The 72089-nt window shown below is 41.1% G+C and overlaps 1 long non-coding RNA gene across 5 annotated transcripts; it reads right to left on the bottom strand.

Annotated features, from left to right (window-relative positions):
* Nucleotides 1-35235: 35235 nt before the first annotated feature.
* Nucleotides 35236-60117, bottom strand: LOC146440996 (uncharacterized). Of its 5 annotated transcripts, none has more exons than XR_014849746.1 (6): nucleotides 57453-60117; nucleotides 56885-56940; nucleotides 52186-53629; nucleotides 45339-45519; nucleotides 44097-44690; nucleotides 35236-37743 (listed from the first exon to the last, which is right to left on the bottom strand). It is a non-coding gene; the product is annotated as an uncharacterized LOC146440996 (long non-coding RNA). The 5 variants fall into 5 exon arrangements; XR_014849745.1 differs by lacking the exon at nucleotides 35236-37743 and adding an exon at nucleotides 43279-43985; XR_014849744.1 differs by lacking the exon at nucleotides 35236-37743 and having other exon boundaries at nucleotides 43282-44690; nucleotides 52186-52262; nucleotides 52991-53629; nucleotides 57453-59748.
* Between the last annotated feature and the right edge of the window lie 11972 nt (nucleotides 60118-72089).

Below are 72089 nucleotides of genomic sequence, written 5' to 3'. Positions count from 1 at the left end.
ATGATGTCATTGTTGCTATTTGGATTAAGCCTCAAGAGACTATTTCCAGGACTGAAGCTGCAATCTGTCATTCATTTCCAGCTCCTAGATGTGTAAGAAACAAGAAGGAAGGACATAGAGAGCCTCCCCAGATCCTCGTGTTGGTGAGTCCTTTTCATCACTGAATATCAAAGTATTCAAAGTTAATCCTGCAACTCTTCCTGCATGACAAGCAAGTCCCTGAGTCAATTGCACACAGAGAAAAGATCTTCTTCCCCTCCAAAACAGGGAGGTGCTTCATTGCAGAAACTCTGCTAGAGACACACACATCCAGCAACCCACTGAAATCAGAGAACAATGACAGGGGCTATATTTATGGGGTTTTTTCCCTCTTGCCTCTTTGGCAAAAGGAGAGTAGGCGGAGACAGACACTTTGGCTCCACATTCACCTAAAAGCCCTTTCAAATGCCCGGCGTGTTGAGCAACATGGAGGCAGCAGTTTCTATCTTCATTTCTGCGTGTTGACAGGGAGAGAGGAGAATTTTAACTGGATCAGCTCGTTTCCTGTGGTGAGGCACAGTTTACATGGGTGTAGCAGTAGTGAGGTGGATGCACAGCCACGAATCACGGCTGCTGCAACACAGTGAAACAGCAGCAAACTCAGCCGCATTTTCATGTGGGTGAGCTGATAGCTAATGTTCCAAATCCCAAACTGTATCCAAACCTGAGGTCACCACATTAAAGTAGTGTGAAGCTCCAGGTCTGGCTCATGCCATGCCATGATGCACAAGAGATCACCTGCACGAGTGGAAAGGTGTTGGATCTCTGAGGACTTTCCAAGGAAGGAAAAGGATTTTTTGTGAGATTCCAGCCAAAACCATTTCCATTCAGGGCCTGTGAATGAGGTCTTTGCCATGATGTCCTGCCCATCTCAGATTTCTGCACCATTTCTCCATTGAAAGAAGATTAGTATTATTGCTTGGGCTGCACAGAGCTGACCTTGTAGTGTCCTGCCCATGTGAAGAAGAGGTCCAAGCCCAGGAAGCCGATGTGGTCTAGGGGGAATAGAAGAAAAACTGGCCCTAAGTGGAAAGCTGGAGCATACTGCTTGCTTCTAAGACCAATTTGCCAAGACTGAAATGTTCTGGAGGCAAAGGGATTACACCAGACGTGAACCTGTCCTGCTGTGTTTTGTAAAAATTTGGGTGTGTAGAGTACAGCTGCCTTCAGGCATGTTCAGCCTGCAAAACCTGTTAATCTTGGTAGAAAATAGGATTTACTGCCCTCAAATGCACCACAAGAGCTCTGCTCCCATATGGGGTAATATTTGTATTATTAAAAATAATTTCTAGCATTACTTTAAAATGTATATAAATGGAAAGAAATGGTTTTCCTGCCTCAGAAAACATTGATGAAAATCTTGACCAATTTAATACACCTACATGCATTCTCACACGGACACTGAAATATTGTTGGTATTTATGACAATTTAATTCTTCCTTAATGACTTTTTCTGTCCCTTTTAATGGTGCACAAACAGCATCAATAGCAACAGTTCATGCTTCTGCTTTGTGATCATATTAAACTTCTTCATTCCAATCAATGCCAGGTTCATCTATCTGTACATTAAAGCAATCTTTGAGCTCTAATAACCTTTCCATCTCTCTTATGACAATTCAGTTATTTGTATTTTGTTCACTCAGACATATCACATAATGTCCCAGATGTAAATTTTTATGTACCTCTTCATAGTTTGAATATTTGTCAAACTTCTCCATCAAAGAACTTGCTTGGAAAACACTGTGAAAGTGGATAAAGCCCCATACATTCATATATATGGCCACCTAGGCTTTAGCTGGCTTGGTCCCCAGCTCCCCAGCAAAAAGGTTGCTTTTTGATGCTTCATGTTTGGTTCTATGGCTGTGAGGTCATCAGGTGCACTTCCCCCAGTGACTCATGGATACATTTGGAGCCCAGGGGAGGAGGTGAAAGGGGAGAAGGGATGTGTGTGTGCGTGGGTCTGGGCACAGCGCAATCCGAGGCACGCGGTGCAGGCGATGAAGCAAGGCAGGCAGGCTGGCTCTCCTGTGCAGTGCCCGAGGAAGGAAGGCTCCCTGGCAGCAGCAGCCTGCCCTAGGTGCTCTGGGGAGACAATGTCAAAATGACCACCATAGCTGGTGCTCAGACACAGGCATAAGTAGGCCAGACACAGGCATAAGCAACTCCAGGTAGTTAGTTTGGGTCCTGTGCTTCTGGGGTCCTTGGGAGCCTGTGTCTTCCATGCCTTGCATCCCTCCTGGCAAGCTGCCTCTAATTACCTGCTTTGCAAAAACTGCTGCCTCTCTCAGCACACTGACAGGAGCCTGTACCTTTGATATGCAGGGATAGAGGTTACCATGGACCAGGCAACACAAGGAAGCTTGCTCCACCTTGGGTCACTGTGCACTCCATCCTGAATGCGAATAAACCTTTCAGGGGGGCAACTTGGGCAGCAGTCTTGGTAGTGAATACTCATTGGGAGACCTGGGATGCTAACAGAGAATTTGGTGTTGGTGATGGGCCTGGAGACATGACTTTTACAAATTTTAGAAGAATTAAAGATTCTGCTTCTAAATCTATTAATTCAAGGAAAAGGAAAACAAGGACCAGATTCTGATCTCAGCAATGTCACTGCAAATACAGATAATAGCACTGATTTCAACTAGTTCTAGAAGTGATGATCTTGCATTAAAACTAGTGGTAAAACTACCCTTGATTCATTGGAGCTGAGAAATCACCTCACCAAGACACAAGTGCAATGTATTTTCAAATGCCAACGTGTCAGATGCCAGAAACACAGCTGTGTCCTTGTCTGCATCCCAGCCAGTAATTTTAACCCAAATGAGATGTCCTATAGTTGCAGCTAAATCTAGTGTATGCTTTGAAGTGAGATTGTGCTTTTGCAATTATGTGAATAGTTGAGGAAAATAAATTAATTCAGCTCATTCTCATATGCCAGTTGGCACACAGGACAACAGGACTGGAAGGTAATTCCAGGGTCACTGATTCTAACTCTGTTTGGCTGTGGGCACCAACTCAAGTTCCTTCATGAAAGGGGAACATCAAAGTGGTACACAGCACTTGAGATAAATTCTCACCAGGGACTTGTAAAATGTCATTTATACATCCTTGTCTCCTTTAGCCACTAGTTCATATGACGTCTGCAAACACAGGTGGAAAACAAATCAGGTCATTGATTTGGAGTCAGCTTGCAGTTGACTGTGAAATTAAATGTAAACTGTACATAGATATTTTGGGTAATTTTGTGGCATTTGAAAATAGTTAGCTTTCTGTCAATATTTCTATTTCAAAAGTACTCAAAAGATGGGTAGATGAAATCTTGTTATTTAAATTATAATGCACTGAACACTAACATATCTCTGTCTATCCTGATACTAAGGCTTCATCATATTTAGCATTTAAAATGGTCAAATAACAATTATTCAGATGCCACCATCAATAAAGCTTCTTAAGCAATCTATAGTCAGCAAAGCTGGTGACACCAGCAATAACCTAAGAACCTGAGATAAAACATGTGTCCATAAACAGCCGTGCTAAAACCTTGGCTGAGGAAGCATTACTAAGTTGCATGGTAGCAGAACAGAGGATACTGGGAGAAGGTGGCAAGCTACTTCCTCATGTGCAGTCAGGGATGTGCTGAGGTGTGAGCCCAGGCAGTACTGCTCAGGCATCCACTCACAAGAGATCCTCCCTGCCAGCAGCTCCTGTGCCCCACTGTCACACAGACTGGGGTGCACTGTGTCCATCTGTGGGCTTGGGTGCAGGGGACTCAGCATTGCACATGCAGCACATCCCATCACCCAACACACTGGGGATACTGCTCCATGGCCCTGCCTGGGCTCCTGAGCTCTGCACAAGGCTCTGCAAACAAGTGATCAGAAGTGCTCCAGCACCGCCTGGCAGTGCTGGTCCTACTGGGAATCCAATGATTCCATTCCCTGCTCATCTGAATTAGTGGTAAGTGCATGGTAAGTGTTAAGTACACATGGAGACCTTCAACACATTTGTGTCAGGATACAAATCCACATCCACATCACGCCTCATAAATGAAGGTATACATAGCTAAGCAGTGGGAAGTGCAGTGGATGCTTCAAAATATGTCTCCTTCCTGAAGGAGGTGATTGAGTATAAAAATGCTGTGGCATGTTGTTGGCACTGGGGAGTGAGAATGTTGGAGATGGCAGGGAGAAAAGGAGGGAGACAACTAATTTCTGTTTTACAACCTGCCTTCCCTTTCAGTGCAGGAGCTCAGAGGTATTCATTAGAGGGAAAAAGAAATAATTTTCTCCCTTTCAAAAGGTAGCTGGGGATGTCCACTTTACTATCAGTGCTGTTCACATTCCAAGCAAAACTACAACTGAGTGTAAGGCTCAAGAACCACTGGACTGATCCAGTGTCATTGCAGTGGAAAATGTTTGATTAGGTGGATTGTGTTTCAAAGCTGGGAACTGAACCTCTTTCAAAATTCTGGGATGCTTTTGAGTAGTCCCATCTATTTATTCTTCTCCTATAGGAAAATGATATACAGCCAGGCTGTTAAAGATGCAAAAGTATGACAGCACTACTCCCATCACACTCTCTGAGGCTGAAGTTACCTTTGAATAGCCCATAGGCCATGAACAGTCCCATTCTTCCACAAGATCTGCTGTACACTGCTACTCAGTGTGACATGGGCTGTCACCCACAGGAGGTAATGGTGAGGTTTGACTTGGAAAGACTAGGTCAGCCTCTCTGTGCTTGGCACTGTCTCCACTCTGCAGAACAGGGCTGCTCTGCTGTGACTTCTCTGATGTTCCTGATGTCAGCAATCAGTCTGTTGTAGAAACATAGGATAAGTGGAAAACCAGCTTGGTCAGGGATTCACCTAGCTGGTCTGGGACTCAGCCTCTCTTCCCATGAGGGGCAAATGAACCTGTACCATGAGCTGGGCAGTGTCAAAGGCTGTGGAAACGTAGAGCTGCACACTCTCACCAGAACCCATCTCACCAGTGTGGGCTCCTCCTCGTGGGACAAGGCACTGGGTTTTATAGGACAGGTAGGTCCCTGTCTCCTACCTCCTACTGTATTAACAGTTATCTGCCTTGAAAGTGTTAGTGCCTTTCCTCTTGGGATTCAAAAAGAAGTGTCACCTGCCTGTGCAAAAGAAGGTGGAGGGGATAAAAATTATGGAGTGAGAAGTAGTGAGGAAAGATAAAGTGTCCTTTCCCTGGCAGGCCCCAGACTACTCTTTGGAGAAGAGACAAGGCTGGGAACAGTAAAAAGATGTTTGGAATTTCTATGATGTTTGTCCTTCTTTGTGATAAAACTTAACAAGGGTTTACACCAATTGTGCTCAGAAAGATTTACAGTTTCCACACATTTCTGTTTTATTTTGTGACTTATGGCAGGTGTTGTCAACTTCACAAATCACACTATTAAATTTTACAGCCATAGTTCTCTCTGATTCCATCATGTTTCCATGTGTTTCCATTCCCTTGCATCTCCCTACAGCATGTGACATTGCCCAGGTGTGCCAGCAGTGGCTGCTTACAGCTCCTCTGACCTCATTCTGGGAAAGTATACGTTAAAAGTATCTTGGGAGACTATCCTCCACAGTTTGCCCTTGAATTATTCCATCCTTACTAATGCCAGTACAACTCCAGTGGCAGCAGCAGGGGCTACTGCTTGTGGCAACAGGAGTCTGCACTGCCACAGCATGTCCTGGCTCTTGTGAGGTGACAAAAGAGAAAGATGGCTGAAAACATGTCTCCAGAAGCCTTCTCCCAGCACTGTGAAGGCACCTCTGGCCACAGCCATGCTACATTGCAGGGAAGGAAAAGATATGTTTGGTGGAGGTCCCTGGAGGCTACTCTGCATGCACAGGACTGCCTTGTTGCAGGAAGGAATGTCCATGTGTTGTAGGCTCTACCCAAGGTGCAAGCCCTGAAGCTTCCCATGGTGCAAAGATGTCCCTGAAGTGCTTGAGGGAGGGTGGTCAAATGCCTGAGTGTGCCCAGACTGTCAGCTATGCAGTCCAGACAGGTGGGATATAAAAGTTTTCTCTGTCAGCAGATGACCTGAGCTTGGCTTTTCTTGAGCTTTTGGCTGGTGAGCTGGGGATAGGAGGAGTGAGTTGTCACATGCCCTGCTGTGTCCTCCATGGCAGAGTAAGCTGCTTCCAAACCTGCAGCCTCTGCAAACTATGGCCTCCCTTCTCAACACCTACCCAGACTCTGCCACCAGCTTTAGTGTCCTAGGCACTCCCTTGTGCTTGGAAATTGGTCCATGATTTTCTGCTTTTTTTCCCCTTTTTAGAAAGGTACTAAAGTAAGGGAGTATCTATGTTCCCCCAGAGCTTTTTACTGGGATTGAAATAAAAGTTGAGATTTCTCTAACTTTTTACAGTCCCTGTGTTTTCTCAGTGCATGGGAATCACATTTTGGGAGTGATGTGTATCATGGCCCTGATTATTTACATTCATTGCCTAGCTATTTTTATCTGTGTCTGAATTTGCAGGCTAATTACACAGGCATACGCACACAGAGAGAAACCACTTTGGCCCATTACCAGAGATAAAGTAACCTAAAGCATGCATTACCAGCATGCTCAAAGGTTTGTTCTACCATTTATCTGATAGATCTTAAGAATAAAATGGTTTAATGCACCTTCAAATGAAAATACAGAACCACCATAACAAGGATTTCCATGCTGAAGGCAACCAAATTACAATGCATCAAATTCTTTCCTAGTGTAATTCATACTACCTCTGGGTGCCCACCTGAAGCTTCAGAAACCACAGCCCTTCTCCACGTGGACACAGACACACCATGTGGCATTTCTCACCCCAAAGTAGTCAATCCCCTCAAATTGCCATGGTCCCACTATTCTCACTCACTGGTTGAATTTAAATTGTGATGCTTTTTTGGTTGCATCATTGATAGAGCACCTGGGCACGCTCAGGAGGAAGGTCCATACCTGTGAGAGACTCTTAAATCAGGAACATGCCAAGATCTTCCCTGTCTCCAATGGTCTGAGCCATCTTGGATGTCCTTTTTCACCTCATCCCTCCTATACAGCTAAATATCCTTTTAACCTTGTGGGAGCCTGACCAGGAATCTAAAAGCCTTCTATTAATTACACATTTAGGGATAAATATTCTGGACCATACCTGTGGATAACATTGCTTTTTAAGAGCCACTTGCCAGGTGGTAAAATGGGAACATGATCTTTGGAAGCTTATAAACATTATTTAAGAGAGCTTTGAGAGGTTTGCTTTCTTTATAAGAGAGAGAAAACCGAGTCAGAAATCCACCTTCTCTGCACTGTGTCAGGTTAGTAGGAAAAGGTGACTTGGAGGCAGAAGGGAGAGTTTTAGGAAAATACCTTGAGACTGGCACTCCTGAGGAAAGGTGGAAGAGGACTAGGCCCAGATAGGACTGAACATGTTTCTCTTCTGGCAAGCTGATGATCTGAGTGCAAGCACTTTATGTGCATTCATTGAACTCAGAGAAATGCCAGAAAATTATGGAGGTTTAAATAAATGTGTTTGCATCATGACTGTGTTAAATTACTGTTTTTAAAACCTGTACTTCACCAAAAGACCAATGTTTGAAGCTGTTCTTCAGTTAGGCTCTAAGGTGTGTCATGTAAGATTAAATATTTTTCTTTATAAACTGTGCTAAGAAATATGCCTCAGTTTAATTTTGGAAGTTTAATTTTAATCTCAGGTGACCCATTAAGGATGTCACAAAAATATGGAAATTGAAATGGTGAAAAATACATAATGAAGAACACAGTGGGAATTTTTTAAGTCAAAAATTAGGTAAGAATAGGCCATCATGATCAAGCCTCACAGAAGCAGCTGTGAGTGATTTTGGGTGTCTGATTCTGCAAGGGCATTTCTAACCTGTAATGAAAAGACATTGATATAGTGCAAGTAACCCTTTTGGAGTGTAGTATCATATATACACCTATATATCCATGCATATGCTAGCTGTGATAGGACTAGAAATACCAGCCATAGACTGGCTGATTTTGATCATAACGCATAAGTGTTTGCATGCATAAAATATTTATGGAGCATATTTTTATCTTTCTGTATGAAAAAGCTTACCATTGCTCTGCCTCTGGCTGCTGTCTTTTGAAGGGTATATCCTCCATGGTTTTGTCTGGCATCATCCTGGCAGCAGGGTCCATTTGTTTTTCTAACCTGCCCTCCCTCCAGGGCCAGAGCATGCCTGCTGTGATGGCTGCTACGGTTCACATGTTTCCCTCTGCCTGGTTTTGCTTTCAGCTTTCTTTTTACTGGAAAGTAAAAAGTGGAAATGGAAGTGTTCTCTTTTCCTCAGGAAACCAAAGAGCTCCTGGTTGCATCCAGCTCTCCTGCTGGCAGTGTTGGGGCAGAGATGCTGTCATTGCTCTGGCACAATCAAAATGCTCCTGGAGGTCACTGCTGCAAGGAGAGCACAGAAAAAGGGAGATGTTAGTGGGAAAACACAGCTCAGACTACAATGGATCTGGTGATCAGGTAACCACTTGGGAAAGATAGGATGTAGTGATAAAACCATCTGTGTAATGTCTAAGCTGTAACACCACACATGCAAAGCCAAACTCATAGTGAATGCAAGTTCAGAAGCACCCTTGGAGATTTTGGGTGTAGGAATGCTGATAATAGCAAAGGGAAAAGTCCTCCCAAAGTTTAATTTGTACGATACAATTTTTAACCCATAAAACCTGAGTAAGTTTAATATCTCACATCAAGGTGAAAGGAATTTGCCTTATCCCCAGTATTAGGAAATGTCAGGACAACTCAATCTCCTGACAGTGTTGTGACCCTCTGAAAGCATTTTTGTGGTCAGGGTTTGCTTCTACATCTAAAATTAACTTCAAAGCAACTTTCCTCCTTTTCTAAAGAACTGAGGCTTGGAGTTAAAAAATAAATAAAAGAAGGCAGAGTAAAGGAGACCAGATCTTAGCGCTTCCCAAGGAAAATGAGATCAAGAAGTATTTATGAGACATGGACTTGCTGCAGTCCCTTGATCTGCATGTGCACAAAAATGAAAAATGGCATATTTAGCTGTGAAGATCCCATTTAGATGGTGAGATTCTTTTAAAATAGTAAGACCTTTCGAGAAGGCAGGCCCCACCTTTCCCTTCCGGGGTTAGACTTAATATACTATTGACACTTAATGCATGGTGCCAGGGGCTCTGGATCTGTTTTCATCTTTTAGCGATGGTTCATTGCCACTTATCTGTATAAATTGTGTATTTCCCAGCCATGAAACATGAGATTTGTAAAAACAGTAATGGAGACACTACAAATTATGTTTCCCCACTTTCCCTGGCATGCACTGATACAAACAAGCACGAATGCTATTACACTACTTTGAATCACAAAATAATAAAAATTTTCATGTGAAGATGGCATTGGTATATGCAATGTGATTAGAGCCAGTGGACTGTGGTAGCAGGACTCACGAATTACAGTGTTCAAAAATAAAAGGAAAGCAAAGAGGTTTTTTCCTCATTTGTGATACCACAAAATTCCTTTAAAAAGCTGGCCTTTAATCCCAGTGATGGGCTAAACCTGAAGAATGAATCCAATCCAGAAGCCCATCTGAAGGACAAGGTTCCTATCCTTCAGACCTCCTTTTCATCCCTGTGAGACATATTGGGAATAACCCTGCTGCCTATTTGTTGGATCTGCTTTCCCAGGATAGTCTGAGAAGCTGTCCTGCAAAGGCTCTACATCAAATAAGCCCCCATGGATAAGATCCACATCCAAGCTAACCAAAAGAAAAGGCTAGAAGGGACTTTGAAGGCCAACTCAACATTTCCATGCTGTGCTTGAGACATTTGTCCAATCAGTCCATAAGATTTATAGCAACAGGTACTTTGCTGCTTTGCCAGCCAACAAACCTCAGTGCTCCACTGTCTGTAGGGTTAGAAAGATTTTTCCTGAAGTGCTTAAGCTGAGTCTTTCTGGCTACAATTAAAATATGTTGCTGCTTCTTGACAGCATAGAAACACTGGTCAGATGTTTTTTCTTCTTGGCAAAGCCGTTTTACATACTTGATAGTGGTTCCCCTTTGGAGTCCCTAGCCCAACTCTTGATATTTCTTCAGTTCCTTCTCGAAGGACACTTTGGATTGTTTGCCTATGGAATATCACTGAGAGGTCCTCACCCTCCTTGATGTGCAGTAGCCAAACTCAAGTGCATCATTGCACCTGAAGCTGGATTAGTGCTTTGTAGAAAAGAAGGATGCCTGCAGATGCCCAGCAAGCTGTGCCCCCCAAGAGGAGCATTCTTCACACAGCCAACATGAAGGCAGACTTCTTTGCCACCATGTGCAGGGTTGATTCGCTCAGCCAGTGCTCCGTTACAATGCCTGCCTCCTCTTCTGAACTGCTCCCTAGCCAGTTTTATTCTATCTTGTGCTGTTGCTTGATCATGGCCACCTAAATTTAATGCTTTGCATGTGTCTCTATTGAATTTCTTTTTTTTTTTTAGCCAATTTCTTCAGATTGTCAGATCAATTTGAATTCCAGCCTGTCCTCCAATCTGACAGCAATCTCTGCAGTGTTATAGAATCTGTAGCTGTAGTAAGCATACTTTCTATTTCATCACCTAGCTCACTAAATGGGAAAAAAAAGCAATGTGTATAAGACAGAACCTGTCAGGAGTGAGTTTTGTATTTGAGATGTCTTTGGATTTTAATGTTGAAACACTAAACCTTTCCCTTGGTATGGTACCCAGTCAGTTATGCATCTATCTTATGGTATTTCTCCATAGAGGGATTCCTTACAAGGAGATGACAAAAAACTCACTGAGGTCAAGCTAGACAATCTTGCAAGACTATGTAAACATACCAGCCTGCTGATATCTGCCCTCTGCCATACCTGTGGGGCTACAGTGGGGAAGGCATCACCAGGCTGCCACAGAGGTCTGAGATACTCATGACTTGGAAAAGGTTTAGACAAACTCTTGGAGGATGTTGATGGCTGTTCATTACAACATGAGAGCCACCTGCTGCAGAGAGACCCTGATGATAGCTAGAGGCTGAGGGGTAGAGCAGAGACCATGCCTAGCACTACCTAGAAATACATTTTCATGGGTCATCTATTAATTTGGTTAATATCCCCTTGTGGTGGATAATGAAAGTCTGATTTCATTAATTCATTGATCATGCTTTGGTCCAGATTTATCTAAGCCAGGTGCTAAAAACCAGACACCCAGTGAAGTCTAAGCAGTATCCTCAATTCAGGCACTGACATTTCGCTGTCCCTTCTTTAAAGGTTCCACACCACTTATATGACGCATAATGTTATGTGAGTGTTGGTAGTTCTCACTAGGAAAGGTGATATCTTGATTTCTATTATGTTTAAGTGGATTTCTCTTTTCTGCAAAACTGTAAGCCAGATACGTGATTGAAAGGCCAGAGTAAGGTAACAAATGTTAATTTTCTTGTATGGTATGTTATACGCTGTAAGTGAAAGCCAGAAATCACAAGCTTTTCAATTTGACATATAATGATTGCCCTTAGATACTGGCCTGCTTTATTTACAAGATTTTAAAAATTACACTGTGAATACTCATATGATCATAATAAAAAGATTGCCTGTAGAAGTGTGAATTCCATTTAGCCTTTACAAAGAAGCACTTAGTGGGCTTTGTACTGCGTGGGCACGACCTTAGAAAAGGCCTATCATTTGACTATGAAAACATGGCTCAGTTCCAGTGCTAACAACATAGCTCTGCTAAAATAACTTTGGTGGGCACAATGACCTATAATTTTTTGTAACATCATTGAAAAAATTGTTTTTCTTACAGCAGTGTTAATTGTGTACAGGATAGATTTTTTGGTATATATTAATAATATTGGTTTGATTAGCTATTTTTAACAAAGCTATGAACTATGAACAAGCATCTCTGGATGCTTCTTTCAGAGAAGGGTGAAAACACTCAGGTCCCACACTAGCAATGTTCTGTGCTTGATTCTATTATCTCACCATCTTGGTTTTTTATGTGAATCTCAACAGAGCAACTGGAGCCACATCAGTCACATACTATCAAAGGGTATAAAAATATGAAGAGGAGGAAAATATGACAGTGTGCACTCAGAATTATAACCTGAAAAAGGCACCAATGGAATAGAAATTGTTCCTCTGACCTTGTTCCCACTCAGCCTGGTTACAGAGCAATTTAACTCTGAATACCTCAGTAGTAACTCCTGATTTTCACCAGTGGATAAGGCCCAGGGAATAATATATTTGCCATCAGTTCACACTGTTACCTTTTCTTCACTTTAGCTGACATGTATGATGAGACTGACTATCTTTCTAGGCTGTATCCTCTACCTTATGTCATCACTGACGTCAATAAAATGAAGAATGCAAAATGCAGCCATTTCAGCTGAATTGAGAGCTATGACTACATGAGGTTACGGGCTCATGACACGTATGCATGCTTGCTGCAAACACCACAGAAGAGGTGTTTTTGTATCAACTCCAAAGAATTTGGATGAGAGAAAGTGCCTGTTTCACTTTTTGGTTCTGTTTGCCTTGACATAATTCTGCTATCCAAAAGCCCAAGGGGAAATATTTCAACAAAAAGACAGTCTTCAGTGATTAAACTGTCATGAAACAGAGATGAAGTTGGTGGGATTGATTGGCTCTCACTGCTCCTTGACGCAGCTGTGGCTTGGATGAGCAGGACTGGTTATGAGTCAATCTGACAAGGCTGGGATCATGCCAGAGGTCAGGGGAACCAGCTAGTTAGAGGAGCACAGATAGCTATTTTCTCCTCCAGGTTTTCTTTTTTTAATGCTGGTAATTTGGGACACTTACCAAATGAGGAAAGCATCCCCAGCACAGTCTTTATCATCATGGACCCTTGTTACTTGGAGCGATGCTGCTGGTACCTCCAGCACCTCCAACCCTCACCTTCAGCAGGGCAAATGCAGGGACCTGAAGGAATTCTTTGCAAGAGACAGTCAAAGCTTATTCCTATATGGCTCCATTACTGTAAGAACTGAATATCAGGGAAAATGTTGGTAAAGGTGATATCTCTCATTCCACATTCTGGCTCCGCCCCATTTTCTTCTTTGAACTTTTTTTATCTATCCTGAAGGAACTGTGTCTCAGCCTCATGAGATAGTGTCCTTCCTTGTGTAATAGCAAAGAGGCTTCAACAGCTGACTTTGAGACATGATGTGCTGTTGAAAAGTGAGGAAACTGTTCTATGGAGATAAATTTTTGTCTCAACTCACTGAACTCCGTGATTTGTTGACCAGCAAATTGATGTCATGAAGCCTGTTTGTTCTCCTTAAGGGGCACAATGTGCAAGAAGGTACTGGTGACTTCTCCTGCAAGAGGTTGAAAGGAACTGGAAAAATTGTTGCATACTGGTATGAAGAAACTGCTTTGTACACAAACATATATCCCAGCAAAGTTTAGAGAAACTTCAAACTTCTGAACTAATTAAGTAAAACTGGAATGATATGCATATCAATAAAGGCAAGAAACTATGCCCATGTGGCTTGGCTTAATGGTCTTTCTGTGCTGTGGGAGAATCCTGAAACAGGAATGAATTCACTCTCTTAGCTGGGTTTTGTTAGAGTTTACGAAGAAACTCAGCTAGGGCTGACCCAGACTGATGCTGCTTAAATTGAATCTAAGCTGTAGCTTCCATAAATCATGTTAGCAGATTAAAGTTACAATTGAAAGGTCTTGATTTGTAGGCACCAGACTGTAAATTAGCTACTGAAGTAGAAGGCTGTGAGTTTAAGAACCTGACTGGGAACACCCATCCCATAATACATGTATTTGGCAATAAGCCTCTATTAAGGGACCAAAGAAAACAACACAGCTGTGACTGATCAAGTGGAAGAGAAGTAATACAAAACACCCATCAGTTTTGCTGCTTCTAGAATATCCTGGAGGGATTAAAGACATAAAAAGTAGGCAAGAAAGTCTGAATCTTGGCCTTTCAGTAAATAGTCACCTTTCTGCTGGTGCATTTCCTAGGTTTTGCAGTATTCCTGAAAACATTTTCCCAAGTGCCTTAGGCTGATTCAGGCTCACACACATTTTTTTCAGCAGTAGGCCACTCCCCCAGGTCACTCTGGGGACCCTATTTTTAAAGGTTAATTGTGAATGCCACATTATAATCATCTGCATCTATATCAGTTAGTTTTTATGGTTGCCTGTGCTTAATATGGGGAGTTCAGCTTTGCATTTAACACACTCCTAAACTATCTGTAATTCCTCCCTAAGCTTCCTCTCTTTCCCCAGTTAGTTGGTTTCCTTCAGTACTCCTTCACCATAACATTTGTTCTGTGCTTGTTGTTTTCTTATCACACAGTCCAGTAGGCTTATAGTACACTCTGTTTTAGTAAAGCCTGTTTCTTGTGCTTGGAAAAGCTGCAAACAAACAGCAAATTTCTAATGTTGTGAGGATTGCTTGCGGAATATCACATTAACCCCTAAGTACAGAGCTTCCTAAGCTATCTCATTCTCACTGGAAATACATGTGGTGTGAAAACTTAAGAGAGGCTGATGATTGTTTGAGGGTGGTTATCTATCAGCGTATAAATAGCTGGGAGCAAATTATGTTATGACAGCATCTTGTGATGCACTTTGTGCAGTTAAATGGTCACATTGCAATGCTGGCTAAAGTTACGGGGGACTTTCTTCTGGAAAATGAAGTTTCTATTAAAAAACCCCAAGCACTTTGAATAATTGCTAACAATAACCTGGACTATAGTACTTCAATTGTACAGTTCAGGAACATTAAACCTCTTAACCTTTGAGTTGCCTACTTGATTTTAAATGAATATGGTACTCAAGATGATAACAACTGTGCAGCTTCATTCTTTATTAAGGACACACATGATTTCTCCCTTGCACATTAACACTCTCATTATAATGATAAAGAATGGCAAAAATACAGGTATCAAAAGATTATTAGTACCTTCTAGACACAGTCTTTTCACAGTTCCCATTTCCAGAACTACACCACTCTAATTAGCATAACAACTATTGCTACATTCAGAGTGTCAACAGTAACATTTGATGACACAGAAACCTTGAAGAGACTCATTTCATCCATTGTTCTCTCTGGAGTTTGTTTGAAAAATCTGGTTTATGTCTGCTCTTCCCCTGTGTTTCTTCTACAGTGAGCAGAGAAAAGCAACAACAATAGCACCCATTCTTGGGGTTAAGGTGAATCCAACCACACATCACGAAGAAAATCTGCTTTCTTCCAGAACACCAATGTACAAACATATTGCATCCAACACGAGCCGTTCTGATGAGGTTAGATGCATTTGCATGGTAAAAGATCTCCACATCAAAATGTAGATGCCACACTAAACAAAACACAGGCCAAGAAGAAAAACATGTTTTGCTAACAACAATAAAGGCAGCTTAGCTTCCAGTAATGGATAATATATAGTATTTTGTCCAGATTCAGCTAACTCTAAAGTATAATGTTCCTACTATGGGACTTATAACAGATGCTGGCTGGATGAATCAAAACTCCAAGGACCTTTGAGACAGGTGCCCAGCTGGACTGCCCTGAGCCTCAGCAAGGGGGAAGGAAGGAAGGCAGGTCACAGGCACATGATGAGCTCTCTGGGCAGCCAGGCTGGAGTAGCCCATGGAGTGGTAGCCCAGGGCAGCACCAGTGCAGCCATGAGAGATCAGCTGAGCAGGGCTGAGCTCCCACGAAGGGCTCTGGCTGCCTGTGTCCATCTGCATGCCCAGGGCCATGTGAGTGCAGGAGGCACTGCTTCTGGCCCTCAAATGGGCAGCAGGCTGCAGCAGGGTGTCTCTACCCTACCCTGTTGGATAACCCCAAATCTGAAACACAAGGTAATTTTCTCCAAAATGAAATAATTTTCACTTAAAAAGACTAGAGATGTTCTTACCACAAGAAAGATTTGATGAACAGGCACAGACCAGATTAATTATCCTGCTTGCAGCAATTCTATGCATCAAGGTATGGAGGGAGGAAAAGAAGCACTTGTGTTTTTACATAAACACAGTGTAAGAGTTCAGCTCACCCTCAGGACACAATTGACTGTGACAGCCACATTCTAGCCACCCTCCTCTGTAGCTGAAGGTAGTCTACAAGTGCAGAGGGTCTGATTTTTAACACAGGATTAAATATTACTGCATAATCCTCACTGGGTGAGCTCGCTAAACAGATTTTTTCCCTTCAATTAGATTTCTCCTGGCTTTATCAGACTCTTTCTTTTCAAGTCCACACTTCCTTTAGATCACTGTTCCAGCATTTCAGATATTATCCTTATTTACATGCAGTGGATTTGGACTAGATTTACAAAAATGTTTACTCACCTAGCACCACTTACCTGCCACTCTACTTCTCAGCACCACCATTTGCATTCCCATTGAGCTGCTGCGTATGCCTGGAGGTGCCTATTTTCCTGCCAGAAAAATTCCTAAATATCACCCCTGAACTTGCCAAGGTCATAACAGTGTGAGCCTCCAAGCACCTAAATCACATCTAAGCTCTTTTGGGATTTGCAAACAAAGTGTTACCCCCAATTTCCAGGCCTGACCTGACATGCATTTTCAGAGCACACCTTCCAGATCAGGCACCACACAAAGCACAAAGCTCAGTAAAAAAAACAGTGGCGAATCTCTGGTTCAGAGCATCCATGCAGCATATGTGGAACGAGGTTTGTCCCTTTTGAGCAAGGGGAGCCTGTCTGTTTTACAGGCTCTAGTCTCAAGTAATTTCTGTGGTTGAAGCTACTCCTGCTCTTGAAGATGCCCCTATGGAAGAGCCAGTCAGGAGGCAATCATGGGGTCAAGTGGGGAGAAAAGTAGGAGAGAAATCAAGTGCAATCAGCACGGATGAAAACTCCAGCAGTGGATTTACTGAACTGAAGTGAGAGCTACCCTCTCTGTCTGTTTTGCTCTGAGGGGAGAGGCACGAGAGACAATGCTTAGCAACTGCAGAAGTCTGGCAGAGGAGATGGTTGGCCTTCATTCTCTAGGGAATGGTGAAAGGGGAAAAAAATGTTGTCTCTGTCACTTCAGGACAGCTATGTAGGTTGCTGGGTACTGTCTGAAAGCATTCTCAGTGTCTGAACCCTAACTCAAATTGTATTCTAAGTGGAATGAAGCAAGTTTGCAGAAGCTTAAAAACATCACAGGGCAGATGAAAGGGCCTTGTACGCATGTTGTGACTTCCCCACTACTTTGACTGGACAACTGCCCCACAGATTCTCTGCTTTATTTGTTAGATTTGTTGTGCTGTGAAAGATGCAAAGACCAAGCTGTACAATAATTGATTTCTGGAATTCAAGTAATAATTATTTTAATATTTATTAAAAACCATTCCAAGACAGTTCAAATCAATTATGGAATCAGTCAGTGTAAAAAAATTTGCACAATCAGGACAGATTTCATAATGCCCTCTGGACACAACTAACTGGGAATAGAAATGTTTGAAAATTGCTTCCAACCACATTAAAGATTGTGGCATTTGCATCTGATTTGGTTGGGGAAGATGTCTATTGCTGTATCTCATGACAGGATGTAGGGCCTGAGCCACAGTGAGCACTCCACAGCCCCAGATGGAGAAGTGCAAGAGGGCAGCCACAGCTGCATAAACTGTAGAGGTTGCTCATCCTGAGCACATTAACCAAGAGCTTTCAAAACCCATCCACTACCACAATCAGTAGCACCTCTACTGAGGTGTAAATCTCCTCTGCTTTGTTTCTGATTCTACTTACACTGAAGAGAATGGAAAAATTCCTATTCTCCTTAGAATATTAAAAATTATTATTAGAATTATTAAAAATATCTACTCAAAAATAGCTATTCTGACTTTGGTCAGAAATAACTCAACAGGTCTGTGGTAAAATTCAAATGTAGCCTAGTAAAGTGAATAAGTGAAACTGTCTTACTGGTGAAACTACTATCAAAAGTTTCCCAATTTCAACAAGGCTAAAATCTCCCTCTTAATTTTGGTATGGATACAATCATGTGATGGGTGCCATGAGAATTTATAATCATAGATGCTGTGACTGAAAGGTCGTTCAGTCTCTTTTACCAAATATTAAATAATTTATTCCTTAGTGATACCAGAAATGAATTGCAGCTCATACTGAATTCAATTATCTGCCTAAAAAGGCAATGAGAATGTAAGGACTTGCAAGCAACCTTCATCATTTATTTCCAGGTGATTTCCTGAAAGTAGTCACAGCTTGATGCTTTTGTGAGGTCCCATAACTCCCTTCTCAGAGAAGATGTATTTAAAGTAATCATCCATTTATGCCATTTATACCTGGCAGATAACTGAACACTAAGCAGCATTTTAGATTTGTCTGATAAAAAAATTTGAGAGAGGTTTCTGTGAAAATAGGATTTCAATGATATTTTGGGAGAAACACTCTCCTTATACTGTTTCTCTAATTTAAATGGTAAATTTCTACTAATGGACCATGAAGAATCATGTGTGAGGCTTTCATACGAGATCCTTTAAACATGGATGGGGGAGGGGCGTCAATTAAACAAAACTTTTCTCTTATTTTGCACCGAGGTTCCCACATTGCCAGAGAAATCAACAGGATTACAGCAGCACAACCAGGGGAGATGCAGTCGTGAATCAGACCCTGAGCTAACAGCTATTTTAATTCATGTTCTAACTGTGTTAATTGGCAAAAGATAAAACATCGACACTGTTTGTTTTGCTGCTGTAAGGAGTTTGTGTTGAAAACCGTGACTAAATAATAATTAACAGGCTTCAAGTAATCAATCAATAGTATTTCATGAAAATAAGTTGTAAACTAGAGCCTTGGACTCAGCTTTAAAGTTGGATGGTGGGGTTTTTCTTTGGTTTGGGTGGGTTTTTTGGTTTTTTTTAGGACAGCAGTGGTGCAAAGCTGAAACTAAATCCAGGCTTGCACTTCATTAGCAATTCCTTATTGTGGTTTTACAATGTTAAATTTGTACAAACAGATTAAGTGTGTTTTTTAAGCTGTTCCTAAATAGCCTGGGAACTAAGAATTAAGCGCAGATTCTGCCCAACCCCTGAAAACCCAACACACCCTTCTCCAAGCCCAACACCTGCTGTTAAAAATACATCACACAATGGCTCTGATCTTATGTACCAGCAGATGTGAAGATGCCCAGAGGTCTCTCAGATGTTTGTGTTCCTGGGTCACGTGAGGGCACCAGGAAGGGGAGGGAAAATTATTCTGGAATTCCAGAGGTCACTGCTGGACAAAAATAGTGAAAATTGCACACATGTTGAGAAAAACAAAAGGTTCAGAAATCTGGAAATTTGGCCAAGAAGCTTTACTGGGGGCAATGTTTCATCCTTGAATTAAAAAGAAAGAAGAATACAGCAAAGAGATGAAAACAATGTTACCAGGAGAAAGAAAGGATTCTTAGGATGGTCTATAGCCTCAAGCTGAAAATAATTAAAAAGTTCTAGCCAAGTTAAGGGAAGGCAACCCACTCTTGCAGGGCTTCTCTGGATGAGCCCTTAAACATTTCTACCTGTATAGAGCCGATACATTTTCAGGCTCTAACCAATTATTATAACTAATGATCTGCTGCATGCTTTTGTTTTTAGAAGAATTTTCTTTCCAGCAGTCCTGACTGGTTTGCATTTTCTTTATCTGTACATTTTTAGCCAGGGGAAGAATTTGGCCTAACTATTTCACTTGTGCACTCATCCACATGGTAAATTTGATTCTAGGGAGATTTATTCACACCAGACAGCCATCATTTAGATCAGAAAAAACTTTGCAGCTCACTCCATGATGTTTAACATTTCACCATATTAGCTCTTTGTGGGTCTGCATCATTTTCCTTGTGCAAAGGAAGGTCTCATGCAGTCCCTGCTGGAGGAAGCAGTGTTTGAAAGGCTCTTGTACACATGTGGAGGGGGATGAAAGCCCAGGCCACGCACGCACAACACATGGCAGCACTAACAGTGCTCAGAGCTTCTCAAAATAATCAACTGAGCTGCAGTGACACAGCAAAATACATCATAATCACATCAATTATGCAATCACTATTTTGTGAAAACAAGCCTCTGGGATTTCTTTTTAAGTAATCAAAGAAATATCAGACGTGAAAACAATGAACCTTCCTATTACAAACGAATAAGTCTTCGCTGGGGAAGGGAAAAAAAAAAAAAAAGAGAGAGAAAACTAACCCAGACAGGCCATAAAAGTGTCTTATTCTGGCTTCAAGAATGCGACCAGCTTGTCGTCAGCTCTGGGAGAGGGCAGAACTGCTCCGTGCCAGCTTGTCTGTGCCCCTCTCCATCAGTGGGTGCTGCACAGCCCTTGGTCCTGGGATGCCACAAATGTGACACTTGGGCTTGGTGGGAGGAGGGAACAGTACTGGTTCCCATGCCGTGGATTTCACACCCGGCCCTCCTCCGCTGCCTCTCGGCACCACACGAGCACCGGAGGCTCGTGGTTCCTGTGGGGTGGCCGGGGAAGAGAGGAGCCCGCAACCCGCATCCCGCACCCTGCATCCCGCACCCTGCATCTCGCATCCCGCACTCTGCATCCCGCAACCCGCATCCCGCACCCTGCATCCCGCACCCTGCATCTCGCATCCCGCACTCTGCATCCCACATCCCGCATCTCGCATCCCGCACCCTCCATGCCACATCCGGCATCTCACATCCTGCATCCCGCACCCTGCATCCCGCATCCCGCATCCCGCATCCCGCACCCTACGTCCCACATCCCGCATCCTGCACCCTGCATCTCGCATCCCGCACTCTGCATCCCGCATCCCGCATCCCGCACCCTGCATCCCACATCCCGCATCTCGCATCCCGCATCCCGCATCCCGCACCCTCCATGCCACATCCCACATCCCACATCCCGCATCCCGCACCCTGCATCTCCCATCCCGCACCCTGCATCCCGCACCCAGGGGAGCCCGCGGTGCCTCTGGCTGTGCTCCACAGCCCCACATCCCCATCCCCGCAGCGGGATTTTGGCACGACCATGCGCCGTTCGGTAAACGCTTTGGCGAAAGCTGGTAGAAGCTCTCTCTCAATGCCCACAGCGCTGTGTGCACAGAGCCCTTTCCGGGTTCCAAAAAGGCTCCTCCTGCCAGGCTCGGGCAAGGCTCCCGGGCCCTCCCGAGCAGGGCTGAGCAGGCCTGGGGGATGGGATACAGCTGCTGAAGCCGCAGCCTAGATCTGGCAGCAGCTTTGCTTTGGAAGGAACTATAAAGAAACACTTTGCCCTGCAGCTAAAGAGCCTGATAAAAATCTGTGAGCATGTGAATGGTGAGGGGAAAAAAGGGTCAACTCAGTTCTCTCTCTTCCCTATTGCCTTGCTCTGGAATTCCCAGACCGTCCCTGGTGCCTCTGGCCGCTCTGTGGGGCAGCTGGCTGTCCCCTCGGTCCGCCCGGCCCGGGCAGGCTGGGCTGGGAGCAGCAGGCCTGGCGTGCCTGCAGAGCCCACCGCAGCAGCACCCAGGGCTCAGCCGCCCCGCCGCTCCACAGCCCCTGTCCCGCCGCAGAGGCCAAGGGCGCCGTGTCTCCCGGGCACAGGCAGGGATGAAGCAGGCGCCGTGTGGGGCTGAGGGTGCCGGCCTGGGCTCCCGCCTGCCCGGGCGCCCCACGAACCGCACCCGGATGGTGCACGCCGGGGTAATGCGGCCCCTCGGGGAAGGGATCTGCGAGCAGCGGGTAGCGGGGCCCAGCCTTGCTGACATCAAGCGTGAATAATCGGGCTTTAATGTGGCTGGAAGGTGGGAGGGGTGAAGGCGGCAAACACGCCACCTTTTCGCTCGGGGCCAGGGCACGGACGGCTGTTGGTTCCTATGCTTTCCCTCCAGCCCTCCTTTCAACCTGGCTCTTAGGAGGCAGCCCTTCCCCAGCCCTCGCAAAAGGCTTTGAGCTCAAAGGAATCTCATAAACTTGCTCCCCTGGCGCTCCCCGGGTCTCCCCACCCTGACGTGGCTTCAGCCACATCGGCACTGCAAGGCAGCTGGGCTCCCACCTCATCCCATCCCAGGGATCTCCTTGGGTTCCTTCAACGTGTGACCCTGTGGGGTCTGAAGGATTCAGTCACCTCCTGCCATTACATTTCACTGCGGGATTGGGTGCTCCTGGACAGAAAATCCCCTCTCAATCTCTGTCGTCTGAGCAGAGGGAAATCCCTGTATTGCTCCTGACGGTACTTACAGCACATAGTTTCTCTATTGGTACAGGGAATATATCCCTCAGATGTCCCCTATCACCATCACCTGCAGCACTCCCACCCTACTGGGGTGCTTCAGTTCGTGCTCACCAGAACAAGTTCTTTACAGCGACGTAAGAGCTGGGCAAGTGAGATACCCAAGTTTTAAAAATATTAGGGGTTGAAAAAATTGCCCTCTTTGTTAGCTCAAGTAGTTAAGGTGGTATAAACCTGCCAAGTCAGCTTTGCCACCAGAGGAGACTACTCCGTACAGCTACCCCTTCCAGGAGAGCTCATTCCTGTGAAGCACAAGGTTAGTAACATGACTATAAGCAAGCACTTTGTCTGATTTCATATTAAATGTTCCACCTGGAGAGTCTTCCAGCCAAGTATAAAGACAAGATTTCATACTGCATCCCCATCAATGCTTCCTCTCCCTCTGCTTCCAGCCTGGCTGCTTCTATTCCTCACTTTTATTCTCATTTGTTCCTCTCATTTTCTTCCATCCTTACTTATCTTACAAAGTTACTTATCTTCCTTTTCCACAGATAAACTATAAAGACATGACCTTATAGATTCCAGTGTATTAATGGGCTAGCCAAAGGCAGGCAAACCAATACACAGAAACCCGTTTATCTCAAAGGTTTTTTTATTTACACTTCCCTACAAATCCAATTATAAGATTGCTTTGTTGTGAAATATTGTCGATCTCTCTACATTTCCCCTGCCCTGAAGGATGATGTTGAGGGCATGAAGAGATGGGTTACCATGTTGAGTTTTCTTGCATTTGAGTTTCAAGACTTTACAGCCTTGCTGTGGAGTAGGGTGCAAGAAATCTCCCAGTAATTATCTCTTTAGATTGTGTTTAAATACAATAATAAATAATAAAAATAATTTAAATATAATAATACATTAAATAACAAACATATAGTTTAATTCAGTATATGGAGGGTACTCCAGCTCTGAGCTCTGAGCATAAAGCACTGCAGCTGATCCCAGTGGAAAGCTTTGGATACTCAACCCTGCACAGGACACATCCTAATCACATGTAAAATAAAAATTAATATATGTAAGGGAATCACCCCTTCCTAAACATTTCCTGTAAAAACTTATCAAAACAGCAAATCAAATGCACCTTTGACTAACACCTAATAGCAATTCAGAGCTTTTGAGTTATGGTTTTGAAGTAGAAAAAATAGAAAGCTGATTTTACAGAATGGAGGAGAAATGAGACATTGTATTGTATACAGCAAGCAGTGTGAAGGCCAGGTAATGAATTCAGGTAGCCTGAAAGGAAAGGAAAATGAGTGCCTTACATAAAAATGCTTCTCATCATAATTTCATTTACTGTAATTCTGTGTATATACAGTCATATTTCTGCAGTTCAAACTTACAGTAACTCTAAGGAAAATGACTATAGGTTAAGATGTAGTTATTAAAAGAAGAACTGGATCTACAGTCTGCAGTCAGTATTTAGTGCTATGAAATATCTAGATATTCAAAGAAGCAGGAGACAAACTAAAATAAGTGTCAGGGGAAATAGCCTGGAATTTATCTGGCATTTTTCAGTTTCTGGAAATTCTGCTTCTGATTTCAATAACAGTAGAAAACAAACAAATACGGAAGCCCTGCTTCCCAGCCTGATGCATACTTGCAGAGCAAGGCTGAAGGAGCAGGTAGGGCATTGAATTAAGACTCAGAAGACCTAGGAGGGAATTTCAGCTCTGTACCAAACTTCTTTGATAACAGTGAGGAAACCCTTTAACCCTACTCTGTCTCACTTCTGCATCAGTAACACAGTCTGGACTGCAAAATTTCTGTGCCAACCTTCTTCTTTTGTGAGCAAACTTCTCCATGTCCACTAAACATCCCTCAATATCAAACAGAGTTGCCAGGTCGTAGTGCAAGGATAGCTCAGATTTTGCATGCACGCATACTTTGCATAAATAAAATGCAAGTGCAGATGTAGAGCATGGGAGATGCAAATATTGGCACTCAGCTTCTGTTGCTCTCCTGGTAGAGTACATGTGCAGTCACATTACATGATCCACTGCAGCCACCTCTTCACTCTGATTCAGCCTGAAAAAGCCCTGAAAAAGAAAGTTTTATGCCCAGTGTTAAAATAGTGTCAATGATGTAATTTAAAATGTGTGAAGGCATTGGTAGAGTCTTAACCAACACCTTGCAAACACACTAAAAGTAGAGAGAAAAACGAATGGACCAGATTTAGCTGATTTTTTCCTGTGGTCTTTTTAGAGAAGAAAAGGGCAAGGGGGAGAGAAAGAAAGGTCCGAGTTGAATAAATGTAAATGTATGAATGAGACAGTTCTAAGCATACCCAGGTGTCTTGCCAGCTCACTGCAGAGAGGTCACAGAGAAATAGAATGTCTAATCATTGGAATAAACACAGCTGTGCATACTTACATTTTCCATACCTATTTTGCTAGTGGGGGAAAAATCATTCCTCAGAAGATATTTTCCCAGCCACTTCTAGCTCCTTTATTTTTTTTTTCTTTCCTTAAGAAGTGTATGTTTTTTTTTATTTTGTTTTTTGGAGAAAAAAAATTAGTCCTCCATACTCCAACTGGTTGTCCCCTTTCAGATGATTATTAGCATTTGGAATGGTTTTGCCTTCCAAACATCTTTGGTATCAAATTGTACAGGAGTGTGTGAAGACCATTTTTTTCTGTATGGGATTTAATACTTGTGGAATTTTAAGGTATAGAAAAAGGAGACTAAAAGGATTTTTGGACAGCAAATGCAAAACTGGGAGATTTTGTTTGAATGGAGCCAATGGCAAAAAAGAGCAAAACTAATTTTGCTCAACGTGAGGCACACAAAATTCAGCAGGAGCAACTGAGGGTTATAATTTTTAAAAATTTCTACAAGCTGGAGAAGAATATTTGAAAACCTTTGAATTAATCATGAACATTTTGAATAGATATGTTGTTTCAAGACTTTATACAAATCAAATGTGAACCAAGAAATCTGACTGTAAAAAACCTAAACGTGCTTTTGGATAAATCAGCTGGTCAAATAACAGATATTAACTCTCCTTGGAAACCTTACCCCACTTGTACTTGCTTTTAAGGAATTAATTGTCACAGCATTTTGCAAAGAGTATTTATGACAGAGTAGAAAGGTTCCTTGCAAATTTAATTTGAATAACTGAAACTATTCTTGTCATGTGGCCAGAAACCTGCTTTTAGTATGTCATTTGAAAACAAGGGGCTCTGCCACCAATTACTCTTGCAGTTACATGCAAAGTACATATGGATAAAACTTACAGATACTGGTCTGCTGTTGAGAATTATAGAAACTGCTATCTTCATTTCCATAAGAATTTCACATTTTTCTCTGATTACTTTTGTTTTATAACTTAACCAAAAGTATTGCTCCAAGCTGAAAACTTCTTTTAATTTATAGGACAGGGGAAAAGAGCTCTTTTCTTTTATTAAAACAATCTTGAGTCTGTCATGGCTCAAAAATAAATTTTGTAAAATGAGATTTTACTGTTGTTTTAAGAATGTGATACATTTGCTACTTTGGCGATTGAGCGAGTGAACATATTTTCAGGGCTTGATGGTTGTCTGAAGTCTGATAATTTTCAGCCTCCCTGAACAGCTATTTTGTCTGCAGCAGACCAATGTCCTCTGTGAGGCTTCTCCCACCCAGCTGAGAAACCATCACCCCTTTCCCGACCCATGGGATCTCCATGCAGGCTGCTTTGCAGTAACAGAGAAGTAATGGAGTCACAGGGAAAACTGCCACACTCAGCTCCCCTTGAAGCTAGACCTGGCTGACCTGCTACCTCTTTTGGGGTAGCAGACATTAATCAAGACAGCAGGATTGGATGGGAGCAATTTTGTTGATGTGGCTTTCCATCTCTGGAAGTGCCCTTAGTGCTCCTTCCCAGGGCAGACATGGGCATGGCAGAGAGCTGGGTTGGACACAGGAGATCCAGGCAGAAACCTCAACTGAACTTTGTAGAAAAATCAAATTAATGTTTTTTTCTAGGAAAAGTAGAAACAAAAGGAAAAGCAACAGAGTGAGATCATTATGGCTAATTCTCTTCTAAATATCCAGACCAATTCAGATAATGTTATAGCAAGGGCCATATTGAAGCAATTTTTAAGTAACCTTTCCCACCTGCTTCTGCACAACCTTATCACTGTTTTTGCAACACAAGAAAGCAAAACTCCCACCAAGCCTTCAAGCAGTGCACAGGGCTTGCAATGTGCTCCAACAGCAGATCTCTTGAGCACTCCCGGCAAGTGAAGGGCTCTGCTTCACCTTTTGAGGTACAACTTCATAGTTGTGTGCTCCACAGGTTTTAAAAAACATTTTTAAAAACCACACTGCTGGCAGAAAACCACATGAAGTGAAAACATCTCTTTAAAATGTATTTTTAAACAGTTTCCTCACACAGTGGAGCCCATTGAGTATACAAATAGCTATTTGTATGTAACTGGGAGACTCAAAGCCGTGGAGCAGATCAAATGCTCACAGGCAGGGGATATCCAAAGGCAAACTTTCATTAGGTGTATTTAAAAAACTTGCAAATTTGCAAACTTGAACCAGCTTTGTCATATCCATGGCCCAATGCAGCTGTTAATTTCAGGAAGTTTAATTTGAATCTGCTACATAGTGAGAACAGGTCCTAACACTTTTCCATCGTGGCAAGGGAGGATGAGGTGGGTGTTGAACTTCCTGAAACATTGGGACCACGGGAGAGCTCAGGAGAGCAGCAAGAATGAGATATCTGTGCAGTGTGCAATGTGGGAAAAGCCTAGGGGACTAGGGAAGTTCAGGCTGGCGAAGAGTTGAGGGGAGTAAGAAAATGTATCTAGATGTAAAAAGGAAGGGAAGCACCAATTAATCTCATTAATCTACAGGGCCTGAAGAATAAGTAATAGAATTTGAATTACAAGTGTTACAATAATATGCAAAACATATGCTGTTTTGCAGAAAACAAAGACTGAGAGGAGAAAGGGTTGTCAGGGCAAGGGACAAAATTGCAAAGGCTTGATTTATTTTCTAGCTATGCTGTAGATTTCAATCATGTCTTCAGCTCTTCCATAACTGAAGGAGGTTCCAGGAGGATCAATGAGTTAATTTTGATGTATGCAACTCATAGTGGAAATAGAGATTGAGTTTAGGTCAAATTCAATTTTATACCCATATAACTACAACTGCAAATAAACCTTGTTATTTCTTTACAGTAAAGGCCATCCATATAAGAAAGACACATTGTCAGATGAACCACTTGTGTACAACCTATTCACAAGTCATTCCTAGAAAGACAGCATTATCCAGAGTTGCAAGATAGTTTTAGGCTCTCTGACTTAGTAGTTAAAACTAAGGAACAGTTTAAATGATGTTCTAAAATATTTCCATTCGTCTATATGAAAGACGAAATATTTGGTTTGCTCTGTATGAAATATTCCTTTTGGTCACTTCTAAAAGAAGTGCATGGGACTAAAGTTGCAGGGAGGGAGGAGACAATGTTTTTTTCATTCAATATCTCTTGCTGCTGAAGAGAACAGGGTTCAGTCGCCCCCTTTTTAGGGGAATAGCTGTGGAACTACTTATCTGCAAGGCTCCAGCTTCCCAAGGCAAGGAAGCTGCCAATTTTTCTAATTGGCACAGTTCCACTTTTTATGTTTGTATTTAAGTTTTTCACTTAGCGTAAGGTGTTCCACCTCTGGAATCAGTGTTCTCCCCACCGACCTCAGGACTTGTGTCAGCAGAAAGATGTGCTGGAGCCCCTACCTGGACACACAACATGACTATGTCAGAGCCATGCCAGGGACTGGCATGGCGTTACCCTCGGGCAGATATGAACTTGAGTTCAATTCAGCTCATAAGAGTGTCCTGGATGTTGACTAAAATGGGAACAAGATCAGCACGCTCTATTTAGGCTGTCTAGCAAAGCTAGCTTTCCTGCTCCCAAATGTAATTTTACTGAAATTGTCCATTGAACTAAACTATCCAGCTGGAATTAGCTAGTAGTATCAGTCCAGTCAAAGTCAGGGATGCTGATTTATTTTGCCCAAAAACTGAAAATCAGCAAAAGTAAGGAATATCACAATTCATTATCATTACAAGTTATACATGCAGCTTGGAGAAAAGGCTACAGTACAGAAAGAGGACTTCTTTTAAGGAGGGTGATTAACCCTAAGAGTAGGTCAGATAGAAAAGGGATAGTCTCAGTGACTTCTAGCCTTTAAGTCATGATTGTCTGTCTTTCTGAAATGCAGGCTATAATTCAAGCAGAAGTTAAAGGTCCCATGCCCAAATTATTAGGTAATGTTTGATGAATTGTGCTGTGCAGGTTAGACTATGTACCCCTAGTGTTCCATTAGGGCCTTAACACTCCCAACAGCAGATGACATGAAAGTCCAGAGTATGACTGTGACCATGACCAGCTTTACTCTTAGCATTGCATTTGATGTGTCACACTGAAGGCTTCCTGTGAACCTTCACTGGAAAAGCTAGTTCTGGTTTCATTTATGTATTGAATTAGTTGAAGGTAATTGTATGATTATTCATTTTCCATTCATTCTCTGAACTCTCACTATCGATTTAACTTGAGTGACTTTGAATGAGCTTGAGCTTTATTGAAATGGAGCACGCAGAGATAAGAACATCAGCACACAGGCTCACACTTAAATTACAGTGTGAATTAAAATCTGACTTGTTGTTCTGCTTCCAGGATGGATGCAAACAAAATCACTGGAGGAACCACAGAACCCTGAACAGTGTACATCTTAATTGCTAATTGCCCCTGATGTCCTGTTGACTCTGTAGGCAATGTGCTAACTGCCAACAAGAAGTGAGTTGGCAATAAATATACATGATTCTGGGATTTCAGCTAATTCCAGCCAGTCTGTGGAGATGACAGAAGAGACAGCTTTGAAACCTCTGATCACTTAAGAAGCTGGTTATAGCCAGACCTAGTGGAAAAGGAACACGGGCCAATTGCTCCATGTTGTGGCCCCAAACTGAGTAGGTTATTATGAAACGCCATTCACTGCTGCTCAGCTGGTGTTTCAGGACATGACTGATCCTGAGTTTACTGGTATGTCTTGGCTAAATCTGAATCCCCTGAAGTTGCTTGATCCAACTTCCTGGCTGATTTGCACTACAGATCTGGTGCAGTGCAGAGGCTGTCTTGGCCACTTCTCATGGCAATAGGCAGTAGAGAACTGCTGGCCCCAAACTGGAGTGACTCACTGCAGAAGTTGGCTTTGCACATGTGTGCCTGACTCATCTTCCAATTACTGAGGAAATGGTTTTATCCAGGAAATAACCTGCGCCATCAAGGCCTTTTCACAAAAGATGCTTTCCTCAGTGTCGTTCCTAGAAAACCATTCAAACACAGTCTCAAATCCAAGATTGGTTAATCTCTTAGAAAGCAAGATTATGGCATTGTGTGGAGAGGCTGCAGGCCCAGGAACACTCATTTCCCCATGGAGCTACCAGGACTGTAGATGAAGAAGTGAAATGCCAAGCAGGGAATTGCAACAGAAGGTGTTCCATAGTGAGGGGTCTGAAGTCCTGCCAGCTGCCAGGGAGGGGTTAGTCTAACACGGGCTAACTATTGCCTCTGAATCACCAAGAAGAGAGAAACCTTACCACCCTGCACTCTAGCCCCTGCCAGTCCCATAGCCAGAGTAGGGGGCAGCTTGTCCTCCAGTATCCTAGCACTTCCAAGACTGCTTCTGCTCCCTGCCTAGAAGGCATGCAGCATTTACTGTGAAGAAGAGGGACAATACAAAATATAAAAATAAAGGAAATTTCTCTGGGGAAAAGGAATGATCAATGAAACTGTTGCTTCTGTGATACAGCTGCTTGATTCTGTGGAATATCAATGAACAGCCTTTTGTGATTTAGTAGAAAGAACCAGAACTGGTGTGTTATCAAGACAAAACTATTCAGGTGAGAATTTACCATTCCTTTAAGACACAAAAAACTCCTGACAGCAACTTCTGAGCACATCCTATTCTTCTTTCCTCCTCAGAACTGTGGTAGAAAAACAGTTTATTGATCTCTGCTAAGAAATCAAATGTTGTTATAACTCCGAAGGGTGTCCAGTTACAGAGAAAATCGGCGGTAATCGGAAGCTTTGTGCAGACCTTGCATGACCCTGCTCATTCCAGCACAGAAAACTGTTTTTGTCTCACTTCGAAAGAAACCAGACAAACTCTGCGAGGTTACTTATAATCCTGACACCGCTCTCAGATTTACCATATGCTGGGAACATGCCTTTTTGCCTATTTACAGTATATATCTGAGGGACTTTGTTACTGCCCTGATATTTGGCATATCTTAAGCCTATTTAGAACATCAACACCATCAATCACTTGGTACGGGGCCGAGCAGCTGGATGAACCTTGGCTATCATGTGAAGGCTATTTGTCATCTGGGCAAGTCTGTTTGGCGCATAACGCTCCAGTCCCAGAACAATTTTCCCTCTCCAAAAATATTCTCTTTGATTCAGGAAGCACGTGATTAATAACAAACAAGGGCTTAAAGATGGAGGTCAAGGCTGAAACCTTAACCAAACAAGTGCATTGCTTATTAATGTTTGCCTCAGTCTTCAGATTTTCCCTTGAAGAGCACCCTTGGTGGAGAAACACAAAACCATTTCTAAATGACATGAGATCTGAGAGATCTGCGTGGCCATTGCCACCACAGAGGTTTTTCTCAACTGTGACAATGCTGTTTGTATAAACTGGTAGCCAGACAAGAAATTGCTAATAGGAACCCACATTTCGGATAAGCTGTGCACACATTATATTCCCATTCTCATCAAGACGACTAATACTCAGCACGTCTGACATTTAGGCAATTAGCCCTCTCTTTAAAATAAGAAATATTAGCTGACATATCTTAACCATCTGTGTGAGCCAAAACAAGAGCAAGGGAGTTTACATAAACAGTCTTAGCATGTTTAACAAGCATGTAGCTAATTATTTAATTTTTTAATCCTCAACAATAGAGACTACTGGATATAAGCAAGGGCTGCATCATTTATGCCTGTGCTGTTAATGAAAGACTAGTAATTAGTGGGTGACTAAACTTCAAAAGAACATGTTGCTTCAATACATGGTGTTGTAAAAGACAGATTCTCCCCAGCCATCTGCAGAGCCAGAAGGAAAAGGGAAGAGAAAAATATTTTGAAAGTTTGCCTTATCAATTAAAGTATTTTTTTCATATCTTCAGCACCATTTCTTAACCTCTCTTCACCACTTGTCTCCCCATCTTTTCTGTATTTGTTAGTTACCTAATCGTTTTTTAGATTGCAAATAGAAAAATTTTGTGTCCCTGTATTTTTATAAACAGATTCCAACGTAACACAGTGTAACATCTGATTCACTGTGAGGTTTACTGGGTACAAGGCATAGGCAATACTTGTGCTTACAGGAATGATGACCCTGTTAAGCAGTGACAATGCATGCAACACCCAAATTTGTTAGCACTCATTGTTGCTAAAGCAGGGTGAGTGACCTTGTCATATTTAACAGTTCTAAGCAGAGACAGCAGTGGAGATCCTGAGGGCAAAACCAGAATTTCCATTAGTGATGTAACAATATACTGACATAATTAACCCCTTTTCCACTTCCAATGGCTTGAATAAATGCACAGTCCAGCTGGCAAACTCGCGATGCCTGGAACTTGTGCAGCAAGGATTTGTACGAACAAAAACCAAAACAGAAGTCATAAGCAGCCTGTCTCGTCTCTGAACAAGTGCAGCATTCAGAGGGGAGTGTGACTCCAGCCCGGCAGTGGTCACGCTAGCATGGATGCCACCACTGCCATCTTCCAGCACTGCTAGAACAGCAGCATTAGACACAAAAGGGTACAAGTAATGGCAAGAAGCAACCCAAGGATTTGGCAAAAAGATGCTCATTTCTAACGGTGTTTCAAATGGACCTGAAAACCCTAGGGACTGAAGAGTGAAATATCTTGTTTACAGTTAAATTCCTGATCCACGTAACCAAGCAACACAGCACTGTGGCTCCATAAAATGGAAGCAAAGTTAATTTTTTAACAATGCCACATTACCTTTGTACATCTTGTTCCTGCTCTCCCTCAGGGTCTTACATGAATGAATCAGAAAATTGCTCCCTTATGTTAGGCTTGTGTCTGCACCTGCATTAAATTCATGTCAGAGAGGGGTGGAGGAGGCAAACGTTGGGAGCACCAATAGTTTGGTACTCCTGGATTTCAACTTGCAGCCTGTCCAACATGACAATTGCCCTTAATAGCTGTTCACGGCACTACAAGAAATGAGCCTTGCACCAGTGGTGGTCCCTTCAGATAAAAAAAAAAAAAAGAAAGAAAGAAAAAAAGAAAAAAAAGGAGAATAAACCAGTCTGGGATCTTGTTTAGTTTAATGTCTGTCTCCCATATGGCTGGTCATCTCCCTGCAACCAGTCAGGGAAGCAGAGTCTGTGCAAATGGGAATTAATTATGTTTACAACATTTTTGTAAATAAAAGTACTTTCTGTGCACCAGGCTAATATTTTTGATGGTAGAAAACTGAAGTTTCAAGGCATTGTATCTAGGGCCTGCGGGTGTCTCAGTGCTGGATTCCTGGACCGATGCCTGCAGCCCTGGTCTGGCTTTGGGCCAAATCCAGAGCTGAAAGGGGCTGTTCTCTGGTTCTGGTTTTGGATGTCGCTTCCATGATTTTGGCACAGGCGAATCAGAATGTAAGCTCAGCCTTGAACCCCAGCATTAGGCTAAACCTAACACGAAACTTCAGCCTGCTTCACATTATTCCTGCTGGTTAATTCCAGCTGTTAAACTTCTCCCCCCACTACTGAGCCAGAGAGTGTTTTGTTTACAAATTTGCCATGCATTTCAAGGAAAGCAGAACCTGGCCAAGGCTTTGGGGTTATATATTTTTTTTCCACTGCAGGAAATGGAAGTGTTGGCAAAAATATTCGGCGTTGTTTAGGATAAGAGAGTGTTTGGACATATCCAGTTTTAAGCGGTCTGCTTAGTCTGATACGCTTGATATATGAGACAGCAAAGAAATATGTCTAGGAGTCTTGGAATGAGGCATCTTTTTTATAAGATGAGTAAAATACACACGAGGATGAAATATTACTTGCATATTACCACCAAAGCTGGTCAAAATTCACTCAATTGACTCCAGATGTGGGTTTCTTCAGCAATTTTAAAGTTAGCACTACTGTAACTAGGTGTGAGGCCAAGGCAAACTACTCTAGTGCTTTATAGCACTTGGAAGCTACAGTAGTCAAATCAAAATATGTTACAAGAGAATCAGTTTCTTAAAGCTTAACAGCAGGAAGGATTTAATATACTGAATACAGCCAACCCATCTTCGTTTGAAGGAACATAAAATAAATCCTTACCACATTTGTGACTTATTATTTGCGACTTATTATTTGCATAAAGGACCCAGTTCAAGAAGCAGATCCCTGACATTGTTTATGCAAGTAGGGCCATACAACTCCTTAATACTTTTTATTTGTTTTATTTTATTGTATATCCATAAGATTACAGCTATGCTTAAGGTGACCATGCACCTCCAAGCCCTGCTGATGCAGGACAGTAGTCTGAATATTCAAACCTACTTTTTAGCACTTATTAAATACTTAATTAATGTACTTCTATTAATGAACGATATTAATTCTATTTTTTTCCTCTTCTGCCTGCTCATTCTCCTTGCAATTAGGCACTCTGTGTAAAAAGCTTTACAAAGGAATCTGCTATAGCCCTCACCAGCAAGAAGTTTGACTCATCCTACAGTGATGGCACTGAGTCTTTTAACATCTTATCAATTCACTAACCACCTATAGTTCCACTGACACAGAACATTTCACTTACTGCCTTCCCTTATTTCATTATTAAGCTGTGGGAGTGATCTCATCACAAAAGGTAAGGAGCATCTTCAGTGCTTTCCTAATGAACAGCCAATGCTGTGCTGGGCTCCAGCCCAGCTCACATTGCTGGGGCTTAAGCTCTTATGCTCAAAGCAGAGAGGGTTTCCATAGGAATAAATATTCAGATCATCCTAGACCCACTGACACCGCTCTGGTGATAAAAGAATGACATTTCGCCTGTAGCTGCAACCAGTTTGGCTTTTTCCACTGCAAGCCTGGTAAGGTAAGGCCTTACTCTAAAAGGCCCTGGTCCTGGAGCAAAGAGGTTGTGACCTTTTCTGAAGTTGATTTTGTCTGCTTTTTTATTCATTTTAATACAGGAGGGCTCTTGGAAATATGACCCCAGGGCACCCTAAAAAATAAGAAACTGGAAGAGAAAATGATTTATTTTAAAGTAAGAACCTTGCTCTGTGCAAACCAGCCTCCTGACTTTTAAGGCTAGCCATATTGCAGTCATGCTAGGCTGGAATGACAGACATGCTCCACTTTTACCATGGAAAAAATTTTCTCTGACTGCAACGGAAGAAGTTAGATTTGCCACAAAATTGCACAGCAATCTAAGTGTTTAAGACTTTCTCTAAACCACTCAAAACCTGTCTGTCTGACATTTCCAATGTGGGCATTTTGCAAGAGGATAATTTTAATATATAATTTTAAATGGTCAGGTAAGTCTCTTTTACTATATTTCATATAGTAAAGGTTTAAAAATAAAACCTGAGGTCATTTAGGGTTTTAACTGACCTTCTGTTGAAATAGTTTTATCAGAAAACTCCCTTATTATGTGTTGTTGATGTAAGGACATATCGTCAGCTGGTAAAAACCTGTTTGTAGCTCCACACATGACAGGGGGTCTTTGCCGAGACACAATAATCTCATGTGAATTTCCCCTGATGATTTTAGAACTCTTTAGTTCTTTAATAAAGCATCACTTTTATCAAAGTTTAGCAGAGATTTGAGTAGCAGAGAAAAGAAAAAAAAAGACACTAAAATAGGAGAAAATATTTTACTCTTAAGGACCCTTGGCATGCTATGCAGTACTATTTGATTAAGTGAAGTTGTAATACAAAGACAAGGATTAATCACACAAAAGAGCAACATAATTAATTGCAAAAGCTAAGGGAGAATTTAAAGAAAGAATGCATCCTTTCATTTAGCTTACAAAAATACAATTAGTAATTATTACTGATTTCCTGGAGAAAGTCCAGAGCAGAATTAAAAATATCTTGAGTCACAGGGAAGTTCATTGGTCCATGGGGACAGACATGCTGGGCTGAGGGAAGCTTATATTTGTTCAGCAAACTTCTTGTTTTTAAAATGATCTGTGCTGAATTACATATCAGAACACCCATGATTGGGTCTGTGCCAGGGCTGGAGAACTCTTATTTTTAAATGCCCATTATCTATTTTAAATAAAAAGTAAATCGGATTTCTGCCTGAGAATTTTGTAAGAGCTGCTGTTATAAGTAATACTCAAAGGTCATTGTAATCCAGAAAAATCGTTACAAGCAATCAGAAAAGCCATGAGCAGATCAATTTTATCTAAATTATTTTAGCTCACATGGGGCAAATTGACGCATTTCAGAGGAACAATATCCTTTAAAAATCTATCTACCTGGGATCATCTGATCAGCCTTTGCATTTGTTGCAGGCTGCATACACATGAATTCTGTTCAGCCACAGGTATCCAAGCAAAACTTGTAATTGATGTTACCCATGCAGGGGATTTGTTTCGTTCCTCCTTTCCCAGGACAGAAACAGCTCCTGCACAGGAGCTACTGCCTCTGCAGGGATGTGGGAGAACGCCACAAACACAGAATCACCATACATCTGAAACACATCTTTTTAAAAACAAACCCCCATATAAATGCATTTGGCTCTGTATCTCCACACTTGCTTGCAGCCTTTATTCCACAGTGTCTATTCAGCAGCCCCTGGGGTTAGCAGACAGTTTTCCAGTCGATTTTGATAGGAATTGAATCATACCATAATGACATGCATCCTGAGGATGACCAGCAAATTGTTCAGCCTAGCATCTCAGATTCATGCAAAATGCTCAGGATGAGAAATTATTGCCCATGGAAATTAGTGGGGAAAAATCAATTGACGTCAGCTAAGAATCTGGTCAGGCAGTTTCCAAGCGTATGGAATATGCCTACAGAGCCACACTGGTGTAACCATCAACAGATTCAAATGAAAAAGCAGTTCTTCTGGGTACACTGAGATTGCAGTGCAATGACCCCACTTGTCTGGACTTTCAAGCAAAGCTGCATGTGAGTTAATTTCCAGGCTTGTTTCAGACACTGTCTACCTTCAAAGGCACTCCCAGACAATTCTGTTTTTAATGGCATATCTCTATTACACTGTTAAAAAAGAAATTAACACCAAACTTGATCCTAAATTCATATGGAAGCTTGGCCCACTGGTTACAAAGAGCTAGGCTGTGGTCTATAGCCCTGATGTTTTTCTGCTGACTGAGAGATGCCCTCTGCTTGAGAGATTCTTGATGGGAGCAGAGCCAGCAGAGTCAGGTGTGTCATTGACTCCCACACAGACCAGCAGAAGGGACAGGCAAGGGGAGAAAAGGGAGACAGAACAAATTATTTTGGGGGCTATTCCCTAATGGGAACAGTCTGAGGAACCCTAAGCTTGTTCTAACCTATCCTTTGGATAAACATGGCATAGAACAATCCCCAACAGCTGGCAACCACAAACACCTCAATGTGCACCTTTTCCACTGAATAGAATCTGGTTTGTTGTTACCCAAAATGCTTTGATTACATTGTTTTATTTCACTGTAACCAAGCATCTTCCTTTGCTTGCTTTCTGTGCTGCTGTTGAATATAGGAACAGTTTGCACGTCTTCTGTGGTTCATGAAAGCAAAGACAACCCACTGCATATAAAGTTTCAGGACAAAAAGTCTCTTCAGAAGGACGTTGTTCTGGAAGAGCAAAATTGATGTAATTCTATTTTTGGGTGAAGAATAGATGTGGTAGTTGTTGTAAAGTCATCTTAGCAAATGCCTATGTGAAGTGGCACTGATGAAAACACAAACTATTGAGCAGTGAACTGCTTCATGTAGAAATTGTCAGGGAGATTCCTGTACTTACAGCAGGTGGACTGTGCGTTCTAATAGATCTTTTCCATCTCAGTTTTTTATCACTATGATTCATGCTAATTGTTAGTGGGAAATCACTTAGTGTCAGTAATAGAGGTGACACATTCATTTCTTTTTAGTCACTGCACATATATTGTATTTGAGGTGAAAGAAAGCGTTTATTTCTCTTCTCCTTTCCCCAGAAGCATGTTTGGATTTCATGCATAAATAGTCTTTCTTCCCTTAATCTGATTCACATGACAGTGTGCATTTGCATAAAGCTTCTTCTTGGGAAAACCATTCAAACCTTTATCTAGAGACAGTAGACATGTCGCAGAATTATGTCCTGTTTTACAAGACAGCTTCTTTTTTTCCTTCTTCTGATGCATTATTTGTAGCATATGCTAATTTATTATAATGGTTATTAAGAGCACAAGGCCTTGCCTTTCAGCTTTCCACATTTCCCCAGGCATACCCTAACATTCCTCTCTTTTCAGCTGTGCTCATCTTCTCCTGTCAGGAAGTAAAGAACAATTAATACATATTGCAGATAAAAATGTTCACACCAACCCACTCATTATTTGTTGTGGCTACAGCTCCAGTGTGCTTTGTGCTTTCTAGACATCCAAGCTGGATTTGCCCCAGCAAGAACATGAATGGTAACATACCATAAAGCTGCTCATTTTTACCACACCACCCATGTCTGACCAAAGGGACAATACTATAGTTTAGTCTAAAATCTACTTCTGGGCCAAATAAAGCTCAGATTCAGACCTGGCACTTGAACTTCTTCCAATCTCTGCTTCAGAGATACTCACCAGTTGAGACTGGACAGTTAAGTCAGGACAGCAATTGCACTTGCTGGCTTTCTGGCATCTTGGGTTCAAGTCTTACACCTGGTTGCTCTGCTATGAGAATATGAGCCCTCTAGACCAGGAGTGAAGAACAGTCTTCCTTTTCACTTCTAACACAGGCTGTTCCTTAACCAAGAAGGAAGGTTTCAAACTCCTATCCTACCTCCTTCCTAAATTCCATGTGGAAAAGCTCCTACCTGAGGGGGAGTCCATGCTCTAAAGCTTTGAGCTGCTGTTAAGTCAACAGAGTCATACTGGGATAAAGCTAAGGCCTGACTCTTTCTCTGGCTTCCACTTTGGGCCCTTTTTAGTCCTGGGATTCACAGCAATATCATCCTGAACTCTGACAAGATGTAGTGCGTATGATAACTTATTTTTGTGGCTATGCAACTGAAGAAAAAGAGACCCAGTCTACATAATCTTGGTTTTGAAAAAGCATAATCTAGATATACATTAATAATCTAGATATAATTATAGATTATATATAGATTATATAGATTATGATAAACTTTATAATCTAGGTATATTTTGTGGCTATTAACAGATGATAAAATTGTACTGGACATTTTTATGAAAACAAGTTTCTTTTGTCCCAGTCCTGATATAAAAGTTTGAACAGAGCCAGTAACAATCTTTTTCCTCTTGATAAAATATTGTATGTTTTAGGAAGCCAAAATCTATATGAAATGCGCTAAAATGTTACTTTACATGGAGTCACAAAGTCTCAAGTTGATACAATATTTACAATCATAACTGAATTTAAAAGCATCTTCTTGGGAAAAAGAAGTACAGCTAGATGTTATATCAACATTAAATCAACAGTTAGACTAAGAATAGATTAGCATCCATTCAACAGAGAGCTGGAATTGTGTTAAGGGGTTTGGTGACACCATAAACCACAAAAGCACAAGTCAATTAGCCTCTCCTATGGGGAGATTCTGAATTTGCAGCTCAGCTGAAGTGGATCCTGGTGAATTAACAGAGTGATAAACATAACAATACATCACTGTGTGCATGTTTAGATATCTACATAAAATAATTTCAACCAGTCAGAGGCATGCAGGTAGGTACTTTCCAATGAAATGAATGAAGGTAACACTCTAAATCAAATTGTCAGTATATTAAACTCACAGTTATTTTTACATCAATTATTCCACTGAGATAATTTGTAACAGTAATGGTTTCCAGAATGGCACCCCATATTTTCAAAATGCAGCAACAGTCCTTAATTATGAGGCTTATTTAAAGTGCATGCAAACTAAAGAAGGTGAAGGTTAAATATTATGTTTAAAATTTAGTAATTGGGAAATGAATCCTTTAAATTGGCAGAAATGATTCAGTGGGAGGCAAGTACTGTCCTTCTGCTGCTCAGTGCAACCTTTCCATTCTTAATTATTCCATATTGAGTAATAGGTTACAAAAAGGAGAAACTATTATGTATGTGCAGATCCAATTCATTTCTTAAGGAAAGCAGTCTGTCTCATCTCCAAACAGGTGTTTTCTTAAGGAAAGGAGAAGTAAGGTAAATCAGAGAATTCGTCCGTTATGAACAAATAGCCATTGAGGTTTGACTCAGAATCACTTTGGTACCCAACATACTGCAGTACTGAGATACATCTCCTTGGCTGATGGAGATAACCATCCACAGGAAGACTTCATTTTGCTTTTTGGATCTGGAGAGCTGTCATTACCGCAAAACTACAGCAATGCTGTGCTGCTTGGACAAACCCATCAGCCTGTCTGTAATCAAGTTATTCTGCTCAACAAGAAGAGGCACAAACACACACGTGTTTTGAAAGAGCAAGTGCTCACAGCACTTACCACACTGCCACCTGCCTTACATCCCATAGGTTTTCCACTCTTTGATGAACCTGGGGGGTCATTTGATGCCTGCAGTGCATTCTGTCATATACTTGCATGCACAGCGTAAAAGATTCCTCAGTAAGGAGTTCTCTCCTCTCACATTCTCACAGTCCTGTTCTAACTTAATCCAAGACCTACAGAGAAATTAGACGAAGGAAAAGCGGAAAAATTCACCAAAAAGCGAACTCCTGATAAGCATACCTCAAACATATTCCTCTGTATCTCCTGTAGTGAATCAGGTACCCAACCCTTAGGTATAAAGAGCTCTCTTATAATAAGCAAGCAGCTTTCCCATGGGAGCAAGGGCTGCCCTAATGCTCAGGTTGGATTTCACCCCATCTGCTGGAGTTTCTAGCCTGTTTTGTTGTTGCTACAGCCTGCACAACTGAGGAAGATGATGCACAGGAGTGAGAGTGCCAATGAAAGGAAGAGCTACTGGAGGTAATGCCTTTTTCTTCCAACAGCCTGGATCTGCAAAAGATCTCCACAATATCAATTTAGGGAGTGCGTATGTCTACATGTTGTTCTCAGTGTGTCTACAATGCCTATTCCACAGGGTAAGATCCTGTGGCTAGGAGACATCTAGGAAATGGTAACAACAGCAAGCCATCCCTACACTTCTGTTTTATCGGAGTAAATTCCTCTCCATCCTTTGTTACTAATTTGTTGCCAAATTTGGAATAAAAATAAATACCTAAACCAAAAGACAAGATTGTCAGTTAAAGAGCTCAAACTAGTCCTTCAACAGGGCTGAAATATACCACATCTTGCAAGGCAGAAAGTCTTAGAGAGTGGGGTACACAAAAGCAAACACTGGCAAAGGGAAGGAGGGACCACCTTTACTCTTTGCACTGTTCTGACTTCATTGCTCCAGTTCTTGATAGAACATCCCTGCTGTGGAAACACTCTTCTGTTTTTGATATGCCGTGGTTAACAGAAGAAAATTTAGCAATGAAAGACATGAATCTCCCACTGCCCAAACTCTTTCCCACTCTGTCTTCATATCCAAACCTACTCCAAATTGCTCTTTATTTCTTCTGTCCTGTACATGAAGTCAGACTGAGATTCATTTACAAAATGGTTTGAGTAACCACTGCTCTAAAGCATAAAGGGACCAAAACAATGGTACAGCTGTTCTTTGCTAAAGGGGTGCCAGGGAACAGGGCCAGGGAGTAGTGCCTGGAATAGGACAGCTGAAATGAGCAAGGTGACAGTGAGTCTCAGAAACCTCTTTGTGGATAAGCCTCCAAAGCCATAGCCACAGAATAATGGCAGTGCCCTAGCAAGCCCGAAAGATTGCTCTTCTTGCAAATACAGATCTGCTGTACCAGGAGAGCACTGTCTGCTGAGATTGCTTGAGCTGCAAGAGGGCACTGAGCTTTGGTGTACCTGTCCTAGAGATCTCCCAAAGCTAACAAAATGAACCTGTATCTAACAAAAATCACATAAATGTGCATTCCTTGCCAAAGTTAGGACTTGTGTTTCTGGGGTGAAGAATGGCTGCTTTTTCTTGCTAAGATCACTAACAGCTGAAGAAATCCAACAACCTTTTTTTACGAGCCCCTTAGAGCTTGTAAAATGGTATTAGCTATTATCATAGTTAATATTGCTTGATGTGGAAATGTAAACTTGGAAAAACAAGTACTAAAACATTTGTGTAAATGTAACTCCTGACATTTATGTTTATTAATTTGATTTTGAGCAGTTTGCCATATTAAAAAAGAGATTGATTACTCTGAATGTGGAAAATACCACGTTGTCACTAATATATTTTATTTAATTACAGAAGCAATAGAAAGAGGCTTTTAATATAATTCTCTTGCACAATTCAGTATGCAAGATTTTTTTAAAATCTAACACACACTTGACAAGAAACAGATATGTTGAAAGACATCAATAAATGTACTGATTAAGAGTTTGAGACACTTGCTTTAAAAATGTGGAGCAAAGGCTGACTATTCTAATTACCTGAGACATGTGACGTCAATTGTCCTTAATACTTTAAGAATGACAGATTACAAATGAATAGATATTAGGGCTTTCTGCTCTGCTGCTTGCTGAAGAATCTGTTGAAGGACAAGTACTTGGATATGTCACCTTGTGTCTGGGGAGGGGAGGGGAGCAGAGAAGAATGAAAGGATGGTGATGGGAAAAGTGAGATTATCTCAGTGTTGCATTCTTTCCTAAACCCAAAATGTTTTCTCCAAGAGAAAACAATGCTTTGTGTTTTTCAGTTAGAAATACTTAAAGGTATATGCAGCTAAGCTCCAAGCATTAGCTTCCCTTCAGAGCTCTGAGGAGTACTAAGAGACTGCACAGACCCTGTTTCCCACTTATATAAAAATAGGAACTAATTCTCTATAGTGCTGGACATGGCTTGCTGATGAAGTCATTTGCTGCTTTCAAAAGGCTCAAAACAAGAAATAAACTTCTAATGATGTTAATACAAACTCTCAGTTAAATATTTGATCTTTTTTCTAAGCAAGTCTGTGAGCATCTTTGCCCTCAAAGAAAAAAGTCATACCCAGGGATCCAACCGTGCTCCTCTACAATCAGGAAGAGTACGGATTGAGTTTAGCAAGTGTGGAATTTCCTTAGAGTAATTATTTTTACATGGAAACAGACAGTGCAAATTACAGCGTGATGCTAGAATTAGCACAGTCATCTCGTGTACATCTCCTGCCTAAAATAAGCCATAATTTTCTTCTTCCAGTACATAAACCTGGTAGGGACCCTTTGCTGTTGCATTTTATACACAGCCACAGGAGGCAAAGAATACCCAGCAGAAGTTACACAGCAAACACAACAAGTGCTATGGCCCAGGAGGGACTCTCAGGACAGCTGCCACAAACAGCTGCACCCATGCCAGAGCACAGGGTGACAGCCTTCCCTGCCAGAGGGTCCCATGGTGACAGGGCTGGAGTGGACCGAAATAATTCAGCCCAGTCTTTGCCCCTCTGTGACAGACAAGGGGTGTGAATTCTCCCAGTGACCACTGTTCATGCATGAATGCCTTCCTGTCACTCTTGACACAACCTCATTGAAACTGGTGACCTCGCCAGAGAGGTATTTATGACATGTTCATTACCCAGGGTCTGAACACCTGGAAGAGAAAAGGCTCTGGATTCTATTACCAATCCTCTAAGTTGTCCTGTTTCACTAATTACTTTTAATTCTCATTTATTGCAAATAATATGTCTATTTCTCTGCCCATCTTTCTTTCTGCACAAAATGCAATGTATAAAAATTATTTACTCTAAGTCACCAAGTAAGGAAATGCGACAATATTTCTCTTCAATTCCACAAGAAAGAAAATTGCTTTAAAAATGTTTTATGCACAAAATAATAATGTTTATTTATGTAAATACGTATTGGCATCTATTGTCCCCAACACAATTAACATTCCATTTCCAGGGAACAATTCACAGGCAGTGACTGAACACAAAATGCAGCACTTGAGAAGAAAGATTTCAACAAACACATACAGCAATGCGCCTAAATATATCATAATGGTTAAGGGACACAACAAAACCAATAAATCACTGCTGGCCATTATAAATTCAGCAGTGGATCAGTTAACATCGCAGTCCTCTGAACACATTTACCCTGCCTGGGTTTTAGCAACACAACCGCCCTTGTAGATACAAAATGCCAGTTAAATAGAGGTCTGTTCTCCTGTGGCTTTCCCAGAACTTAACCCAAGATGAACTCTAGCTAGTATATCTACACTGCTATCTGGAACAAATATCCACACTGCACATGAGACTGATGATAAATGTTTCTGTGAGGTTTTTTTTTGCAGAAAGACCAATCTCTTTAGAGTGAAGAAAGTAAAAAAGCAGCATACAAAACACACACAATTTAAAGCCTCAAAACACGGACTCCTTATTCTTTCCCCAGTGCTAGGCTTAGAAAAAATTGTAGGTAGCAGCAGTGCCCGAAATTCCTATTAAAAATTTTAAATGAGTGGTTTTGCTCAGAAACACTTCTTAGAAGTACTCAAAAAAAGAGGACTCAACATAATTTGATGGTGTTCTCCTGAAAACATAAAAGGTAAGAGAGAAGGGTGAAATTTAAAGGCAACAGGACAGTCAGTCCTTTCTGCCAGGACCAGAAAATAAATTGAAAGCAGTCCTATAAAACACTTACTTATAACATGAAATCAGTGAAGAGGTAGAAATTGAACTGGAGAATTGACTTCTCATCCTCTCGCTTCACTCCCTCCTTGAAAACAATCATAAAAATTTGAAGCAATTTGGCAAAATGGCCCTTTCTCCTGTTAGACTCCTTAATGCATTTTGTTTCTTCTAGTTATTCTTAAGTGCTTTATTAGACAAACAATTATATGATTCATGCACATCTAGGACAGAAAATATTTTAGTGAACTATTATAATTCTTGACTCTACATTCTTATGGTCAAAACCACAGGGAGACAAGACAAATTTACCTATAAAACCACACAAAGCTTTTTATTTTCCCTAAGGTATGACAAGTAGATGTAATTACAATTAAACCTTTAATGAAAACATTTTCATATTACTTCTGTCCAGGTGTTACAAACTCAGCCATATTTCAAGGACTTGTGAAATAAGAGCTCTGACACAACTAAAAGACTTTTAGAGACTGAGCCTACAGAAAACAAGGTAACTTCCTCCAACAAAAGGCATCAGAATGTGGCTTTTCAGGAAGAAAAATTCCGGCTTGAAGATGTTCCAAAGCACATTTGCTCCCAAGAGTGCTTGCTAAAAGAAAGAAAATACAAAAGGAAGAATATTGCAAAGGAGAAGAAAATCCACCTAACTCGAACCACAGCCATTTTCTTGTCTGATAAGTCCAAAGCCAGGTGGCTAGAATAAAAGATTGGTGTTTATCTGTTGGAAGATCTGGGGCTGATTCATTCTATTTACTGCAGCAAGCTCACCTGTGAGGCTTTATAGATGCCTTGGGGGAAAGAGCTCAGCAGGGGTTAACTTCTTGTTGTGGGGGAAGAAAGGAGAGGTGAGATTTGGGTTTTAATTGGTGCAAGGGGAAATCCCCTCTCTTTTATATATGTGGTTCAGAGAAAAACACAGGTAATAACAATAATAAAAAAAAAGTCTTAGGACAGGAGCACAATTCTTTAAGCATTTCCAGGTCAACTTGGATGTGGGGGAAGGGAGTTATCATTATAAAAGCTTCCCCTGAGGTTCAGTAGGGAACTCAGTTTTGAGATTTGTAGGAAGCTTTAACTTGTGTGAAATCTGTGAGTTTATTGCTTGAATTAACTCTGAGCTGAGGAATAAAGTATACTTAATGCACTTTTAAAGCACTGTTTTACTTCCCTGTTTGTTTCTATAAAAGGATGCTTTCCAAGCTGATCTGTGCAGTATATTTGTCCCTCTGGGTTTTACCTTAATTTGCTTGCTTGATCCAGAACTAAGAGACTCGAATATCTGATCCCAGAAGTTATTCGTTCATTGTGTACCACTGTCATTTCTGTCTTGCTTTCCATTTAAAAGATTCCAGCTTGCAAGATTGCAGTTTTCAAGTACTAGAAACCTAAAATGGCAATGCTTCTCTTCGGTGTAGTAACTGCAAAGATAAAAGAAATCAGTTAAAAAACCCAGAACAGTTGCTTTAGTCCAATTTGCAGTTGATGTGGGATAAAACACCAGGCTGTTTAAAACTAAAAGCGAGAACAGAAAAACCCCCTAACTTTTACATATGGCTGCAAGGCAGTTTATTTTGAGCAAAACCCCTCTAAAGCTATTCCAAAACGACTTGCTTGTAGAGGCAAGGTTTTTCTACAGCAGCGGGCGTGTTTAGGTGTGTTGCCCTCTGTTCTGCAGGGTTAGCAGATCTGCTCCCACCACCCCCCTTGCCCATCAGCTGCCAAAGGCCACCTCAATAACACAGCAGCAGAAGGTGGTGCCAGACTTCACCCCTTTTATGTCAGAGAGATATTTTCATGTCCTCCCCCATGGGTTTCTTTACTCTCTGAAAAAATACCTGAAGAAGTATATTACACTCTCTGGACAATTTGATCAGGAAACACAGCTGGCAAAAAATAATGTTTTATATTTGCGAATTTGCCCTTTTTTTTTCTGCATCTAGCTCCTTTTTAGGGTAGGCAGCTACCTACTTTGTCTACCCTCAAAGCTGGTCCTGGCAAATGCTGTGTTGTATTCCAACTGAGCCTATAAAGTTTACAGAATAACAGGTCTGCTTTAATGTGGCAAATGGAAGGGCCAGAGATAGGCCAAAATTACTTTGACATTTAAAAGTCCAGCCTCTTTCACTTTACACTTTCACTTAGTGCTGGAGTTGAGAAACATTTAGAAAAATAAAGCTTTACAGTTTCCTGTTAAATCTAACTATTTCATATGGAGTAATTAATTGTGCCCTTGCTCTTTCAATCTTCTCAAACTGAAATTAATAATATTGTGGGAAGCTGTGACTTTTACAAAGATGTGTAGTTTGAAAACTGTGAAGAGTACTGATTCAAAGAACAGAGTGAGAGAAACATAATAAACATTCTGTCTGGAGGAGAAATGAGCCTGTTTCTCAATTTCTTGTCAGCTGGAGTCTCTGAATTCCCCCACCTCGGTTCACCTCGTGAAGCGAGGAATTGGAAATAGAGGACTTGTGGATGTACAGTATGGCAACATGGAAATCTTCTGGCTCCCCAGCACTTATGTACCTTCATCTGTTATGATCTGTCAGCTGCACGCGATGCAAAAAAATACCCAGTTTAATATTCCATCCCATTATATTTATATATTCCATCCCATTTAATATCCATGATCAACTGATGATGGAAAATTTGGGACTGAAGTTATTTGCCCTTAGTCCATTTATTTGTTTCACAGAGCAGGACAAGTAGCTGCATGCTGTTGATTTTACTATTCTGTAACTCAAAAAGGAAATAATACTGTGTTTTTTCTTACTATTTTCTTGCAGTCTGGCCTGACCCGAGCCACACAGCTGCTGGCAACAGTACAAGGCCAAGCAGTGGCACAAAACAAGGATGGCAAACGTTGTTGCTACCGCTCCCCACAAAGGTCCTACTGCATCTGTCCTTCAGGGGTCATTCTGTCTCTGGATGCACATACCATCCTGCCCATTAGGAAACAAAGAAAGTTCATTGCTGCACTGTCAGATCAAAACTAGTGATGGTGGTTGCACCCACAGTGATGGACCCTAAAGGTCAGGACGATAACTCCACAGAGCTAGCTATGATAACTTTATCACTCTGTAGAAAGATTGATCAGTTTAATCCTAATTTAAATGCCTGGTGTCTGGTCCTCTTATTCCCTAGTGAAGCAAACAAGAAAACAAAAGTAAGGGAGCCTGAAGTTTCTGGGGAATGTGGACATGCCAATGAAATATGCAGAGAACCAAAGAGAAATTTTACATGAAGAAGGTATGAAAGAAGTTAGGAATTTTACCACCAGCTCTGGTGGTAGCAGCTGTGTCCGCATTGGGGCAGGACAAGATGTAGTTGATTTTATCCCTGGAGAAATTAAGCAAGGACTCGGAATCCAACCAGCTTCCTCCAAGAAGCCTTGGACAGCTGCACCCAGTTCTTCCCACCAAGAGGACTGGAGCATGGCCACTGCCTTCATGGATCTGGGCATGAGGCCTTTTGTGTTGGCAGCTGCTTTGCTGGTGCCAGTGGATTACAGTGCTGACTGGGATGAGATCTCCTGTCACTACCTTGAGCTCTGCACCAGACTGAAGTGATGTTTCCTGGCGTCTGCCTGTGAGTTGAGTCAAACCCACCTGCAAACCTTAAGTAAAAAAATGTAGCTAATAATCAAACAAATCCTTTCAAAGAGATTGGAGTGCAGGAAGAAGGAATAATTACAGCAGGAATAACAGAAAAAGGAAGAAAAGTTTGGCTGAGATCTAAAAGGGACTTGTGAGATGAGAATTTGCTGTGCCTGGTAGTAAAGTATCTGGCTGCCTGCATAGGTTTATTACCCTGAGTTGAGTGTTGAGGGTCTTCATAGAGGGCAGGGCCTTAGCTGTTCAGAAAAATTAAAGCTGTTAAAAGTAGCTGCTCAGCACCTGGGAATACAATCCTAAAAGCCACCAGCTGAAGGAGAGAACTGCCCAACCTAAAGTAGTAGAAAAGGCCAGTATTTCTAACTTGTAAAGAGAACCAATTCTATCAGAGAGCAATTCTCACTCTTCATCGACAAATGTACTGAACATCTTTATATTGATTTGAACATGCCTGTGGAGAACATTAACCTGGATTTAACCAAAGCTGTTCCCAAATTGCAGGTAAAAAGAAATGCAGAAAGAAATGTTGATCTGCCTCCTCCATTTGTTGTTCTTTAAATGAGGCATGAGCCTGCTTCTAATAAGTAACTTGAGAGACAAAAGGGGGGCTCTTAGCTTAGGTGGGAAATTCCCAGGAATTCAGGAGCAAAATCCTGCTTTTCAGTGAGGTGAAACTATTTTCTGAATTTTTACCCCAATATAGAGTAACTCAGACATTAAAAGTTTGTATTGCTTAGGGAATCAAATCACTTGCTAGAGCTCCTGGAGTAATTTCCCAAAACAAAATATATTTGTCTTTTCCATTCAAAAAAAATTAAAGATACTCAACACACATGCCATGCTAAGGGAATTCTTGTTTGCAACAACAGTAAGAACACTGTGAGATCCAAAATACTCCACATGGTAACATACAGGAAAACAAAACATCTGTTCCTCAGATATTTCAATCTTTTGGACAGAAAAATAGCTAACACAAATCATTATGCTTTAGCTCACTGATTAGCTTCTCAGAGACCTCCAAAACTCCATGCACCAGAGTCCATTTATATGCTGCACCAGCTTTTGCTGTTTCCTTTTTCCATGTCTTTCAGAGTCATCCCTATTTATCATAATTCCCACATGACTCTCCTAAAAATCATTGTCTGGGAATATTCTGGGGCAGGATGCGCTTGCTACTTTGACCCAGGGATTGAACAGACAATGCCCCATTGCTATTGTCTTGGCAATATGTCACTACCATTACAGAAATAATAGATTTAGCAGATGTCTAATAATCATTGATACTGTTAATAAATACTATTAAAATTTTTATGTCAGCTATTGTTATTTATAACACCCTAATAAAATCCTAACGTGTAAATTAATGAAGTAAAAATGTGTACTGTCATGCAGCACTCCCTTTCAGCTTCATTTCTCTTGGTTTCTCCCTACCTACTGGAAGAACACAGCCAAAGGATATGGCAGGGCAAAAAATATTTTTGAGGTGGGAAAATCCTTCTTCATTGGGAGAATTCTTTGCCACAGCTGGCTGTAGTAGAAAACACCTGAACCCAAACAGCTAGGATGTTCAAGGAAGTGCTGTATTTCAAGCTTTTTCAATAATGTTATGGTGTTATTTTCTGACTTGCAGGATGTTTATGAGTTGAAATGTGCACACATAAGTTGTTTTAATCACAAAATACCATGTGAAACATGTGCAGGAATGACTCCACAGAGTCACTTTATACACTGCCTTGTAGCTGCTCTCATTTTCTGAACAGAAGCCAGCTTAATGAAAAAGATATTCCAAGGCAGCAACTCTCAATTTTATGTTTTGTTTTGTTTTATTTTATTTTATTTTATTTTATTTTATTTTATTTTATTTTATTTTTAATGTGAAAACCTGAAAACCCTTTCCAGGGAAAAAGGGGATCAGGCTGAAACCTGTTAATGGTAAGACTGCTTTTCACAGGACTTTTGCAGAGTCCCTCTCTCTTCTCCTTCCAGACTGTCTCAGACCATGGGTTTAAAACATTGCTCTGAAGTTAGTTTCCAAATGACAACATAAAGCAATGAAACAGAAACCCCTCTGGCACTACTGTACTATATTAGAGTACAGGGAAACTGCAGGGAAAAATGATGTTTCATCTGAGAAGCAAAAGGCAAAGTTGTTTTATAGGGACATAACCTCATATTTTTTCAGAAAGTGTAATTGAGTAATAATCAATTAGGCAAATTTAAAAGCCTGTAATGAATTACAGATATGATTTCTTTGTGGTTGCATAATGGTTGGAAAATGGATTTCTTAGAGACAAGACAGCAAATGCTTAACCTGGGTTATTGCCTGGGTGTTGTGTTCCCTGACAATCCTCAGGTGAGATTGAGTTTTGGAAGCAATTTTACTTTTTGTTGTGTTGTTCTTTAGGCGTGAGAATCAAAGTTGTGCAGTCCTACAGCTCCAGGTGTGAGGATCAACTCCTTGTGTCCTTCCTTACCCTCATAAACATGCATCAGACCGAGATGGGTTGGTGACCAGTTTTTTATTTTGGTAATTTTGTTAACAGTCTTACAGAAAAAGTCTTGGGGTTTGAAAGCATGCTCTGGGGATTTAAACACTTTCTTCCTTCTGTGGCACTATATGGGTAATTTGGTGGTATCTTGGAGCATAAAACAATTGGCTGTGGATGTGTAATGAGCTGGTTATCTTATTTGCCTTTACAAATCAAATTAAAGAGACTGGGAAATGCCCTGTTTAAAGGATGGGTGTTTTTTTTTCAGGGAAGGCAAACAGACAAAGTAGATAAAAGCTGATATTCGCATTCCTACATTTAGTTCCTGTGACTATGGACATTATAGACATTAACCTGTTTAATATGAATACTGTCTCTATAGCCCTCACAAAATGCTGGTAATAAGAGCTAAACCATGCTGTATTTCATTTCATTCCCGCTGATAGCATTTATCAGCAAAATCTGGATTTAAAAACCCCCAAAATATGCAATTTAAGCCTCATCATAACTGGACTGCTGAGGAGGAAAGTGAGGGGATTATCTGGAGCCTGGAAGCACAAATATAAGAGTGTATTGTCAGCATGGGCTATAGGCCTTTTAGCAAATGGTAGTGTAAGCTTCAGCTGACAGGCCTTTTCACAACTGACAGATGAAAATATGAAACTTAAATTCTTCATGACAGATAGCTGTGCTGAATGAAGAGGCCAATGGGACAGTGCTGGGCTGGGGGTGAGAGTGACAAATACAGGCCCAGTGTCTACAGCAAGGGATGGCTCTTTGTAACTCATACACAATTCATTCCTCAAGACTCTCCCATTTTGCCAAGCAAACTGTTATAACAGACTGGGGTTTTTTTCCCCTCTCCTTTTCTTTCAGATCAACATCCTTTTTTAGTAGATGAATGCCAAGTCTTAAAAGACGGGGGTGGAAGATTAAATTTAATATGCAGGCATGAAAGATGTTTCCTGGATGCTTCTCCATTGGACTTTTCCACCCAATCTAACACACTGCTATTGTAGGAAGCTTATTCACTGGTTTATGAACTGTGCTTAATCCTCAGTGATGCAAAGCTTTGTCAAACTTTTTTTAAAACTGGATTTTGAAATGACTGCTCCTTTCTGTCAGCACCCCACCTCTCCAGTGCTGCTTGCTCATATGTTTGCATTCCCAACCAGGATGCTCCTTGGTGCAGGATGGGACTTCTGGCACAAGATGGAGGTCCTGGGAGCAGAGCCCAGCCCAGACCCTACCTGCAGATGTGGTTTTGTAGCAGGAAAAGCACAGGGAAAGGTTCTGTGCAGTCAGAGGGGTTCTGTACACCTTCACTCGCAGAGCCAGCCCCAGTCCTGTTGCCGAGCTCTCTCATGGCTCCACCATGGTGCCTGCAGCCCCTGCCCACAGGGAGGTCACTCTCCCGTGGCCCCAAGAGACTCCTGAGGTGCAGCTGCCTCCTGGGGACAAGCAGCTCCTGCAGATGTTGCTACATCATCTGCCAGCACGAGTTTCCAAGCTAGTCTCCTTCAAGCCATGCTCTGTCCAAGACAGGGCTTGTATGGCCGCCAGACGGTTTCCTGGCAGGAAAGCTCCTGGCTTGGTGTCCTGCAGGGCATCCCACAGGGTGATGGCAAAGGTCTCCTCTGACCTTCAAGTCAATGAAAAAGAGGAAAACACCCAGGCAGGTTTTGTTGGTTTGTTTGCTTCTCCTTTGCAGAGGAAAGTGCCCAGCTATGGAGCCATTATGGTCTCCCCTGTGTTTTCAGCCTCATTACTGGGCTATAAAAAGGGGAGATGGGAGCCAAAAATAACAACACTCAGTATGGCCTCAGGCCAATCCCAGAGTCATTACCTCCACAGAATTCCTTCTGAAGTCAATGGACTATAGGATCCAATCCTTAGTATTTGTCTTCTTTTATACAATTTGTAATTATCAATACAAAAAAAAAAAAAATAGAAAGCCCTAAGGTAATATGTTAATTCTTACCAGATGCACTGTATGTATCCTTATATGCTAGAAGCCTGGCAGGACTGCAATGTCACAACAGACATTTACTGAAGTACCTGGGGAAATGTAACAAAAAGTGTTAGTAGAAAATGGTCTTTCAGTTAAATTACCTAATATATTTGCTAATGGTATCTGATTTAAAAGCCATAAAAATACTAAGTTAAAAGCACATTAGAAGATGTGGTATATTTATAAGTGTTTGTCACCTTGGCAACAAAAGAGAAATTCCAAATCTAACACTAGCTTTCATGGGCCAAGACCTTTGAAAATCGATAAATACCTACACTTTATAGCAATGATCTTCCCTCAGTGAAGAAATACCCCACTGTAAAAGGAAGCTCTTCATTGCATAACAAGATTTGTGATAGCTTTCAGCTATGGTTTTGCCCTGTCTGCCCACAGTAGTATAATTTATAAAGTCTTGACAATGAAAACAATACATTTGCAAATATGGTAAAGCACTGATCTTTTTTGTACCCTTTTTTGTAACTTCCAGCCCTAATTTCCTTTATACAAACCAGGTTTCTTAGCATCTTACTGAGCTCTAGCCTGGGCTGGATCAGTTTGCAGATCTATAGCTCTGCTCTGGTGGCTGTGATGGGGGCTCTTTTTTCCTGCCTATGAATAGCTGTGTCACAAGCACTAAACTATGCATGCCTTGATAAATGTAGTACCAGTTTCAGCTCTGCCTTCCTATATAATATATGGTCCCATAAAAGTGCACTTTAAGACTAAAAGGAAAGCTATTTGCTCACTTGTGATGCAAATGCTTCCAGTATATTACCTCTGCATACAACTGAGTATAGATCCTTATTATGTTAATTCTCAAAGCTCCACTGGTTTTCCCACTGATCATAGATGAAGATCATAGGGACAGATCCACACAAAGAATTAACAGTAGCCAAAAAATATTCATGCTGTCCAGTGGACCCCTCCAACACTGCAAAGCACTGTTCTGAGTGATGCCAACAAGTTTCCCTGAGAAGTCAAATTAAGCATGAAAAAGAATGTCCCCCAAACTAAGCATTACCCAGCATAATTGCCCTTCACCTGTAACCTCACATCTGATGGAACTGACTAAACAACTCGATCACAAAAAGAAAAGCAAAATCTGTTGTATGTGGGTAATCTCTCAGCAGAGGTGAAACCATATGGATTCAAAGCTCCAAAATGCCTTTAAGGATTAGAGAAGGCTTTAGAGAGTTTTAGGTAGTACTAGATTAGATACTGCTGAGGATCTCATATCCTTCTTTTTCTTCTTTTTCTTCCAATTTTGTAGATGCTTTCATTTTTCTTCTACTGTTGATTCATGATGTTGACAATTGGCTAAAATGCATTGACAGCTGAGCTGTCCATGATCTCAGGAGACACTGAGCCAAGCTGCACAGAAAAACTATTTTTATTCTTTATTCAAATCAAGTATCTATGGGAGAGAGGAAATTATCAATATGAATTATAAATTTGGAGAAGTTGCTTTGGAAAGAACTTTTCATTTCAGAGTTGTTTAGGACATATCAATATTAGTGTACAATTCTGCTGTCCTGAGTCTAAAGTTTGGGGGTTTTTTAAATAGGAAATTTAAAACCACATATTTCTAGTCTGCTTTAGATTTCCCTGTGCAAGTGATCATGCCTAACTAATTTTCATCATGAGCACACCTTGCTTTTGTTAAAATTAATGAGGACTGAGAGTGTTAATCAGATTGGACCTCCAACCTTGTACAGTGTTTCAGAGGATTGAAGACCGAGCTCACAGCCCTATCCATCTCTATCCATCCATCCAGTTGTGCCCCAACAACTCCTGAGTGAACATCTCCAGTGAACCATAGAACTGACCCTTGTATTAGTGAAATTGCTTTTTAGCAAAATACGTGCAATTTATATGGAGCTGATAAAATGTCTATTAAGGCACTGGTTAATAGATGTGGTTGGAGCTATTTTTCAAGTATTGATAATAGGGTGGAAAAAGGGTTTCAATTAACTGAGGTTGCAAGAATCATATGGATAGACATGTGCTCTTACACTCAAGTGCACAATTTTCACTGATTGATAAACCTAACACACCACTTGAGACTACATTCTAGTTACATCACTTCACCATTAAATTCTTCATTTACCCCCAAATGAATAGATTAACATTAAGTAAACTCTACTGAAAAATTGTACCTTTCAGTGAAACTTCAATATAAATTTGTACCAGCCATAAAAGATTACAATTTATCCTTTCAAAATCATTATTTAAAATGTACAATTCAAGTTTTCTATGCAATAGGTGTTTCAGACGTGCTTGTTCAATGTTTATGCAAATCTGCAAAAGACTAGCTACACCATGCACATAACAAAAATATAACACATACAAGTAGATTAATAATATAAAAATAAATATAAAAAGATGATTAAATTTTATCATGAAGGTGATCACCCATATTATTTCAGCAAATTTTTATTCATAGTTTTTGCTTGCTCGTATGTAGGCCTGAAATAGAGTGGATTTTCATTTTGTTTAAAATAAATAAGGTAGGTCATATGATTCTATCAATAGCATCAGCATTTTCTATGCTGGAGAAAAATGACTATATTATAGGGACATTCCTGAAAGTCATTGAAAATACAGAGAAGAGGGAATTGGCCTAAGAAAAGATGTAAAACCAGTACCGTTAAAAGATTGTCAGGACTGTGGGCCAAATTTTGAAGAACATGGGGTTCTGTGCAATCGAGATAGCTAATTGTAATACCTCAGAGAATCTGGACTTCAGTACACAAGGTTTACCTGCCCAACTGAACTAAAGACCGATTGCTACTTCCTTTGTGCTTTTAAGAGGAGATGGTTTTCCATTATACCCAAAAGGCCGCTGCCACAGGTCCTTGGCAAATATTTGGAGCCCCTTAGGGTCATTAGCAGTATGAAAAGATATGCTGTTTCTAAATAGTCTTGTATAACTTAGTTAGGAATTGTTAATATCTGACAGCATAGGGGAGATCTGTCAACTTCTTTCTTTCTCTTTCAGCATTAAAAAGAATATACATTTTTTTCAATTCTCTTTTTAGGTTATGGTTTAAACTGCTAAAACTGAAAAGCCAGGCATTTGGATGTATTCGGTTACATTGTGCCAATAAACCATGTGTGTGATAACTAGTTGGGATACAAAATTCTAAATTTAATCATATTTTTGGGAATTGAGGAGCCATTGCTTCAGTTGCCTCTCAGATCTGCATATGATTGTTTAAATTTATTTTTCCTTGTGGCTTACATACAGCCTGCATAAACACTGACCATACAATTTCAAACCTTAGTGTTTTGTTTTGGTTATACTTCAGACTGCAGCCACCTCAAACCACTTCTGAGTGAAAACACAATGGCAAAAATGGACTTTTCCCTCCAGATGACAAGGCAGTGTAACACAAAGAACAAAAATCTACTTTTTTGAGGCACTGACTTTTTATATGGCCCATGACTCCTTTGCCGTTAATGTGCAAGAACTTCTGTGAAGATGGTGCCCTAGTCAGGCAGAATGATGCAATGGAGAGGATCTAAAAGTCCCAGCATTTCTGAGATTTTGTTTTTTAAATAATTGTTGTTGTGTTAACTTTAAATATATTATCAGTTTCCCCAAAGATTGGAAATTGTTCTGCTGACCAAAGTTATGTATATTTCTGGTAAGCAAAAAACTGCTCACTTAAAACATAGATATCTGTTCTGAATGGTTTTAATAAAATCTGTGCTACTAAAAGGAAAAAAACCAAAACTATCTAGATTTGCAAGAACATGAAAACAAGATTATAAAACAACCTTCCAGACCTCAAATATCGGACCTGCAGAAGAGCTTAGCATTGGTATCCCTGGTTGTTTCAAATCTTTCAAAATCAGGCCCGGAGCCTGAATAAGAATGTCACCACAAGACATTTTCGTGCTATTTGCAGATTTTCTTTACAATACCTCCAGCTTTTGATTGTGCTAAAGGCTTAAAAGCAAATCAGAGAAAAGACTCCCCTATTGTGTATTACAAAAGATACAAGCAAGAAACAGTAAAACTGAGAGTGCTGTTTCCTAATGCACTCCTTCACATGACAATCAGTTTAGATCTTTTACTTTCTTTCTCAGCCAACCTCAGTAACAATGTGCTCAAATCTAAATTTTTTTCTGTAATATTCTGCTGTAGGTGATCCTACCCACTTTTAATTTACTTTGTATGTTAGAATAATAGTTAGCACCACTGTACTATCATATGATCCTGCTTAATTGTATAGTTTACCTGTACAATAAGTACTGTACAAATAAATATTTTAACTTAGGTGTGTGCATACCATGTGGACAAAACGATTTTATATACATACTCAGTAAAACCAATGGTTTTGTAGATTCATTTGACATATGCCCACCATTTACTCTGATGCTGTTTTTATAGAATTTCAGCTGTCACTGATGCTACTGTATTTGCTACGGGATTGTGAATTAGAGTTACAAAAGATTTATGTGCTTTGGAAAGCAGGGTAGCACAATAAGAGTTTGTTTCCTAGGGTTTTCTTTAAAATACAATTCAGAGCGAGTTCCTATCTAACAGAAACAAAAAGAACTATCAGTTTTTCACTGTTGTGCATACAATGGCCCAGAGATGGCTGGGCCAGCTGCTGCACTCGTGAGATCTGGTTGGATGAGGAGAATTAAGATCAGGACTTGCCCACATTGCTTCTTGTGGCTTTGATTTGACATACTGCATCAACTTCACTTGGTAACCTAAGACATACTGCATCAACTTCACTTGGTAACCTAAGACAAAAAGCAGACTGATCAAGGTCTCAAGAGTATCCTCGTTTAGAAGGAAATTAGTTGACAACTCTGCTAGTGGCACAGCATTTCTTCATTTGTTTCTGTGGAAAACCTCTAGATGATTCATCAAAACCGCTGCACTTGCTGAAGAAGATATGACAAGTTAACGGGAGCTCTTAGGAAGAAGGTATCCTCTGCTTTGCAGGATGGGTGAGGAGGAGCTTTGGGCTCTGTGGGTTTCTGTGTGCCACTGGCACCAATGTCTGTATTTCTGGGTGGAGTGGGTTTGCTGCCCCTCTGCCTGGGCAGCAGCTGGGAGGCCTGGTGTGGTGCCCCTGCTCACACATCACACTGGCCCTGCACTGCTGGCACCTGTGTTGTATCTCCCAGGAGCTACATCCATGGCTTCAGGATTTACACATGCCTTAGACACCTGACTTTCATTGACTGCAGAAGTCTATGTGATAAAATACACCCACCTCATTTTCCTGACATGTTTGCAATGAAGATGTGTCTGCAAGCTTAGGAAATAAACCAACTGTCCAACACTTCTTCACAGGCCATGGATGAGCCACGTTGGGGCACAGGAGCAGTAAGAAGTGAGGAGCAGTGGAGAGCAAGAAATGAATTCTTCTGTGGGGACAGAAACCAAGCTACCTAGATCCCAGCTGCCCGCCTTGCCCATCACCTCACTGAAGGGACTGGGAGGGAGGGAGAGCAGGAACCAGCAGGGAAAACAAAGGGAGTTGAGGTGAGAAAGGAGGGAGGAGAGGTGTTTGACTGAAGTAGAGCCCTGAAGAAAGAAAAGGTAATTCTCTAGGTGTTCAATTGCATATTGAACATTCTTTTTTTCCCCTCAGTACACAAATCAGTTTTTAAAAGGTTGTGTTAATTGGCAATAATTCAGTGAAATTCCCTGCATTGAGGCTGTGCTGCCTGTGACACTGCAGAACAGCTGAACGACAGCCAGGGCTGGTGACAAGAAGGCCCCAAGGGGTTGGAAGGGCAGTGAGTACACTCTGCCTGCCAGCACAGCAAAGCCAACACCAGCAGCATGCTCTGAGTGACACGTACTGCTACTGCCAGCTCCCACCAGACACACCAGAGAAGCTCCTGGGGGAAATGCTGAGCTGTTAAGCAAGCTAAACAAATACATTTAGGGCTAAAATTTCCCTGGAGGAATTTTGCCAGAGAAATGTGGCCAACAAGGGTGGCTGCTGTTACCTGAACTTGTAAGACATTATTTCCATCTCCTGACTTTTCATACCTAATTATGGGGAAAATCCTCCTAATATAGTCAGAGATGAGATAGGTCCCTTCAACTGCTTACATTTCAGGGCTAATATTTAAACCCAGATGCTCTGAATCTCCACCTTGAAAAGCCCATTTATCTCTTTTCTGAACTGAGAGTGGAGAGGGGCTGTATGAGTAAGTCCCCTAAGGTGAGGGTGGCCTCAAGTTTGGTGGCCTGACTCTTGCTCTTGAAATAGTTTAGGTATCATTAAGTCCCACAGCTTGCCAGGATTGCTAATGAATAGCCCTGCTTACCTATTTGAACATCAGAAATGATACTTAATAATTATTCCCAGGCTACAACATTTGATTTTATTGGGTTGAACTTCATCCTGACCCCACCTTAGATATGTAAAGGTAGAAGCATGTTTGAGATGAGAGAAAAGGCCTCCTGTGTTCATTTGATTCCTAAAGAGTCAAACTAACCTATCCCGTGAATATCTCTTGTTGAGGCTACCACAGTGTAGTATTCTCAGGGCAGGCATGGCAGAAATAAATTAAGTCAGTTGTGAAGTAACATGAAAAAGACACTTAAGCACAAAACAGTTATTTCAACTTAAGGTAGGAATTCAGTCACTTAAACATAGGCAAGTGATGCCATTTAAGAAACCCTGGGGTATTTTGCCCTATCTCCAGCTGCAGTTGGGAAGGGCCAAGGTCTCCCAGATGGTATCAGGTGGCCCTGTGTTTTAGGGAATCTCAGCTGACCTTAGAAACCTGTTTAGGCAACTGAATTGTACCCTGACAATTGTGATACTTGCATGGAAATTCAAGTCATGGTGAAAGGTACCTAGGGATTAATTTCACGTGATTACCCCTTGTAAATTCAAAACATCCTTAAATTTTGCATCAAGGTTCAGCAATAAACATTCTGCTGATACAGCTGTATGGAATATACAGTTATCCCAGGACTACTTGGCTTTGTGAATTCTGGTTCTGGATGTATCTGGTACTCTTCCAGGGTGTAGAGCTCAGAGGCCAGAGATCAAGCAGCCAGAAAATGAAAGGGGAACAATATTTAGGAAGCTTCCTGTGCCCTATACAGAGGAAGAGTCAAAGGAAAATAATGGTGAAAATCCGTAATGATGGACTGAGAGGAGAAGAAAGATGACACCAGGAATGGTAAACAAAGGCAGGAAATAGCCTGCTGGTGGTGTTAGTTCTTGATTAGGAGCCCGTTAAGTTTTGGCTAGAGGGCTAAACGCAAGGAGACATTTTGTCAGCCCCAATGTGGAGAGAAAACAGAAAGACAATAGAACAATTAGATAGAGGAAGAGAGCAGAAGTGAACAAACATATTGCCCCTATTACAATGACACACAGCTAGAGCTTTGTAGCAATACTGCCCAGCTGCCTTTAGACAGAGTGAAAATGAGAAAATAAATCAAACCCTCTTTTGACTGTCAAGGGCAAAGAGAGAACTGTTTCTATTTCAGCCACTGGTAACCCGATAGCTTGCCACAGCATATTTCACATAAGGAAGTCTGTAAAGGAACATCTAAGTGTTCCTTGTGATTAATATTCCTTACGATCTGCAGCCACCTAATCGCATCCTGACCCCAGTGAGGGTCAGCTCTGAGAACAGATAGGCTGTGGAAGCAGGGAGGGCTACCAGGAGGTGCTGGGGAATGATGGAGCAGCTGGAAAGAAAAAGAGAACCTCTGTAGACATGAATAAATAAATAGTGGCAAACCAAAGGCACTGACCTCAGGAATAATGCCATGGTCCAGAGCCACGCAGAGCTATTGAAAGAAGTATGGCAATCCATTCCCAGCTTCCAGATGCACTGAATGTAGGATATGCTTTTTTCCTTCAATTTAATCCCAAAAAACTACACACTGAAGTGCAGCAGTATCCTGAGGCAAAGAACACTATCTCTGAAGGGATTCCTAGGGTGCATTAATCAGTGCTTGGACTGCCCAATACACTACAGGATAGATATTCTGCACTGCACAGTAATTCACACATTCTGAATGGTAACAACAATAATAAGCTTTCCTGTGTTTTTTGTTGTTTGGTTTGTTTGTTTGTTTGTTTTTTCCCAGGAATTAGGTGTATTCCTGGATCTCTAACAGCCTGGACCATAAGACAGTCCCTCTCCACCCAGATAAGCTTTGTAGGCACCACTGGTGTGAGACAGATATGTCTGAGCTGGTGAGCCATTAGATGTAGGTCTGTGCCCACAGATTTCACATTATATTGATACACAGCTGGATCAAACACAAACTATGCCAATTTTCTTTGCAGCACAGGGTTTCTCTGAATAGGCACTGTATAATAGCCTGGAACCATGCAGACCTCCAAAACAACAGGTACCCAACATATCTAAAATCTTTAATATGGCCTTGAGGTTTATTTTTTTTTCCAACAGGACACCTTTAACTGCTTATAAGCAAATTAATTTCCAATCTGTTCTATTTTCTCCTCTTAAACTTATCCTCAGAATATGTTTTCAGACATTAAAATACCCAAATAAAAGAAAATGGGCCCAGGCATTTAAATGACTAATAATCTACCTAAAAAAAAATCTGGAAATCAGAGTGTACTACACACACCTTTTGTTTCACCTTGAAGGAAAAAAAGGCTCTAATTTTGAAAAAAAAAAAAAAAAGGTTTATTTCCATTTTTCATTTATGCAAATTACACTCTGAATAAATAAATCTACATAATCCACCTCCCTGCTAGACAACTTGCAGTAACATTTGCCAAGAGAAAGACAGGCTTTTCTGATACTAATGCATAAAACATGCTGAATAAAAAAATTAAAACAAATCATATTGAGTAAATAGCTGATGTGCAGCTCTGGAAAGAATAATAGAGGTACTGATGAATTACTCAGGATTGTCTTGTTCAATTATTTCTAACATGTTACCAGTTAAGGGTATATTTAAGTAAAGGTTTTAATACAGAGGGTCATATTCAAAACCACTGAAATCTAAAGGAATTTTCTCCCTTTAATTTCCATGCAACAGGCATGTCGATCTCTCTACTGAAGCATCCAATAATGTCAGGCTGTTGGTCTTGGAAAACCAACCTACTCAGCATGTAGCTGATGTGCTGTGCAGGAGCTACAGCTCCAAGAAAGCAGATCTCTCACGCTGTTTTGGGAATGTAGGAAGTGCCTTCCTTAATTTGATCAAAACTAATCCTTGCTCTCTGTATCCTGTGTCCATGTGAGATACACACTTGGTGACTGTAAAGGTTGCTGCCAGTCTTGGGACTGCCACAGAGGAAGGATCAAAAAAAATCACTGGCTGTATGCTCTTTAGAGGTATCTGTGGCCTTTCCCCGCTCTGATTGCTTAGGGTAGATGTTGAAAGGCAACTCTTGTTCTTCATGGTCCATCCAGAAAGTATGAAACTCTAATCATACTTGGAGCTTGGGAACCCTCCTGCAAATTTTCCACATTGGAGAATCTATTCTGGACAGTTGAATCCTTATGCTATTTTCTCCAAAGAATTAAAACTATTCCATGGGGCTGGGTCCACCAAAAGGCTTGAGTATTATAAGCTGCATCACCACATTTTTACATGCTGTGATGCTTTGTGGAATTCAAAGATATCTTTTCTTGGTTCAGAAATGTAAGTTCCTCACATGCTCCCTGGAGGCCATGAAGTGTAGGCTATACAAAGCCTACAGACTGGAAGCTACCTAAGGCGGCCAGTAAGAAAACTTAAGAAAATATGATTTGAACCTCTGCCTCTGCTAAGAAATCCCAGTCACAAGATTGGCAATAAAACCAATGTTTTCTAACAGCTACCTGCAGGAGAATAAGTTCTTTCTATTTGCTTACTGTACAGTCTGTTTTTTAGGAACATACATGTGGGATATGCTATGTCATACCCATCCACCACCTGCCAGGAGATTCTCCTTTCTAGGCTATTTGCTGTTGCAGACTAAGTTGTTTACTTGTCAAATCTGCTCCACTGTGAGTGAAAATACCTGAATATACCTTGGAGGAGTTAGATCCATGAACAATCAGCAAACAGCCTGTTGGTTGTGACACTTGACATTCACACCAGGTCAAATCCAACTTGGGCACAGTGTAAATCTGAAGGTAAGCCTGTTGCCTTGCCCTCTGGAACTTGTTCCTGCAAGGTCTAGCGGCTGGTTTAGAGAATGCTTCACATATCAGGTCCTTTGGGCAAGATAGGATGACTTTCCTTGATGAGAAAAACCCAAAATGGCAGATACCTATGCCCTTGAAGACCTTACTAGCAGAGAGTTAAAGGGTTTGGGGAATTACAGTGAAGTCTGCATTCATGCATTCATGCATTCATCTCCTAAAAAGGCTGGAAAAGTTAATGAAATTCCAGGCTTACAAGACCTGTGGTATTGGATTTAAACCAATGGTTGTAGAGTTTTTATTTTTGAAATCATTATTTTAAAGTAAAATAGATAAATCTGAAACAAATTTTGTTCATATTTCCAAGCTAATTTCTAATTGCTTCAGCTAGAAACTTATTTTTCTCATATTTAAACAAGGGCCAAGCTCCTAATTTAATGACAAAACTCCAGAACCCCCAAATTTAAAAGAACCATTTTTGAGAGTTACTGGAAAAGGAGGAGGATTTGACACTACAGATTTTTATGGCAGCACAAGATTAAGTTTGGCTAACTGGTGATACAGGAATACTCAGCTCCACAGGTGGGAAATGCATAGGAGGCCTCAAATCCAAGACTGATTTTCAGTCTTGTCAGTCTTTACGTCAGTAAGACACTGCTTCAGGAGTCTTTGATTTCCCTTATTTAGCTGTGCAGTGGCTGGCCATATTCCCTTGGGAAGCACAGATTCTTCTTTTCATGGGCACTCCAGAGCTTCCTAACCAGCAGCTTGGCAGGGAAGGAAGAGAAAAAGGGGTGGAAAGGACTGTCACATCTTTTCTCTACAGCAGTTATGTAGGGAAACTCTATGAAACAAGTTCAGGCTGCTTCCTGCTTCAGGGATACTTGAAGCTACTTGTCCACAGGAGTTTCCAAGTAGCATTCTTTCTTGGATAATTTAGGTGCAGCTGAACATCTCCTCATTCCCCAGTGTGCTCCAGACTTCATAGTTAGTCAAGTTCTTGGTCAGGAAAAGACTGGAGGGTTTGACTATGAGCCTTAGTAACTGAATGATCATGGATAGTTGAAAGCTTTTGATATGACAGACCCCTATTCACTTAATGACTTTATCTTGTACTCTCTTGGAGCAATATATCTGTTATTCTAAAATGCACAGCTTGCTACAAATCCCAGCTAAGTTACAACTAGATTTCACATACTGATTTATTAAACCAGAGTTTTCATAATTTCAGAGTCATCACTGTCAGTCAGTCCTTCTGTCACAAAACCCCAAAATGTGACCACTCGATTAGACCTTTCACCTGGCAGAAGGGCTCATTTCCCACCTCGCCTTACCTGTGGCTGCATGCCAGAACAGGCTTGTACTGGGCTGGAACTCAGTGATACATGAATTCCCACACAAGTGTTTTGTTCGTTTCCCTGACTTTGAATCCAGGATACAGTATAACCCAGCTGTGCAAGGTATTTCCTTGTGAATCAGCTTCTCACAGAGCAAGGGAAAAAATCCCAGCCCCTGCACCAAACTGGCAGTATTGCTGTAAGGTGATTGCTGGGAGAGAAGCCACTGGTGTTGCCATGCACATAAACTTGTTCAGGCTAGTAAGTGCTGAACTTTGCCTTTGTTGAAATCATCAACAGAATCTAGATTTAAGTGAAATGAATACACTTTGGAATAAAAAAGCCTGTGGCATTTCCACTTTTCATGTAACACCCTAAACTCTTAGTGAATAGCTTAGTCAAACCCTCTCTTTCAAGCTGCTTGCTTGATTCTCTGATGTGATGGACACGGAATTCAAAAGGCAGCAAATTAGTTGTGAGTTTCTACAGAATCACAGAATCAAGGAGGTTGGCAAAGGCCTCTGGGATCACGGAGTCCAACCGATGGCAAACACCTTGCGAACCGGACCGTGTCACCGAGCGCCGTGTCCAGCCTCTCCTCACACACCTCCCTGCAAGGTGACTCCACACCTCCCATCCCAATGCCTAGTCACCCTGTCTGTGAACGAATTCCTCCTAACGCCCAACCTAAACCTCCCCTGGCGGTCTGAAACACTATGTTGAAATGCTAGAAAGGAAAATAAAGCCAACACCATGACTTATAGACTAAGGAGAGAAGGCCGATACTCGATAGGTTTTGCCTGAATGCGAACCAATGATGAACGGATGCAGAGAACAGCCGCGCTCGGCAGCGGCAGCCTGGTGTGAGGCTGCAGTGAACGGCTCGCTCTCCGCACAGCCCCGCAGACAGAAGCGACACACTCCCCGGGTACGGAGCGCAGCCGGCCCGAGGCAGGCCCGGGCGGCGGGCGGGGCGGGAGCAGGCGGAGCGGCAGCGCGCAGGCGCGGGCCAGGCCGGGCCGGCAGCGGCGCAGGCGCGGCGGTGGCCGCGGGATCCCAGCAGGCTCGAGGCGGCGGGGCGCGGAGCGGGCCCAGCATGTCGGAGAAGAAGCAGCCGGTGGACCTGGGGCTCCTGGAGGAGGACGACGAGTTTGAGGAGTTCCCGGCTGAAGGTGCCGGGCAGGGGCGGGACGGGACGGGACGGGGCGGTGCGACAGGCCGCGGCCCGCAGGCGGGAGCGGCGCGGCCTGGGCCGGGCGGGCGGCAGCGGCGGTGGGTCTGGGGCGCCGTGTGCCGCCCGCCCTGCCCCGGGTCCCCGCGGCTCCGCCGTGCTGCCGCTCCGCAGGCACCGCTGTGCCGCTCCGCGGGGCCCGGCTGAGCCGCGCCGGAGCTTCCCCGGTTCCCCCGGGTCCTGCCCAGCCCGCCCGGACAGGCTGCAGCCGCGTCCGAGCCGCGCTGGAGCGCCGCGGTGCTGCCCGTGCCGCTCTGTGCCGCTGTCACGGCGCAGGGCACATCGCGCTGCTAGTGCTGTGTCATTGTGCCAGAGAGCTGGCGGCGAGCGCGGGAGAAATGCGCTGCTTCTCGGCACTGGAGATGAGAATCCCGAGGGAAAGGAGGGATGAGGGCTGGAAACTGAGTGTACCGGGGAAAAATGTGTGAAAAGGAAATAATGCGCTCCGTAGTTACTCTGAATCTCTTTCGTTTTGAAGCATGGATATGTTGGTTTGCTTTTCATAGGTACAAATATACGGAATAAGGAAGTTAAATTCAGTAAAACAGCTCAGGGTCCCTTAACAGATTCTTGGAAACACCCCTATTAGGGCATGTTTGCTTTTTTGTCCTTAAGTCTGGGATTGTCTCAAGCTGTACCTCATGAGAAATTATATATAACATGAGGCATGTAATGACAGGATTTTTTTCTGTAGTGTCTTTATTGCATGTGATTTTTCTATGGCCTTACAAGCCTTAAGTATTCTGAATCCTTCAGTACTGCTAAAATTAATATTTTTGTATAGAGAAAGTTCATGACATGGTTAAGATAATAGCTAAAGTACACATAGAAGACTATCTTTTCTTTTTCATAAGTGTTTTCCTAAACAGAAAAAACGTTTATCTTATTTAATGTAAATTAAGTATTCACAGTAGGGGAAGTCTCTGAAACTTCTGGACCTTGGATTCGCTGGAGCACTGAATTGTTGTTACAGAAGATGAAAGTAGTTTTACTTGACTCTAAAGTGTTGCTAAAACAAAGTACTATGCAGGTTTTCTGGGTAGAACAGAGACTTAATTTAAAACTGACCATCCTCAGGCTTCTAGATATTCTTTCTTACAGAAAGTAAGAACCTCTAAAGGGGCTCATTTGAATCCTCAAGTGAGGTCATAGTTTTGAGATGGTGAGTGTTGAGACCACTTTGACTGTTGTCTGCAGTGCTTAGGAAAGAACTGTGATAACTGGGCTCAAACCCATTCCTAATTGTTCTTTCAAATTAAACACCTCTTTATAGCAATAGGTGAACTTTGTGTTCTCTTACCCAGTTTTTATTGAAAGGAAATTAGATAATGCAAGTCGGTGTTAAGGGATGAAAACACGAGCTTTTAGGGTTTGTTCCAACCTAAAAATTTCCTTAAACAATTTGTGAAATCAAGTTATGTATCAAAATCAGACACCCAATTTTTATAGGATACTTTGTATTGTATAAATGTATAAATACAGTGTATCAAAATCAATGCCCAATTTTATAGGATACTGTGTATCCTATAAATGTATAAATACATGTATCAAAATCAATAACCAATTTATAGGATACTGTGTATCCTATAAATATACAAATACATTGTATCAAAAGCAATGCCCGATTTTTTTAGGATACTTTGAAGTATAGCTTAAGTATATGCTATATGCTAAAAGAATCTTTTGTATAGTGCATTCCAGAATATAAAAATGTAATGTGTAAAGTGATAGAGCAGAGGATAAAAAACCCCTAAAATCGTAAGAATTGTTTCTTGTTTCCCAAGTACAAAATAAATCAGTGATCAGCATATAAAAATATATTTTTAAGGAGTCCAGCCATGACAAGATTATAATTTTGGTGTATATTAGTAATACTTAATGGTGGTGGACTCTCAAGTGATCTTAATACTTTCAATCCCAGATAATGCTTTACTGTTTTTCATTTGGTTTAGTCACAGGCATAGAATGTAGTGGGAGTAATAACTGTATTACACAATTCTGGGGTAATAGTATCAATATTCTGATGCTGTAGAATCTTGTCCCTACAGTGATGAAAATGTAATTTAGGCTTTACTTTCACTCTTCTCCCCACTCCAGTGTGGAAGATGATTTGGGCCTTTCTGATTCCTCTTTACTCAGGGTGATTTAGAGCCTCTTTTTTGCAGTCTGCCCAGCTGACCTTTTATGACTGAAACTGCTGTTTGTCGTGCTGGAGAAGAGTTACTGGGACATTGGGTTTGTTTTTTTTTTCAAGTTTGTAGTTCTGTCTGAGCTACTTGAATGTTTGTAGATAGATAAGTTTTACTTCGTGTTAAATTTAAATTGGTTTGAGCTTTGTTTCTTGTATCTTTGAAATAATGATAATCAGTAGAGTTTTTTCATTTTGACAAAAAAAATGGAATATAAATTGGCAAAGGTGAAGCTTATTGCAGATAGGTCTAAAATATTATCCATTACCCTTGAGCAACTAGCAATACAACTAAATCCAAATAATGCATGTTTGTATACTGCATTTTTTTCTTCACCTTTTCTTCCCAGTTTTGGTTTGTTTTTTTTTTCTTTTTTTCTCTCAGAGCACAATTTCTATGCTCCTTCATCTTTTTCCATTATGTAATTTATTTGAGTAGGGAAATTTAATTGTAATGCCTTCCACACGTGTGTCTTTAATCAGTGACAAATGGATTTTCCTGTCCTGGTGAATCTCAAAAATTAATTTTGTTGCCTGTCAGTGTTAGAAAAAGGAGGAGAAAATGCACAGAGCAGGATTCATTCTTAAAAAGGTAGCTGTTCACAGTGAATTAGTTTTTAATGTTTTACCCCACTAACTTTCTCCCCTGCTGCCCCCATACCTCCACCAGTGTTTAACATTACTTTAGGCCTTAGTCCTCAAAGCTTTCTGTGGATGGGCAGCAGATGGCTTGCTAAAATGGAAGGGCAAGAGCAGTGCTATTTCTATAAGTACACTAATAGACTTTGAGAAATATAAAGTTGCAAGTGTCAAAACTAGGCGACTTCTTTTTTTGTTAACATTTGAAAAATTGTGTGCCTTTCAGTAGGAGTAAACTGAGAAACTGAAAAATAAAAAAATAAAGTAAGCCAATTTATGTTTCCACAGTGATTCTGAGCCTTTTGTTTTCATTATTTTTCTAAACTATTTAGTTTGATTTTAATTGTTTTAAAAATGAGGCATTAAGTGTGTGATCAGTAGTTTATCAAGAGTGATATGCCAGATTACTTTATTATAGGAAAAATGTAAATAAGGTTAGTAAATAGACAAAGTGTTTCCTCACAAAGGCAAGATAGCTTCTGCTGTCTTGGGAACCCAGAAATAGCTAGTTTGAGGTATCAACTGCTGTTTGCAGATGCCTGACTCAATTTGCCTTTGCTTCTGCATCACAGATGGTTTTTTGTCATTTGTCCATAGACTGCATCTGATTCAAGGGAACTGAGAATGTGTCTATGTTTTTGGCAAAAGTATCTGATACATATGTACTTATTTAATCTGGAAAATACAAATCTGGAAGGATGGTGCTACAGTTTATCCATATGTATGCAAAATACCTCTTCGGAATATTTAATCTTGCAGGCCATGGTGTGAAGTGTGTAATGATTTTTTTTCACCAAGTTTCATTTTTGTTGTAATTCCAGAAACCCTGAAGTGTGTTTTAGATCTGTCTCATAAACACTTGAATGGGATCCAGACTTCTCTGTTAAATTTACCAGAAGTCTGCCTTGCCCTGTGGCTGAGCTAATCTGTCAGTAAGACATGGTGCCAAAGCAATGCAGCATACAATATTTAGACCTGCTTTTCTGTCTTTAGATTGGACTGGTTTAGATGAAGATGAAGATGCTCATGTCTGGGAAGACAATTGGGATGATGACAATGTAGAAGATGATTTCTCCAATCAGTTAAGGTAATTTTATTTGAACTTACTGTTCTAGAAGACAGGTAAAATACTTAACGTGGAATAGATTAGTTAATATCTGAAAGTTTGAAACCTACTTACTTAAAATAAAAGATCTGAAATGGAAATAAATGGAAGCTTTACTTTCTGCTTTTCAATTCAAAGCCTTTTACAACCAGACTTAAGGATTACAAGACACTGAAGTACTGATCAGCATTTCATTTTTTAATAATTCTACTGAAATATGCCTTAGGACACTGTGGTGGCACCGTTTTGCTCTATTACACAAACAGTGCAAAGGTCACTGAAAGCTGAGATACAATTGACACTTTCTTAATTTAACATGAGTGGATCCTTTTCTAATGACTTTTCTATGTATATGTGAAAGTTCTGAATTGTACTGCCAAGATTAATGGCAAGGCAGCCAAGATTGTCCCTTTGTGCTATGTGGTGTGCAAAGTATGTTACAGTTCTGTGTCTGTACTTTAAAGCAGCACTGCTGTTCTTTGTCCAAATGGGCAAATTTTCTGGAGATTAGTGATCTGTATTAACGTTAAAGTTCTTTCCTGTGTGATGAACATACTGTTTATGAGCAACAACAGCAAAGTAATTGTTAATTACACGCTTTAAAAACAGTGATAGCAATTTGGGTACCTCTAAACCAGTTGCTTAATCCTCTTTGTCACTTGTAGTTTCAGTAATCCTTTACTGATGCATAATTATAACTTAAATTGTTTCAAGCATTCAGAACAAAGCCAGATTTTATAATTAATCCCTCAGTATGTTGCATGAGGAGCAAACTGTCTGTAATACAGCCTGCTTAAACAGTTCCTGGGTTGATCTCCCTTGTACTCCAGTGAAAGCAATTACTTTTGTATCTTCTGCATAAAAAATCATTGGTGTAGTTATTTCTTATGTGGTTGAAAGGCAGTTAAATGATATCAGAAAACAGGTTGATATGTAAGGAAACAGACTTTCAAGAAATAGTATAGTTCTTGATAAACATAGTTGATGTAGACAGACTTTCCATAACTGGCCTTAATTGCAGCCTGCAGTATTGGTGACCAGATAGTGGTTTGCAGAGTTGCCTGGTTGTAGCATGTTTCTTTCATCTCTAGAGAGCCAGTGCTACAGTTCTCCACTTTTAAAATCCTACTACTAAATGTGAAAACTAACCCAAAATATTTTTAGAGATTTGTACTTCTGTATCTTGATACACCTGTGCTAAGAGTAGGGAATAAAACAGGATGCATCCTGGCTGGTGTGTTGAGAGGTGGGTAAGAAGAAAAGCAGTGGCAGGGCAGGAGTGATAACTGTAGTTCCTGACTTGCTGTCCTGGCCACAACCAAGGACACCAAAGCCATTGTTTCCCTCAGAATTGTTCACTGCAAGGTGTATTGCACCAAGACATAAGTAAAAATTCCAGAGTGAACTATTTTAAAAGCAAAGAAAAAGCTTACGATTGTTTTGGAAGCACATGTGTTTAAATCAAATGGAGTAGTGATTTTGCTTGAGTTAAGAAAATCTTGAGAATAACTGTATAAGATAATATTTTGATCTTTCTAATGAGTTTGGAGTTGTTGCAGACTCCTAGGTGCCGCTTCGGGCCATGTGGTGGGTCAGAAGGCAGTAACTGTGATTAAAACAATTATTTTGAAGTTTTGATTAAGAAGCCACTTGTAGTGATCTAAGATAAGCTGGAGTTCAAGAACTACAGAGTAAGTGAGGTTATAGTTATTGGTATGAATAAAAAAGCTGTATGACATTGCTATTTTAAAATGTTTGATTTTTTAAAAAAATAAATATACTGCATAATATACAATCATCTAACAGTGTTGTGTATGTGTTTCAATATATCTATCTCTTTTCTATACAGAGCTGAACTAGAAAAACATGGATACAAGATGGAAACATCATAGTTTTTGCAGAATATGGAGTGGTTTAACATTGAACTGTGGATAGACTTTATTGAGAAAAGAAGAAAAGATGGAAAATGAGAAGACACACTTAGTTCATTATCTGCTTGGATTTATTATTGTTTTGTATAAAAAATAAAGTTTTTAATCTTAGCCTAGTCATACATTAAGCCTCTACTCACCTGGTACCTTGCATTTTGGTTCTGAAATGTCTTGTTTGGTGGAATTCATGGGCCTGTCTAGAATCCCACTAATGGTCTGTCACTGGCTGATGCTCTTGCACCAGCTCCTGTCATGGGGAGCTAAATACATGTAACCAGAATGAAGACTAATGAATGTTGCTGTCACAGGAGATAAAATACTTGTGTGTTCCAATTAAAATGTGGCAGAGATAGAAAGCAGTTTTAGGGAGTGATAAAGCCTGTTTTGCCTCAACATTTTATTTCATAATGACTTGGGGTTTTTTTCATAGTCATTTCATGTGAGTGCTGGTTTAATAAATCAAACTTCAAAGTGTCTTGCAACAGCAAAAATCAAAACTCTCCAGTCTGGTCCTGTCATTTCTCAGGACTGTTAAAGAGGAGACTTCTCTGGAGGTGAAAGAAGTTCTGTTCTTGCGCTTATTTGAGCCTAAGAATCTGCTGAAATTGCCTCCAATTTGCCAGTTACAGCAGTTCATCTGTATCACACAAACATGCCTGCTGAGAACGGAAATCAAACTTCCAACTCATTTCATGGAAGCCAACAAAGATTTTCCAGAAAGATATCGCAGTAGCGACTGGATTCAATTAATCTCTGAACTGGAAAACAGAAAGTGGAAATTACCAGACCTATTACCACTTCCATGAACGCTCCCCAAAGGAGCTGTTAAAGCTGGTGCATGCAAAGACAGAGGGAGATGGCAGCCATGGCTCCAAATTAAATTAGGTTTTTTTTTTTTTAATAAAGGGGCAACTATAGTTACTTACTCATGGAATTTGAATCAGCTACTTGCTTTTTAGTTGTTCACTAGAGAAACAGAGACTTAATTGTTACTTAAAGTGAGCTTTCAGAATAAAGGTATAGTTGATGTTCATGCAGTTATTTAACCTTGTTAACTAAATGAGTATCATATCTTAAAATGACATTTATTAATGCTAAATGTGAAGAAGTTTCCTCTCCCGCAAATTATTAAGTGGTGCCATTTTAATGGTGGAGACAAGATTCACTGTGACCCTTACTGCTTTCTGAAGATAGCTGCCTAAAGACTGAGAACTTCCATTGCCATCTGAATGGTTCTGCAAAACTAAATGTTTCAGATGGTGTTGCATGTTGTCAGTTGCCCAGTTCTGTGCTTCTGGGCAAAAGAAAGAGAGAATTTTTCAAGTAG

This window comes from Lichenostomus cassidix, chromosome 2, assembly GCF_008360975.1.
Source record: "Lichenostomus cassidix isolate B80296 chromosome 2, HeHo_3.0, whole genome shotgun sequence".
NCBI classification, from domain to species: Eukaryota; Metazoa; Chordata; class Aves; order Passeriformes; family Meliphagidae; genus Lichenostomus; species Lichenostomus cassidix.
The sequence above is the reverse complement of the archived record's forward strand: the minus strand, read 5'-3'. Positions and strand labels throughout refer to the sequence as shown.